Below are 72,089 nucleotides of genomic sequence, written 5' to 3'. Positions count from 1 at the left end.
TGAAGTCTCTGGCCTATCTTTTGTCATACTTGCACCAACAGCTACACTCAGGCCCGGACTGGTAATCTGGCAAGGCGGGCAAATGCCCGCTGGGCTGGCCAGATTACCAGCCCGGGGGCCGCACAATGGAAAAAAAATAAATTAAAAAATCACCGCTGCGGCCCGCTCCTGACGTGCTCCTCCAATCCAATCAATGTGGGGCCGATGCGGCCGGCCGCATCGGCCCCTCGTTGATTGCAGGAGCACGTCAGGAGCGGGCCAGCCGGGTCGAGGTGAGCGGGCTGTGGTTGCGGGAGGGGGCTGCAGTGGCGTGTCTCCGCCGCGCCTGTCCCCCCCCCCCACCACCAAGTGCCGAGGGCCGCAGACGTGCCGCGCGCAGGCACGTCTGCAGCCACCTCCACCAGGCCCCCAGCGGTGACGTCACTTCCCTGACGCGCCGCTGAGGACCTGGAGGAGAGAGAGGAGAGGAGCCGCCGCCGCCGCCGTGGACCAAAGATCCAGCCGAGGAAGAAGCTGCTGGGGATCGAGGTGAGGTGAGAATGTTTTTTTTTTTTTTAACCCCTTCATATGTGGCCATTTGGGGGGGGGGCCTATTCTATATGGGAGGGGGATGCAGGGGGGCTATTCTATATGGGGGGATGCAGGGGGGCTATTCTATATAGGAGGGGGATGCAGGGGGGGGGCTATTCTATATGGGGGGATGCAGGGGGGCTATTCTATATAGGAGGGGGATGCAGGGGGCTATTCTATATGGGAGGGGGATGCAGGGGGCTATTCTATATAGGAGGGGGATGCAGGGGGCTATTCTATATGGGAGGGGGATGCAGGGGGGGGGCTATTCTATATGGGGGAATGTACAGGGTAGGCTATTTTATATGGGGGGATGTACAGGAGGGGGGGCTATTCTATATGAGAGGATGCAGGGGGCTATTCTTTATGAGGGGATGCAGGGGGGCTATTCTATATGGGGGAATGCACAGGGGGGCTATTCTAAATGCGGGGATGCAGGGGGGGCTATTCTATATGGGGGGATGTACAGCAAGGGGGCTATTCTATATGGGGGGGATGTACAGCAGGGGGGCTATTCTATATGGGGGGGATGTACAGCAGGGGGGCTATTCTATATGGGGGGGGGGGGGATGTATAGATGAGGATGTTGCTGGAGCAAGAAGCCTAAAATGTCTGTCTGACAGATCCCGTGGAGAGGAGTCCTGGCCAGAGAAGCCTTCATGATGGCCGGAGCCAGATGGAGAAGAAAAGGAAAAGTGGACGTCTCTTCATGCAGAGAAGACGCCTACTGTGAGTGACAGGATGTAACTGCACTATATCACTAAAGGTCCGTTTACACAGAAAGATTATCTGACAGATTATTTGCCAAAGATTTGAAGCCAAAGCCAGGAATGGATTTAAAAAGAGGAAAAATCTCAGTCTTTCCTTTATGACCTGATGTCTGTTTATAGTCTGTTTCTGGCTTTGGCTTCAAATCTTTGGCAGATAATCTTTCTGTTTAAATAGACCCTTATAAGGTCTTCAGAACCTTTATACAGCTGGGATCTACCTCAGTATCAGGGGTGTCAAACCTGTCCCTCCAGGTGTTGCAAAACTACAATTCCCATCATGCTTTAGCTGTCTAGGCATGATGGGATCTGTAGTTTTGTAACAGCTGGAGGGCCGGAGTGTGACACCTGTGTTCTATGGTCACTGTTCTGGGAGAATATTGGTCTTTATATAGTGGCTGTTATTTGGTGCCAGTATAGTGGTATTATCCAGTCACCGTATGCTGCGGGTAAAGGGCATGGTGTGATGGTATTACTCGTATTATTGGTAATATTAGTGTTTTATATAGTGGATTGTATTCAGTCACAGTATAGCGGTATTAGTCATTATGTGGTGGTAATGGCAATGCTCATGGTGTGGTGATATTATTTGTTACTTATATACTGGTAGTATTGGAATATTGGTGGGTTTGCTTAATAACAGTATAGCAGTAAGGTGTATAGTGTGGTGATAATATTTGCTTCCTGGTGTTATTAACTATGACAGTATTATCATGCACAGAAAATTCTTACCTACATTACCATTATATATACTAAAATTTGTCCTGGGGCCCTACTTATACGATAGATAGATAGATATCCAGTAGGAAATGTCTATCTAGCAGCTTATTATGTAGCTTTGATTAAACATGAGATCACAACCATTAAAACCTTACTACTTATACCGCCATTATATGATGTGCAGACATAGTCAGGATAAAAGGGATTTTAAAAATATAGTAACTTTTCTCCAAAAACAGCACCACCCTGTCCTCAGACTGTGTATGGTTATTACAACTTGGCTTCATTCACTTCAATGAAACTGAGCTGCAATACCTCACACAAACTGAAGAAGAGTGTGGCGCTGTTTCTGGAAGAAGGTGGCCATGTTTTTCTCCTTTAAAGGGAATCTAGGTCTAGGGCTGTAGATCTCAGCAGACAGGTGTGAGGGAGATATCACTGACAGGAACTTTAGTCCAGTGTAAACTTATATAATTGTCCTTTTCATTTCCAAATAAAGTTTCACAACAGCAGCTGCAGCAGCACCCTATATGTCCATCAGTCAGAGCAGGCAGGTGCGGGGCAGAAGGTGCTGCTGTGGCTCCACCTCTCTGACACTTCAGCTGGTAATGAAAAGAATGATTATAGAGGTTTACACTGGACTAAAGATCCAGTCCCTGATCTGTACGCTGGGATCTACAGCTGTGTTACCTGGTATAGACCCCACAGGTTCCCTTTAAGGGAACGTTCATACCTAATCCAATGCGGATTTGATGCTTCTGATTTAATCAGTTGAAATGATTGCATAAATATGCTGCATCAAATCCACAGCAGATTATGTTATATCATTATTTTTAGGTGCTGATGGTGGGGTTCACATGTTTAAGGGAGTAGTGGGGACACGGCAAAATGAAGCAGAATTTGCTACAGCGCATATTTTACACGGCTATCCATGATATGGTGTGTGGGCTGCTGGGGTCTGATTGCCAGGGCTGATTTTAAGTCCCAGTCCGGCCCTGGCTACACTCTTGGCCCCTTGACAAGTGTCCAAGTGACCCTTCTCCCACCTAGCAGCCACAACACTGCGTAGCTACCCCGGCATGTTTGTAGTCTGTACAGGAGGAAGTTAGCAAACAACTTATTTGCAATAGTGTTTGCATGCTGTCGTCTGGATAGATCACCTAATATAAGATGAAGTGCAGAACCTATATCACATCAACAGTCCCCATCTAGAAGCAGCTTTTGGCCCTTCAGAGCTGCAGTTATTGATCATGAGATAGAGTCTACTGGGTGACAACATTGTTCTGCAGGAATATTGGCCACTAAGGACCAGATCAATCCTCCCAGTTCTCACTGCACTAGGAACGAGGGAGTGAAGCACTCTGCTATACACTTCTCACAACTTTTGACCAGGCTCTGACTTTTCATTAGGACATATTGAAAGTTTTTTAACATTACAGTGGCTATTTTGTGATCATAACTTTGGACACTGAACCTACATGTGCATTGTCACTGTAATTTATTTATTTCCATCGTGTCTTTCTTGGACAAACTGTGACTGGTACCATCATCCACGATATTGATGAACTGGTGTACTACCCAGAGTGGGAAATACAACCAATGACTGATTGGTTACTTCCAGACTATACAGGATCTATACACGAAGAGGAGACCCGATGAATTTACTGCTATGAATGATTATATATCCCAGTTCTGTGCCACTATCCTCTCTGCTTCTGTGCCACTGTCCACTTATTTATTGGATCCTGTACAGTCAGATTGATCCTGTACCGCCCAACTGAACCTGTACAGTCTGGCTATTTCTATACGGTCCAGCTGATCCTGTACGGCCTGACTAATCCTGTACCATCTGGTTGATCCTAGATGGTCTGGCTGATCCTGTATCGCCCGCTTGATCCTACATGGTCCGGCTGATCTTGTACAGACCAGTTTATCCTGTATGGCCCAGCTGATCCTGTATTGCCCAGTTGATCAAATTTGGTGTGGCTAATCTTGTCCTGTCTGGCTGATCCTGTATGGCCCAGCTGATCCTGTATGGTCAGTCTGATATGGCTTGGTTGATCCTATACTTTCCGTCTGATCCTGTATGGCCTGGCTGATCCTGTATAGTTAAATGAGTAGTGGTCAGCTCACCCAGCTTGCAGATCCGAGACCGGTGCACGGCAAGATCCGGAGCAAGGGTAAAAAAAATATCCAGCACCTGATTCTCAGATAAAAGTTCACCTTCTTTATTAGAAAAATCTTCACAAAACAGGAATACAGGCTGATCCTGTATGGCCCAGCTGATCCTGTATGTGTGGTGTCCCACCACGGCTGTTGCTATTGGTTACACCCTTCGTAAAAGCCTGTACTTATTGTGAGTGGTCATTAGAGATGAGCGAACCGGGTTCGGGTTCGAGTCCATCCGAACCCGAACGATCGGCATTTGATTAGCAGTGGCTGCTGAACTTGGATAAAGCTGTAAGGTTGTCTGGAAAACATGAATACAGCCAATGACTATATCCATGTTTTCCACATAGCCTTAGGGCTTTATCCAAGTTCAGCAGCCACCGCTAATCAAATGCCGAAAGTTCGGGTTCGGATGGACTCGAGCATGCTTGAGGTTTGCTCATCCCTAGTGGTGATGAAGTAGTGATAAGGTTTCGCCACTAGATGTCGCTATTACAGATATGTGTATTTAGATGCTGCAAGGCTGAAATATGGAAAGGGTTATTGTTTATTTGTGTGTCACATGGATCTGTAAACCTATGGGAGTATCTTTTTCTTCTGTCCTATCATCTCTCACTTTACTTCTTCTTTACGCGCTCTTCACCCACTCACAACGCCCTTTAGATACACTGGAGATAGGAAGTCACATGGGTGAGAGGAAGTGTAAGTCAGTCTTAGTCAGGTTCCCGTATGAGTAGGAAGCAAGACAGGACACAACTAACAGTTTCTCCTCAGCTTATCCAACGCAACACTATGCAGTGTTAAACTTTTACAGGAGAGGACAAGTCAAAGGGTAACAAGGTCTGGGGCCTTGTGTCACCCTCTAGATCTGGATCCTGTATTGTCAAGTGTATTATCAAGCGTATTACCAAGCGTATTACCAAGTGTATTATCAAGTGTAACATATCCTTTCAAAGCAAAGGCATTATGGTAAAGAGACTCTGTGATTCTTCACTCAGCACCAGCACAGTGTACACACACTCCTTGGGACATTTTACCTTTCTGTGGGTGGCAGTACCGATAGTCCAGGAGGGTCACTAGATCACTCCAGCCCACCGTGATAACATCCCAAGGGATGTAGCAACCTGGCAGAACACTGACCACAAAGGAACATGGTACAACCGGCCCTCTAAACTAAGAGCAGGTGTGCCACCATACCTGTGTGCCAAACAGGCACTGTCGTCACAACATAACATCCCTGGGCACGGCTGTATCTCGGCTAACCACCATTGGAGTGGCGTCACACCCTACCTATCTAGCAAGTGACCGTCCGTTCCTCCGCCATACCACCGCGGGGGCTCAACACAGAATGTCCTCCTAATGCTGTATGGCCCGTCTGATCCTGTATGGCCTGGCTGATCCTGTATGGTCCTGCTGATCCTGTATGGCCTGGCTGATCCTGTATGGCCCGTCTGATCCTGTATGGCCTGGCTGATCCTGTATGGTCCTGCTGATCCTGTATGGCCTGGCTGATCCTGTATGGTCCTGCTGATCCTGTATAGCCTGGCTGATCCTGTATGGTCCTGCTGATCCTGTATGGCCTGGCTGATCCTGTATGGTCCTGCTGATCCTGTATGGCCTGGCTGATCCTGTATGGTCCTGCTGATCCTGTATGGCCTGGCTGATCCTGTATGGTCCTGCTGATCCTGTATGGCCTGGCTGATCCTGTATGGTCCTGCTGATCCTGTATGGCCTGGCTGATCCTGTATGGTCCTGCTGATCCTGTATGGTCCTGCTGATCCTGTATGGTCCTGTTGATCCTGTATGGCCTGGCTGATCCTGTATGGTCCTGCTGATCCTGTATGGCCTGACTGATCCTGTATGGTCCTGCTGATCCTGTATGGCCTGGCTGATCCTGTATGGCCTGGCTATTATGTTCTCTTCTCCACATAAAGTATCACTGAACTCTTTGGATGACTCCGCTGCTCACTGAGTATTATTTGCTTCATTAATTTCTTATAGAATTTTCTATTAGGGTGCGTCCCTACAGTCAGGGTTTCTGATGCAGTCTTTGAAGCCAAGAAATGGAGGAGATGTATAAAGAAAAGACGGAGACAGAGTCTGGTTTCTGACTTCCCTATTGAAGTTGTAAAGCTGCTGATTTCTTATTTTTATCTTAATCTTATTCACAGCTCTGGTACTGTATGTGCAATGTAAATCTTATTGATCACCCTTGATTACTGATGCTATCACAAGGTTTGACCATAACACGATCACTGGATCCATGTCTATTATGCGCGGCTGACTCAAGATTTGTTTAGCAGGTCAAAATGAAGCCATATGTCTTTGGGCTGGTCGCTGACACTTATACATGGGGCATTAATGTCATTCAGGGCCTTGAGGCATGTTCACATGATGGATTTCTCCTATTTAGGAATCTATTGTGGAAAAGATGCCTTAAAGATTTCTGTTGCAAAATTTCACTTTAAAGTGGTTATTTGAGATGAGAAAAACATGGATGGTTTCTATCAAAAACAGCACCACCCCTGTTGTGTGTGGTATTACAACTCGGCCCCATTCACAATGGAACTGAGCTGTGATACCGCACACAGAACAGAGGTGGTGCTGTTTCAGGAACAAAGCAACTGTGTTTTTTCTAATCCTGGTTAAACCCCTTAAAAGGAATGTATTACCTAGATTTTTTTTTTTTTTTTATTTATTATTTTATTATTATTTTTTTCAGACCTCAGTACTGAAACATGTTGTTTTTTCCATTCTGTTTCTATCTTCTGATTTACTTGGCATTACTTGGACCATTGGCACAATAGATAGGACCTGCCTCTTTCACATGAATGTAAAAGCCCCATAAACATGTTTAGTGATCTTCAGAAGTCACTCCACAGGCGGGGGCTGAGTTGTGAGAAGCAGCTGTTGTGTGTACCTCTGTTATCTATATACTGGTGTCACCTGTCACTGTACTAGTGTCTGTGTTATCTATATACTAGTGTCACCTGTCACTGTACTCCTATCTGTGTTATCTATATACTGGTGTCACCTGTCACTGTCCTCCTATCTGTGTTATCTATATACTGGTGTCACCTGTTACTTTATATCCTGGAATCACCTGTTACTGTACTCTGGTGTTATCAGGCCCGCTTCTGCCATGAGGCGGAATGAGCCTTCCGCCTCAGGCGGCAGATTTTGCGGTCCGGCAGGGGGCGGCATTATGTCCCCCCTGCTGTCATTTTTGTTAAGTATCACTTAACAAAAATGACAGCGGCCGCTCACCTGTCCCGTCGCCTGCGCTCTCCACATCCCGTCAGGTCCCGCGATGTCACCCTGCAGCTGTCACAGACCTCCAGGCTGTGGTGAGTGCCCGGGGTCGGTGGGGGACGCGCTGGGGTGATCGGGTCGCACGGGGCCGCCCTGCGCGACCCGATCACCCCACTCACTCACCACAGCCTGGAGGTCCGTGACAGCTGCAGGGTGACATCGCGGGACCTGACGGGATGTGGAGACAGCGGAGAGCGCCGTCCGGCTGCGGCGTGGGACAGGTGAGTGGCTGGCTGCGGGGGGAGGGGGGGGTTGTTGCGGGGGGGATGCCGGCCATCACTCGGGGCGGCCGCCTGAGGTTTGCCTCAGGCGGCAGAAACCCCAGAATCGGCCCTGGCGTGTTATCTATATACTGGTGTCACCTGTCACTGTACTCCTATCTGTGTTATCTATATACTGGTGTCACCTGTCACTGTCCTCCTATCTGTGTTATCTATATACTGATGTCACCTGTTACTTTACCCCTGTCTGTGTTATCTATATACTGGTGTCACTTGTTACTGTACTCCTGTCTCTCACTTTATACTGGTGTCACCTATAAACTGGTGTCACCTGTTACTGTTCTCCTGGCTGTTATCTATATACTGGTGTCACCTGTCTCTGTACTCCTGTCTGTGTTATCTACTTTATATCCTGGAATCACCTGTTACTGTACTCTGGTGTTATCTATATACTGGTGTCACCTGTCACTGTACTCCTGTCTGTGTTATTTATATACTGCTGTCACCTGTCACTGTACTCCTGTCTGTGTTATCTATATACCGGTGTCACCTGTCACTGTACTCCTGTCTGTGATATCTATATACCGGTGTCACCTATCAGTGTACTCCTGTCTGTGTTATCTATATACTGGTGTCACCTGTCACTGGACTCCTGTCTGTGTTATCTATATACCGGTGTCACCTGTCACTGTACTCCTGTCTGTGTTATCTATATACTGGTGTCACCTCTCACTGTACTCCTGTCTGTGTTATCTATATACTGGTGTCACCAGTCACTGTACTCCTGTCTGTGTTATCTATATACCAGTGTCACCTGTCACTGTACTCCTGTCTGTGTTATCTATATACTTGTGCGATGCCCTGGCCCCTGGGGGCCACTTCCGCAGTGCTGGTGTTATGAGCGGGCAATGACCGGGGCAGCTGCAGGGGTTATACTTGTCACGGTATAGGCCTGAGGGCGGCACAGCTGTAGGGCCGGTCTGTGGAATCTGCGGGTGATGATGGGCATGCGATTCTTCGCTGCACCTAGTCAGGGCACCAGTTAGTGGACATCAATGCCAGGGTTCAGTAACAGCGGTTTTATTATAGATGAGGTAACTAGTAGCAACAGTTCTGTCCGGATGCAACCGGGTATATAGCAGGCTTTGACAAATAAAGCAGGAGTGGTGCTGCATAGGTTGCTGGGTGGATTAGCTTGAGAATAATACTTGCTGTGAATCCTTGCAGCGATGAGGAGAGATAACGGAATGACACCCAGATGAGAGAGAAGACTCCGGACACTTGAGCAGGCAGATACAGCCGAAGACTTGAATATAGCAGAGCACGTGATCCACACTTCTCGTGGTGAAGTGGGAGCTGCAGAGAAGAAGCCCAACTCCTCTGAGGCAGGAGAGGGACGACACACATCCTCCTTGCTTGGAAGCAGGGGGAAGACTCACTTGTTAGGAGGAAGTGGGAGGTCACATGGTTGCTCCTGGCCAGAGCTAGTCAGCCATTGGAGGAACCATGGTTACAGGGCACTGGCATGGTCACGTGATCAACAGCCTTGCATACCACTGTACAATGCAATAATACACAGGAATACATGAGAATACACATGAGAATGCACATTACCAGAGAATACTAGGGGAAAACCAGCAGCAGTTGCAGTGCAAACACTTACCAGAACAGGCATTGACACAGCAATAGAAATGGCCATAATAGGAGTAGTAGTCTGCATGTTCTGGGACACTGCATACCTCCCTAGCAAATTTGAGCCGACCTCGGCGAATCTAGAAGGCAGCAAACATGAATAGACTGGACAATCAAACAACAGGAAAGAAACCCTAGTGGCAGGACTTCACCTAGGGGTGCCTAACGTACTCTGGCGACCAGGTAGCTAGTGCGTGAACCATCTGACGTGTAAGCCAGGACAACTTAACTGCTGGCGGGTGACCCTCCATATTCAAGACAGTTAGACAGTAGGTTTTCTCTTAAATGTGTTACCCTACTGGAGGAGAACGTGAAGACCTGTGTACTACCTTGGCGTGTCTGAGTAGTGTCTTGGATACCTGGAAGAGAAAAGAACAAAATAATAAAAGCAAACATACATGGGGAGCTCCCTTTCATACCACTCAATCACACACACAAGCACTCCACAGGCCAAACACACGAAAAGATATCCAAGGTGCAATATGTATGGACAAGTGTGAAGGTTAGGTATGACTATGTGTGATAACTACTGTGTTGGGACAAGACAGAGGCGAACAAATACTGGAAACACAAGGAAGGGAAACACAACAGACAACAAATACTGCAAGGTCTGGAGGAGAACTGGCTCACATGAATCTGAATGAAAATCTGAGAAAAAGCTGAATGAAAATCTGAGAAAAATCTGCATACAAACTGGCTCAACTAAATCTTTCCAGCTATAGATATGATAATAATACACAATAATGAGACTGGATGAGAAAATACACTCCTATATAAACTGGACTTTCTCTGAGGTATATGTAAACTGACTTCTCTTACTCAGAGGAGGAGCTATCTGACTCAGACACTGGAAAATATACTGTTTTACAAAAGAGGCGCTCTACTCTGAGGCAATCTATGTAACCTTGTGCTTACGCAGAGGAGGAAATACAAATGACTCCGATAACACTGGAATGCAATAGTAGAAAAAGTGCAATAATGAAATAAGTGCAATAATACCCTGTGTGGAACACACAACCACAGGAAAGTGCATTAGGAAGGAATGGGTTAAGTGTCTCTGTTAGGTAGAGTCTCTTTTAGGCAATTAGACATCGTCCATGTAAAAGGCTCTGGGACAGGCACTAGAGAACCTTTTGTTATGGTGAGTGTCCATCAGCTCATGGCTGGTTAGTACAGGGAACTTGGTCAGGAGGGCCAGGCACGAACCTTGAACGTTGCATAGCAGGAACCTGAAACAAAACAGTTAGACAACAAAACAGTTTAAGGACTCTGGTCTCTGTAGCGGGGTGGAGGAATTCCTCTGGTAGAGCGCTCAGACCGTCTCAGCGGAGGATCCTCTTCAACAGTGATTGGTGCAGGTACAGGTCGAAGATCACACCCAGCGTCTGGTTGTAGAGATGGAGTTGTTGGAGGCACAATTGGAAGTGGAGGGGCCACTGGAATGGGTACAGGGACCGCTGGATAGCCTGTGGCCATGAGGAACGGTTCAACTTGGAACATTTCTTCCAGAGAGAGAGGTTTAGCTGGAGCTGCTGGGGGAACCGGAGGCGTGGATGCAGGTACCAGACACGGTGCTGTAAGGCCCTGTAGGTCCTTCTTAGTGCAACGTTTTATCCTATTCCGGTGCACCATCTGTGGTTCTAGCCCGGGCTTTTTGACTTCATACACATCAGTCTCTGGGTAAGGGATAGAAGAGATGACATAGGGCTCAGGCTCCCAAAGGCTTTCAAGTTTGTGAGAGCGTTGATATTTCTTTAGCCAAACTTTATCTCCCACTTGTAGTGGTGTGGCATTCGCCCTTTGGTTGTAGGCCTCCTCTTGGCGCTGCTGAGCTTCCCCCATCCTCCGGTCAACAATTTCCCGGGCATCCTGGATTCTCCTCTGATGCTCCCGAACCCAGTCAGTTTCAGGTAGGGGGTTGAAGGTGTCAGGAGCTTGGACTCCAAGAGCACGGTCCTGAGGAAGTTGGCCTTGGCGGCCGAACATCAGGTAGAACGGGGAGTAGCCAGTGGAACAATGAGTGGTATTGTTATAGATCTCCACCAGTTCATCCAACAAGTGGGGCCACTCTACTCTCTTCGTCACTGAAGCCGTTCGGAGCATGTTGATAAAGACCTGGTTAACTTTTTCACACAGACCATTCCCTTGAGGGTGATAGGCCGTGGTACGGAGCTTCTTACATTCGTGGTAGGCACACAGCTCCTGGAAATGTTGCGACTCGAAGGCCGGACCCCGGTCCGTCAGCAGAGACTCTGGGCACCCATAGTGCTTTATATACTCCTTGTAAAAAGTAAGGGCGGTGGTCTTGGCGGTCAAGTCTCTGACAGGTACCACGACTACCCACTTGGAGTAATGGTCGACCATGGTGAGGGCGTAGGTATACCCGCATCTTGTAGGGGCCAGCTTCACATGGTCCAGGGCGACTAGCTGATTCGGCCGGTGGGAGGTGATTGGATGCAAAGGGGCCCTGACTTCTCTTCCCCCAGCTTTGGAGATATTACAGGCAGGGCACTCAGCACACCAGTTCTCGATGTCAGCCCTCATCCCGATCCAGTAGAACCGCTGTCGGATAGTGGCCTCCGTCTTGTGTACCCCGAAATGACCAGACCGGTCATGGTAGGCATCTAGCACCATCTTAGCGTCTCGTCGGGGAATGAGGATCTGGTGGCACCTCTCCCCAGAGACCGGGTCAAGAGAGTTCCGCAGGATCAGTCCCTTCTGTAGGAAGAGCCTCTTTCTTTGCCTCCAGAGTCGCCTTAGCTCGACATCAGGATAGGGCCTCTTTATCCGCATGGGGACCCGACCAGTAGAGAGGTAGTCATAGATCTCCCCCAGGACACGGGACTCTTCCTGGATGGTCTGCCACCTGGCCAAGTCTTGCGGGGCCCTAGGTGGAGGCCAAGGCGTTTCAGGCCTAGCTGCATCAATAGCACTCTGGGTAGCGAACCTTTGATAGAAGGGAGGCATTTCTACATCTTCCCAATCGCTGTCCTCTGGGGCCTCTTCGCCCTTGGGTAGTCGGGACAGGAGGTCTGCATTGACGTTAGCCTTGCCACTGCGGTACTTAATTTCAAACTGGAAATTGGCCAGTCGAGAAGCCCACCGCTGTTCCAGGGTGCCCAGCCGAGCAGTGTTGAGATGCGCCAACGGGTTGTTATCCGTATAGATGGTAACAGGGGTGGCAGCCAGGTAGTCGAACTTTTCGGTGACAGCCCACACTAGGGCTAGTAACTCCAACTTGAAGGAGCTATAATTGTTGTCGTTCTTTTCAGCGCCCCGAAGACTCCGGCTGGCATAAGCTACATCTCTCTCTTGGCCATCTTGAACCTGGGACAGCACAGCTCCCAGGCCTTGGAAGCTGGCGTCCGTGTAGAGCCGGAAAGGAAGGTTATAGTCCGGGTAGGCCAGGATAGGAGGCGTGGTCAACAGGCGTTTCAGGGTTTGAAAGGCAACCTCCTGCCATTCGGACCACTCGATGGGGAGTCGTTGGTTGTAGCTTTCTCGAGGGCAACCCCGGAGTAACTCATTGAGGGGCTCGGCCACTTGGGCAAAGTGGGGAATGAAGCGGCGGTAATAGCCGGCAAATCCCAGAAAGCTTCTCACTTCCTTGACGGTCTTAGGGGTATCCCAGTGTTCCACAGCCGAGATCTTCTCTGGATCGGGTCGTATCCCCTCAGCACTCACAACATGCCCCAGATAGTTCACTTGGGGTTTGAGAAGGTGGCACTTGGAAGGCTTGATTTTCAGGCCGTGATCGATTAGGACCTGGAACACTTCAGCCAGATGATGGACGTGATCTTCGTAGGTACGTGAATAGACAATCACATCATCTAGGTATAGCAGGACACTCTGAAAGTTGAGATGGCCGAGACACCTTTCCATCAACCGCTGGAAGGTAGCGGGGGCGTTGCACAGACCGAAGGGCATGCTGGTGAATTCAAAGAGCCCCATGGGGGTGGTGAAGGCCGTCTTCTCACGGTCTTCGGGTGCCATGTGCACCTGCCAGTACCCACTGGTGAGGTCCAAGGTGGAGAAGTAGGCGGCTGACCCCAAAGCAGCAATAGACTCTTCGATACGGGGCAAAGGATAGGCATCCTTGTGGGTGATTGTGTTTATCTTCCTATAATCCACGCAGAACCGGATGTTACCATCTTTCTTTTTCACAAGGACAATAGGGGCAGCCCACGGACTCTGACTTTCTTGGATAACGTTAGAGTCTTTCATCTCCTTGAGCAGTTTCTTGACCTGCTGATAGCTGGCAGGAGGGATTGGCCGATGTTTCTCTTTGATAGGCAAATGGTCCCCAGTGTTGATCCGATGCTGGACCAGATTGGTCTTCCCGAAATCGAGGGAGTGTTTGCTGAAGGCCTCGTGATACCTTTTGGCCACCTTGAGGATGCCGTGGAGGTATTCAAGTGGGGTATTGGCATCGCCAATATGGAGTTCGTCCCACCAAGGGGCGAGAGCCCTGTTTGAGTCCCTTTGAGTGCCACGGATGGATCTCTGATAGGCGATGGTTTCCTCACAGACGATGTCCTCAGGATCGAGTTGGTATAGCATGGCCACGGTGGTGAACTTGGGTAGGTCAGCTGGGGAGTCTCCAAGGTTCACCAGACGGACAGGGACCTGACCATTGCAGACGGTCACCAGGCTTCTAGCGGCCCTGACAAGAGGTTGCCCCTCAATTTCAATAGCATCCAGAAGGGCCACATAGTCAGCATTGTTGAGGCCCGGACGGACCCTGCACCAGATGAGGAACTCACTGTTAGCTGGGATGGTGATCGGACGAGCATCTCTAGTGCGGACACGGCAGATTTCTCCTCGAGGATTGGCAAACTTCCGCTGAGCGGTGAGCACTGTAATGGTCTTCTGGACGGCTTGCCTGTACTGAGGAGAAGCACAAGACATAGAGGCATTCAAGGCATCCAACACTTCAGTGAATACATGACGGATAATATTCATGCCTAATACCACGGTCCCACTATCTCCCTGAGCCTCAGTAACAATGATACCCTGACGTGCTAGCTCTCGCTATCCTATGCAGACAGTGGGTTCCCAGTAACCTAGTTGCACAATAGGACGACCATTACTAGCAATAAGTTTCAGACGGTATTTCTCAACCGGACCTAGGGTTCTCAGATCCCAATGTTCTTCAAACACATGTCTCGGGATAGTGGTAACCTGGGAACCTGTATCTACCAGAGCCTCCAGGGGGACTCCGTCCACCCAGAGAGTCACATGCGGGCATTGTGAGAGGAACCTTGAGAACCACTGTGCTTCCTGCGGGCCTGGATCTCGACCTCCTGGGTGTTGGCCCTCGGACCCAGGGGTTAGCCCGTTTAACTGATAGCACTGAGAGCGGTAGTGTCCATGTCGCCTACAGTGGCGGCAATAGGGGCGCTCAGGGGATCTAAGTCTCTGTGGAGGAGGCCGATCAGGAACTGAATACTCAGGGCAGGGGTCCTGTGGTGGTGGAGGTGTTGGATAGGCCCCTTGTAGCCCCCTTAGGGCTTGGCAGAGGGAGTCAACCACTTGCTGGTGAGCTAGCCGGCATAGACTGTTGGGCAGCTTGTATAGCGGAAACCGGCGGAACCATAGTGGGCACTGGAGGTGAGGGTATAGGTCCCACCGGGTCCGGGGAATCTGAACCCGGAGTACGGCCGGCACAGGGATTGTCAATGCCAACCATCCTTAGAGCCAGAGTCTTGAAGTCCAGGAAAGGCATTGTAGGGTTTTGGGCAGCCAGCATACGCAGTTGGCTCTGGATGAGTCTAGAGTCCACCCCCTTTATGAAGCGGTCAGTGATCATACTCTCCACGGCCGAGGGGTCTATGGTATCAACCTGTCTCAGGGCCCGGTAGGCAGATTGGAGTGCTAGTGCATAGTCTCTGAGGGTCTCACCTGGCCTTTGTCGTCGGTCATAAAACTTAAGGCGGACCTCCGTGGGTGACTGTACCTCAAATTCTTTACTCAGCCGGGCCAGGATCTGTTGTACATTTGCTTTCTCCGTAGCTGGCCAGGATCGCACCTCCTCTGCAGCGGGACCCTCAAGTTTTCCTAGCAGCAACTGCAGCTGCTGAGTGGGAGAGAGTGAGACAAGTTCAAGGGTGCGGGAAATTTTTTCCTTGAAAGCAGCCAACGTGTGGTGTTCCCCTTTATAGCTGGGGAGATTGTTGGGCCCAATGAAGAACGGAACCGCTGCGGTAGCCATAGCAACGGGAGCCGCGGGTGACGCCCGGGCCATCGGCGGACTGCCGTCAGAGTCACTGTGATGGCCAGTGGACATGATGAGGGGTTCCGGTGTAAGGCGCCTGGAAGGGAGCAGAGACGAGGAGAACTCGCGAGAACAGCAGGCACTGATAGGCAGGGTGTCCGGGACCGGAGAGGGATAGGGCGGAAGTCAGCACCAACACTTCCGGCGGTCCGGGCACAATCTTCTTCCCTCCTGCAACAGAGGCTTAGGTACTGCAGGGCCGGGGCGGAGCTTGAGCGGAGCGCGCACACACGCGAAGACAGTGCGTCACCAGCTGACTTGACCCCTTAGCAGGCCACAGCGCGGCAATAGCAGAGTCTCTGAGGATGATGAGGGGTAGCAAATATGAACACCGCGGGGTGTACGTGATCCTGTTCGTGACGCCAAAAATGCGATGCCCTGGCCCCTGGGGGCCACTTCCGCAGTGCTGGTGTTATGAGCGGGCAATGACCGGGGCAGCTGCAGGGGTGTATACTTGTCACGGTATAGGCCTGAGGGCGGCACAGCTGTAGGGCCGGTCTGTGGAATCTGCGGGTGATGATGGGCATGCGATTCTTCGCTGCACTTAGTCAGGGCACCAGTTAGTGGACACCAATGCCAGGGTTCAGTAACAGCGGTTTTATTATAGATGAGGTAACTAGTAGCAACAGTTCTGTCCGGATGCAACCGGGTATATAGCAGGCTTTGACAAATAAAGCAGGAGTGGTGCTGCATAGGCTGTGAGAATACATGCCGGATGATGGGAGTAGGAGTATGAGAGGAATAGCGTTGCTGGGTGGATTAGTTTGAGAATAATACTTGCTGTGAATCCTTGCAGCGATGAGGAGAGATAACGGAATGACACCCAGATGAGAGAGAAGACTCCGGACACTTGAGCAGGCAGATACAGCCGAAGACTTGAATATAGCAGAGCACCTGATCCACACTTCTAGTGGGGAAGTGGGAGCTGCAGAGAAGAAGCCCAACTCCTCTGAGGCAGGAGAGGGACGACACACATCCTCCTTGCTTGGAAGCAGGGGGAAGACTCACTTGTTAGGAGGAAGTGGGAGGTCACACGGTTGCTCCTGGCCAGAGCTAGTCAGCCATTGGAGGAACCATGGTTACAGGGCACTGGCACGGTCACGTGATCAACAGCCTTGCATACCACTGTACAATGCAATAATACACAGGAATACATGAGAATACACATAAGAATGCACATTACCAGAGAATACTAGGGGAAAACCAGCAGCAGTTGCAGTGCAAACACTTACCAGAACAGGCATTGACAAAGCAATAGAAATGGCCATAATAGGAGTAGTAGTCTGCATGTTCTGGGACACTGCACTTGTGTCACCTCTCACTGTACTCCTGTCTGTGTTATTTATATACTTGTGTCACCTGTCCCTGTACTCCTGTCTGTGCTGTCTATATACTGGTGTCACCTGTCATTGGACTCCTGTATGTGTTATCTATATACTGGTGTCACCAGTCATTGTACTCCTGTCTGTGTTATCTATATACTGGTGTCACCTGTCACTGCACTCTTGTCTGTGTTATCTATATACTGGTGCCACCTGTCACTGTACTCCTGTCTGTGTTATTTATATACTTGTGTCACCTGTCACTGTACTCCTGTCTGTGCTGTCTATATACTGGTGTCACCTGTCACTGTACTCCTGTCTGTGTTGTGTATATTATACTGGTGTCACTTGTCACTGTCCTCCTGTCTGTGTTATCTATATATATTGGTGTCACCTGTCACTGTACTCCTGTCTGTGTTATTTATATACTGGTGTCACCTGTCACTGTACTCCTGTCTGTGTTATCTATATACCGGTGTCACCTGTCACTGTACTCCTGTCTGTGTTATCTATATAGTGGTGTCACCTCTCACTGCACTCTTGTCTGTGTTATCTATATACTGATGTCACTTGTCACTGTACTCCTGTGTTATGTATATACTAGTATCACCTGTTACTGTACTCCTGTCTGTTATCTATGTATGGGTTTTACTTGTCACTTGACTCCTGTCTGTGTTATCTATATACTGGTGTCACCTGTCACTGTACTCCTGTCTGTGTTGTGTATATTATACTGGTGTCACTTGTCACTGTCCTCCTGTCTGTGTTATCTATATATCGATGTCACCTGTCACTGTACTCCTGTCTGTGTAGTGTATATTATACTGGTGTCACTTGTCACTGTGCTCCTGTCTGTGTTATCTATATATCGGTGTCACCTGTCACTGTACTCCTGTCTGTGTTATTTATATACTGGTGGCACCTGTCACTGTAATCCTGTCTGTGTTATCTATATACCGGTGTCACCTCTCACTGTACTCCTGTCTGTGTTATGAATATACTGGTGTTATCTGTCACTGTACTCCACAGGCCCCTGACCCCCCAATCCCCCCCGACCTGAATGCCGGCCACCCACCCCCCTGAACTAAATGCCAGCCCCCTCCCCCCCAGCGGTGCTGCCTGTCCCGGTCCCCGACCACCCATTCCTCCCCCCGGGACCTGTTGGCAGTTCATGATGGGAGTTGTGGTTTTGCAGCCTGCAACCATCCAGGTTGCAAAACTACAACTCCCATTGTAAACTGTCATCAGGCATGATGTGAGTTGCAGTTTTGCGGCCATCCAGGTTGCAGAACTACAACTCCCGTCATGCCCTGTGGACAGTTCATGATGGGAGTTGTGGTTTTGCAACCTGCAACCATCCACTTTGCAGAACTACAACTTCTATCATGTTTTATTGGCAGTTCATAATGGGAGTGGTAGTTCTGCAGCAGATTAGAAGATGACACAGTATAAGAGGGGGGAGGGAGTGGCACAGTAGAACTATATCTCCCAGCATGATGTGTGGAAATATGCAGGACTACATCTCATAATGGGAGTTGTAGTTCTGCAACAGATAGGATGACATATGGCATGAGGGGGAGATGGTGACACACTACACAAGGGGGCACGGTACACAAAGGGGACATGGGGGCAGGGTACATGAGGGGGACACAGTGGCACAGTACATGAGGGGGAGATGGTGGCACTGTATGCGAGGGGGAGACGTGGCACGGTACACTAGGAGCTATGCGGGTACTTGTGATGTATGTTGGCATACTAGACCATATTGAAAACACTACTTTTTTTTCTGATTAGGAAATCCTGAAGGCATTTCCTATTGGTTTCCTGAAGGTAAAAATGGATTATTGTCAGTAAACAGTGCTTTCCAGATGCCATTTGGGGCCTCCTCATCAGGATTACCTGACAGTAGAAACTGACACGGACGTGTGAATGGGGCCTTAAACAACAGATCATTTTCTTACACATTTTGGGGTTGTGGACACTGTTTTCTCCAATTCAGTAGGGATAATCTGTATCCAGGCTACCTGTGCAGACCATGTGTGTGAATATGTCACAGTGTGAACAGGGCCTTATACCCTGTGGATGTTCTGCATACACATTAGCCGCAGTCTTCCTTGTATGAGACTGATTTCATGGCACAAAGACAACTGATAAGGTGTTTTTCCTTATTTTGTAACCTCTGCTCCAGTGCTATCTTCCTTTTATTTCCTGGTTCCCCTTCCTTCAGCAGAACAGAAACCTGCAGAGCAGCATTTCACACTCCAGTTGCTGCAAAACTACAACTCTCATTATGGCGAATTATAGGATTTGTCATGTAGGTGCAGGCATGATCGGGAGGTGTAGTTTTGGTGCAGGAAAGATGGGGGTTGTAGTTTTGGTGCAAGCATGATAGGGTTGTAGTTTTGGTGTAGAAATGATGGGGGTGTAGTTTTGGTGTAGGAATGATGGGGGTTGTAGTTTTGGTGCAGGGATGATAGGGTTGTAGTTTTGGTGTAGAAATGATGGGGGTGTAGTTTTGGTGTAGGAATGATGGGGGTTGTAGTTTTGGTGCAGGCATGATAGGGTTGTAGTTTTGGTGTAGGAATGATGGGGGTGTAGTTTTGGTGTAGGAATGATGGGGGTTGTAGTTTTGGTGCAGGCATGATAGGGTTGTAGTTTTGGTGTAGGAATGATGGGGGTGTAGTTTTGGTGTAGGAATGATGGGGGTTGTAGTTTTGGTGCAGGCATGATAGGGTTGTAGTTTTGGTGTAGGAATAATGGGGTTGTAATTTTGGTGTAGGAATGATGGGGGTTTTAGTCTTGGTGCAGGCATGATGGGGGTTTTAGTTTTGGTGTATCTATGATGGGGGTTGTCATTTGGTGTAGGAATGATGGGGGTTTTAGTCTTGGTGCAGGCATGATGGGGGTTTTAGTTTTGGTGTATCTATGATGGGGGTTGTCATTTGGTGTAGGAAGGATGGGAGTTGTGCTGTTGTAATGTCTGGAGAGCCTCAGGCAGGGGAGTACTGCTGTAAAGAATGAGGATGTCCTGAAGCATAAAATAACTCTACTGTAGAGTCTATGTCCACGTCCACACAGCCCCCATGCTGCTCTGTCAGTGCTGTACATGGCAGACGCTTCTGTGTGAATGGGGCTCTAGGGAGCTCAGTGTTTACGGTCTAACCGCACATGATACATTGTTTCCGGATTATACAATTTAAATCTTAAAAGAACTCTGTCACCTCCAAAACACCTGTTAAACTTCAGTTACCAGTACATTATCCATCAGTAGAGTATACAACGCTGATTATATATCTGCAATTTGTATCTTTCTATGTTCCTGCATTCCTTTGCTATAAGCCACAAATGACGGAGGGTAAGTAGTCTTCTCCATTATATTCCTGAGGTAAGTAGTCCTCTCCATTATATACCTGAGGTAAGTAGTCCTCTGCATTATATTCCTGAGGTAAGTAGTCCTCTCCATTATATTCCTGAGGTAAGTAGTCCACTCCGTTATATTCCTGAGGTAAGTAGTCCCCTCCAATATATTCCTGAGGTAAGTAGTCATCTCCATTATATTCCTGAGGTAAGTAGTCCCCTCCATTATATTCCTAAGGTAAGTAGTCCTCTCCATTATATTCCTGAGGTAAGTAGTCCCCTCCATTATATTACTGAGGTAAGTAGTCCTCTCTATTATATTCCTGAGGTAAGAAGTCCTCTCTATTATATTCCTGAGGTAAGTAGTCCTCTCCATTATATTCCTGAGGTAAGTAGTCCTTTCCATTATATACCTGAGGTAAGTAGTCCTCTGCATTATATTTCTGAGGTAAGTAGTGCTCTCAATTAAATTCCTGAGGTAAGTAGTCCCCTCCATTATATTCCTGAGGTAAGTAGTCCTCTCCATTATATTCCTAAGGGTAAGTAGTCCTCTCCATTATATTCCTGAGGTAAGTAGTCCTCTCTATTATATTCCTGAGGTAAGTAGTCCTTTCCAATATATACCTGAGGTAAGTAGTCCTCTGCATTATATTCCTGAGATAAGTAGTCCTCTGAATTATATGCCTGAGGTAAATAGTCCTCTCCATTATATTCCTGAGGTAAGTAGTCCTCTCTGTTATATTCCTGAGGTAAGTAGTCCTCTGCATTATATCCCTGAGGTAAGTAGTCATCTCTATTATATTCCTGAGGTAAGTAGTCCTCTCGTTATACTCCTGAGGTAAGTAGTCCCCTCCATTATATTCCTGATGTAAGTAGTCCCCTCCATTATATTCCTGAGGTAAGTAGTCCCCTCCAATATATTCCTGAGGTAAGAAGTCCTCTCCATTATATTCCTGAGGTAAGTAGTCCTCTGCATTATATTCCTGAGGTAAGTAGTGCTCTCCATTATATTCCTGAGGTAAGTAGTCCCCTCCATTATATTCCTGAGGTAAGTAGTCCTCTCCATTATATTCCTAAAGGTAAGTAGTCCTCTCCATTATATACCTGAGGTAAGTAGTCCTCTGCATTATATTCCTGAGATAAGTAGTCCTCTGCATTATATCCCTGAGGTAAATAGTCCTCTCCATTATATTCCTGAGGTAAGTAGTCATCTCTGTTATATTCCTGAGGTAAGTAGTCCTCTGCATTATATCCCTGAGGTAAGTAGTCATCTCTATTATATTCCTGAGGTAAGTAGTCCTCTCCGTTATACTCCTGAGGTAAGTAGTCCCCTCCATTATATTCCTGATGTAAGTAGTCCCCTCCATTATAACTCTGAGGTAAGTAGTCCTCTGCATTATATTCCTGAGGTAAGTAGTCCTCTCTATTATATTCCTGAGGTAAGTAGTCCTCTCAATTATATTCCTGAGGTAAGTAGTCCTCTGCATTATATCCCTGAGGTAAGTAGCCATCACCATTATATTCCTGAGGTAAGTAGTCCCCTCCATTATATTCCTGAAGTTAGTAGCCCCCTCTCTGTTATATTCCTGAGATAAGTAGTCCTCTGCATTATATTCCTGAGGTAAGTAGTCCTCTCTGTTATATTCCTGAGGTAAGTAGTCCTCTGCATTATATCCCCAAGGTAAGTAGTCCTCTCTATTATATTCCTGAGGTAAGTAGTCCTCTCCGTTATATTCCTGAGGTAAGTAGTCCCCTCCATTATATTCTTGAGGTAAGTAGTCCTCTGCATTATATTCCTGAGGTAAGTAGTCCTCTCTGTTATATTCCTGAGGTAGGTAGTCCTCTTCATTATAATCCTGAGGTAAGTAGTCCTCTCTGTTATATTCCTGAGGTAAGTAGTACCCTCCATTATATTCTTGAGGTAAGTAGTCCTCTGCATTATATTCCTGAGGTAAGTAGTCCTGAGTCCGTTATATTCCTGAGGTAAGTAGTCCTGAGTCCGTTATATTCCTGAGGTAAGTAGTCATCTCTGTTATATTAATGAGGTAAGTAGTCCTCTCCGTTATATTCCTAAAGTAAGTAGTCCCCTCCATTATATTCCTGATGAAAGTAGTCCCCTCCATTAGATTCCTGAGGTAAGTAGTCCTCTGCATTATATTCCTGAGGTAAGTAGTCCTCTGCATTATATTCCTGAGGTAAGTAGTCCTCTGCATTATATTCCTGAGGTAAGTAGTGCTCTCTGGTATATTCCTGAGGTAAGTAGTCCTCTCCATTATATCCCTGAGGTAAGTAGTCCTCTCCATTATATTCCTAAGGTAAGTAGTCCCCTCCATTATATTCCTGAGGTAAGTAGTCCTCTGCATTATATTCCTGAGGTAAGTAGTCATCTCCGTTATATTCCTGAGGTAAGTAGTCCTCTGCAGTATATCCCTGAGGTAAGTAGCCCTCACCATTATATTCCTGAGGTAAGTAGTTCCCTCCATTATATTCCTGAAGTTAGTAGCCCCCTCTCTGTTATATTCCTGAGATAAGTAGTCCTCTGCATTATATTCCTGAGGTAAGTAGTCCTCTCTGTTATATTCCTGAGGTAAGTAGTCATCTGCATTATATCCCTAAGGTAAGTAGTCCTCTCTATTAGATTCCTGATGTAAGTAGTCCTCTCCGTTATATTCCTGAGGTAAGTAGTCCCCTCCATTATATTCCTGATGTAAGCAGTCCCCTCCATTATATTCTTGAGGTAAGTAGTCCTCTGCATTATATTCCTGAGGTAAGTAGTCCTCTCTGTTATATTCCTGAGGTAGGTAGTCCTCTTCGTTATAATCATGAGGTAAGTAGTCCTCTCTGTTATATTCCTGAGGTAAGTAGTCCCCTCCATTATATTCTTGAGGTAAGTAGTCCTCTGCATTATAATCCTGAGGTAAGTAGTCCTGAGTCCGGTTTATTCCTGAGGTAAGTAGTCCTGAGTCCGTTATATTCCTGAGGTAAGTAGTCCTCTCTGTTATATTCCTGAGGTAAGTAGTCATCTCCGTTATCTTCCTGAGGTAAGTAGTCCTCTCCATTATATTCCTAAGGTAAGTAGTCCCCTCCATTATATTCCTGATGTAAGTAGTCCCCTTCATTATATTCCTGAGGTAAGTAGTCCTCTGCATTATATTCCTGAGGTAAGTAGTCCTCTCTGGTATATTCCTGAGGTAAGTAGTCCTCTCAGTTATATTCCTGAGGTAAGTAGTCCTCTGTTATATTCCTGAGGTAAGTAGTCCTCTGTAGTATATCCCTGAGGTAAGTAGCCCTCACCATTATATTCCTGAGGTAAGTAGTCCCCTCCATTATATTCCTGAAGTTAGTAGTCCTCTCAGTTATATTCCTGAGGTAAGTAGTCCTCTGTTATATTCCTGAGGTAAGTAGTCCTCTGCATTATATTCCTGAGGTAAGTAGTCCTCTGCATTATATTCCTGAGGTAAGTAGTCCTCTGCATTATATCCCTGAGGTAAATAGTCCTCTCCGTTATATTCCTGAGGTAAGTAGTCCTCTCTGTTATATTCCTGAGGTAAGTAGTCCTCTGCATTATATCCCTGAGATAAGTAGTCCTCTCTATTATATTCCTGAGGTAAGTAGTCCTCTCCGTTATACTCCTGAGGTAAGTAGTCCCCTCCATTATATTCCTGATGTAAGTAGTCCCCTTCATTATATTCCTGAGGTAAGTAGTCCTCTCCATTATATTCCTGAGGTAAGTAGTCCTCTGCATTATATCCCTGAGGTAAGTAGCCCTCACCATTATATTCCTGAGGTAAGTAGTCATCTGCATTATATCCCTGAGGTAAGTAGTCCTCTCCATTATATCCCTAAGGTAAGTAGTCCTCTCTATTATATTCATGAGGTAAGTAGTCCTCTCCATTATATTCCTGAGGTAAGTAGTGCTTTCCATTATATTCCTGAGGTAAGTAGTGCTCTGCATTATATTCCTGAGGTAAGTAGTCCTCTCTATTATATTCCTGAGGTAAGTAGTGCTTTCCATTATATTCCTGAGGTAAGTAGTCCCCACCATTATATTCCTGAGGTAAGTAGTCCTCCCCGGTATATTCCTGAGGTAAGTAGTCCTCCCCGGTATATTCCTGAGGTAAGTAGTCCTCCCCGGTATATTCCTGAGGTAAGTAGTCCTCTCTATGCAGCCACATGCCCAGTATATAGTCTTAGGCCTTATGCACACGTTCAGTATTTTTTTCTGGTCCTGAAACAACCCGTGAGAAATTGCGGATTGGACATCCGTATTCCATCCGTATTCCATCCGTATTCCATCCGTTGCTGGACCAGACTTCAACTGAGCAGTGAATGAATGGCAGACCCCCTCTGCGGCATCAGACCCCCTCTGCGGCTGCATCAGACCCCCTCCTGCATCATCAGACCCCCTCTGCGGCATCAGACCCCCTCCGGCGGCATCAGACCCCCTCCGGCGGCATCAGACCCCCTCCTGCGGCATCATCAGACCCCTCCTGCGGTAAGGATGCGATCACCTATGCGATCCTCCTGTGCCGTTCTGCCTTCAGTGCTCTTAATTGATTCATTGATACTTTCCTAACCACATAGTAAACACCAATTTATTGAGCTAATTGGTAATGATGATTGGCAGCTGGGCTACAAAGGTACAAGTACCAATTACCTCAATAAATTGGGGTGTTTACAATCAACACCCCAATTTATTGAGGTAATTGGTACTTGTACCTTTGTAGCCCAGCTGCCAATCATCATTACCAATTAGCTCAATAAATTGGTGTTTACTATGTGGTTAGGAAAGTATCAATGAATCAATTAAGAGCACTGAAGGCAGAACGGCACAGGAGGATCGCATAGGAGATCGCATCCTTACCGCAGGAGGGGTCTGATGATGCCGCAGGAGGGGGTCTGATGCCGCAGAGGGGGTCTGATGATGCAGGAGGGGGTCTGATGCCGCCGCAGAGGAGGTCTGATGATGCCGCCGGAGGGGGTCTGATGCCGCCGGAGGGGGTCTGATGCCGCCGGAGGGGGTCTGATGCCGCCGGAGGGGGTCTGATGCCGCAGAGGGGGTCTGATGCCGCAGAGGGGGTCTGATGATGCAGGAGGGGGTCTGATGCAGCCGCAGGAGGGGGTCTGATGCAGCCGCAGGTTCAGACTGAGGAATTCTCGCGGAAAATGTCCGCGGAATTCCGTCAGCTGTCCGCCCGGAGATCCGGAGAACTATAGATCCCAGCACTTCTATATACTGCTGTGCACAATAGGAGCATGAGTTATCCATATTTTTCTACGGAAATACGGATGCCAAACATGTTGCAATCCGCAAACAATCCGTAGACAATTGATGTCAATGAGAGCATCCGTGAAAAAATCTGGGTCCGCACCCGGTCCGCACTAGGACATGTCCTTTTTTTTTTACGGATTGATTTTCATCCATTTCTGCTACTGATCGTGTGAATAGCCCAATAGACTTCAATGTGCACTAACTCGGATACGGAAATACGGATCCGTAAATTACGGAACGTGTGAATATGGCCTTACAGCGGGGAGATACAGGGGACTAGTAAGCTACAGATGACAGATGTGAGGTCAGCATCATTCATCCTTCTTACAGGATCCCTTTAAATTAGTGACAGTCGCACAGGCGACACTAGAGCGCCCCCCTCAGCACTCAGCTACAGATGCAGCAGAGCCGGGTGTGTTATGTGGGGACATCACTACAGCTGTGCAGGGGTTATATCCATTACACCCACCACGTACACTGACCCGTTCAGCGGCTTAGCCTATGAGGAGCCGTTATGCCGCTGCTGCCTGACAGAGTCGCCCCCTCCCCCTCCCCGGCTGTTCCTGTAGGTGACACCTGTATCCAGTGTAAGCGGTCAGACCTGTCACTCCTGGGTGTGGACAAGGAAAGAACAGCAATCAGCATGTAGTGCGCATGCGCAGCCTGGAGCTCGTCACTCTCTGACTGATCACCTGTGTCCCGCTCCTGCTGCTGCTGCTGATCACAATCATGGTGAACTACAGGTTCCTGTCCTCAAGTAAGTGAGACCCCCCCCCCCATACAGACTACACTGTGATGTATCTACTGGATATACTGAATCATGTATATGGTGGCAGCTATGGGCTCTACATACTATGCTGTATCATGTGTGAGCTGTGTGCTGCTCATACTGTAACCTGTATCATGTGATCCATGGACTCCATATACTATATCATGTGTGATCCATGTACTCCATATACTATATCATGTGTGATGTATGTACTCCATATACTATAATCATGTGTGATGTATGTACTCCATATACTATATCATGTGTGATCCATGTACTCCATATACTATATCATGTGTGATGTATAGATTCCATATACTATATCATGTGTGATCTATAGCTTCCATATACTATATCATGTGTGATCTATAGCTTCCATATACTATATCATGTGTGATCTATAGCTTCCATATACTATAGCATATGTGATCTATAGCTTCCATATACTATAGCATGTGTGATGTATAGATTCCATATACTATATCATGTGTGATCCATGTACTCCATATACTATATCATGTGTGATGTATGTACTCCATATACTATATCATGTGTGATGTATAGATTCCATATACTATATCATGTGTGATGTATGTACTCCATATACTATATCATGTGTGATCCATGGACTCCATATACTATATCATGTGTGATGTATGTACTCCATATACTATAGCATGTGTGATCTATAGCTTCCATATCTATCTATCTATCTATCTATCTATCTAGTATTATGTATGATCAATGTAGTGCACGTACTATACTATGTGTGATGTATGTTCTTTACCTATTATACCCTGTAAAATGTGTGATGTGTGGAGTGTACATACTACAGTATATACCAGTGATCATCTGTGGTCCATGTACTTTACCATGCATCATAAGTGATCTATGAATTGTACATACTATACTGTCTCATCCATGTGGTGCATATACTACACCATGTATGATGTGTGATACTGGTATATACTGCACATACCATACCTATGTTCTATAGTTATCCTCAGTTTTTCTGACAGTCATTAATGTTTCAGTCCTTCAACCTTTTACGCAGGAGGAGGAGACATTTAAGGGGTTGTCCAGTGACAACTGGTGTCAAAAAGTTATATAGATTTGTAATTTACTTCAATAAAAAAAGCTCAAGTCTTCCAGTACTTATCAGCTGCTGTGTGTCCTGCAGGAAATGTTTTATTTTCAGTCTGACACAGTGCTCTCTGCTGACATCTCTGGCCGAGACAGGAACTGCAGGAGAGGTTTTCTATGAGGATTTCCACAGAAAAACCTTTCCTACTCTGGAAAGTTCCTGTCTCGGCCAAAGATGTCAGCAGAGAGCACTGTGTCAGACTGAAAATAAAACATTTCCTGCATGACATACGGCAGCTGATGAGTATGGGAAGAGATTTTATAATAGAAGTAAATTATGCTACGTTTACATGGAACGATAATTCGCCCAATCGTACGATTAACGATGTCGGAATAACGTTTTTTCTTTCATAACGATCAGCGTTTAGACGGTACGATATATCGTACGGAAATTCGTTTTGCGATCGCTTAAGCCTATCTCACACATTGGCGAATGACTTCACATGGAACGACCTGCAAAATTTTTGCAAACGATCAACGACGATTTGAGAACCTGTTGAAAGATCAATCGTTGATCGTTCGCTGCGTTTACACGTACGATTATCGTTCGAATTCGACCGTTATCGTGCTAATTCGCGCGATAATCGTTCCGTGTAAACGCAGCATTACAAATCTGTATAACTTTTTGACACCACTTAATTTGAAAGAAAAAGATTTTCGCTGGACAACCCCTTTAAATCCAGTTAAAGGAAAAGTCCGGCAGGGGTGGTGGGAATTATTTTGGGCAGTGGATGGGGGTAACATAATAAAGAAGGTATGTTTACCTATCTCAGTGCCCACACAGTAGCGCATCCCGCTCCTGGATCCCAGTTGACAGTTTTCATATCTCTCCTGCTGCTATGTCACAACCCGGCTGAGGGATGCCCTGCTCAGCCAGTCAGTGAACGGGGCGGGACACTGCTGCAATCACTGGTTGGCTGAGCAGCGCAGTGCAGGCAAGGTGGCCAGTAAGCATACTGTCTTTATTATGTTCCCCCCCACCCACTGCGGGTTGTGATTTATCCCCCCCCCCCCGGCTGGACTTCTCCTTTAAGTTTTGCTCTTGTGTATATACACAACATCCAGGCTGCAGTATAGAGCATGGGGGAGAGCAGCGTACACAGATACATAGATGCTGGTGGATGTTGGGGTCTGCTGCTGCTCCTTTGACTCTGGAGAGTGGAGAGGTCAGGGCCTGGTATTAGTTTGTAATTTGTGGCTCATGAATGGGCTCATAGAAGTAAAATAAATAAAATAACAAAAACAAGTCTGCAGTATCCAGTTGGCAGGGCCATATCTGTAATCTATGACCTCTGCCGTCTGTGGGGTGGAAATGTGGATACTGCTTATTAAACCTAACAGCAAGTGTTATCTACTAGGGAACTATCAGATGGGCTGATGGCCTGAGGTTTAGCAGCACTTGTAGAACTATAGAGTTCTGGTATGATGCCAGCTCCTGGGCTCAGTGTTCACTTAATTGTGAATATTTACCCTTGAACTCCACCACGTTCCCAATATAGATTGGTTCACTGTTCTATGCTGCTCCATTTTATATAGATGGTGGAGCCCTGTTTTTCTGATACTAATCATAGAACCAAATGGTAAGTCTTACTACCTGCAGATGCCATTAGGGGGAGCTCAAGAGCTGACTGCATACTGATTACACATTGAACTCCATTATAAAACAGTATGCAGTAGAAATTTTATCAGTTATTAATGTGCAAGGGATTGGGAGCTCTGTATCTGTATGAGTTGTACTATTTAATTTATTAAGAGGCAGAAAAAACATTGTGGGATGAATTGTTAGAGCAATTCTGCAGTTTCTCCAATTTTACCCCATTTGCATGTGCGCTGTATTCCACGTGTCAGTACGATTACAGCAATACCACATTTATATGGTTTATGTTAACTTTTCTAGTTCCACCAGGAAATTACATTCTTATTGTACCGCCTTGTACTTACACGTTGTTATCTGATCACACGGTACAATAGCAGTATAACCATGGCAGCCCTGGAGGCCTTTGCAAGTCCCTGCTGCCATGACAAGCCGATAGGATTGTGTCACCAAAGGTTTCTTCTGGTGTCAGACGTGCCCCCCCCCACTCTACCTGATTTCCGGGCTGCCTTAGTAGTATGTATAATAATCACTAATGACTGGACAATCACTTACACTGCGGCTCTATTCATAGTCTGCGCGGCTGACTCTTATACCTTGTATTCACACTCACTTGTAGTCAGGTTCCTCACTCTTTTCAGTATCTCTGCTTGTTGTCACCAAACGAAATCCCATTGGAAAAGATAAAACCCGCCTCACTTTCTTTCAGTACTGTGTTGCATTCAAGTCCCTTTTTAAGTGGTCCCCGCAGTTTTGTGGTAAGCCACACCCCCTTGTCAAATAAGGTGCAAAGTGTCCTGTTCCTGGTAAGAGCTAGCATGGCCGCCATAGAGGTTGTCACTCTTCAGACTGACTCACTGTGCAGTAATAGATCCCCTGCTCCCCCCATTACATAATTTGCCTTTCAGGATTCAGGAAAGCTGAGTGACTACCGGAGTTGGAGTTATATTGGCAACCATAGTTGCTAGATGGCTTCTATCACAGATAGAACTGGGATGACTCTGGAGCTTGAGGTGGCTGGTTCATGGGTGAAGCTGCAGGGTAATAAATCTCTGGAATCTTGAAAAGTTACTTGAGAACCGGTTGAGGTGTCATCAGAAGAACACACAGACCCCCATACAAAAGGGGTTTTGTTTGGGGAGCGTAATCAAGAGGAAACCAGAATGAAAAGAATGGAGGCCTATTCACACATACAGCGGGAGAGAGACAATAGAGAGCACTGCTGTATAACACAGATATGGAGAATCGGCGCTTTATCATATAACAGACACGCTCTACATCATCAAGGAACACTAGTTACCTGAGGAAGTGCCTGAGCATAGATCAGCTACAATGAGTTACCCTGTCTCTGGAGGGCCAGACATGTCTGTCCTTCACAGTTTTTTTTTTTCTGCTGGGGATCACCCTCACCACAACTCCCATCATTGACTTAATCATCTAATAATAAACAATATTATCTATTTATTTATTCATTTTTTATTTAATTAATATTAAACTATTAACCCACCTAGACCACCAGGGATAATAAATATATAGTTTTCTTTACCTTTTATTATTATAACTGAGACTTTGAAAACTTTAAAACTTTGCTTTTTATTTGTGTATTCTTAACACATTGAAAAAAGTGTGAAAAAAAACAATACATAAATTAAAAGCAAAGTTTTAAAGTTTTCAATGTTTCAGTTATAATCATAAATATTAACCCAAAACTATCATAGACCACCAGAGATATTAAAGCAACTCTGTACCCACAATCTGACCCCCCCAAATCACTTGTACCATCAGCTGCTTTTAATCCAAGATCTGTCCTGGGGTCCGTTCGGCAGGTGATGCAGTTATTGTACTAAAAAGCAACTTTTAAACTTGCAGCGCTGTGTCAATTTGGCGTGGCCTAGAGTGTGTGCCCTAGGCCTGTGATGCCCCTCTGTCCTTCCTCCCCGCCCTCTTCACCATTAGGAATGCCACTGGGAAGGATTTCTCCTAATTTTCACTTGACTAAACACTGATCATGGGCCTTAATGATCCACCACATGTGCAGTGTTCACACAGGTGATGATTAGGAGAAATCCTGCCTGGGGCATTCCTAATGGTGAAGGAGGGGTGGAGAGGCGGTGCAAGCCTAGGGCATAGACACTTTTACACAGGGCTGCAAGTTTTTTTTTTAGGACAATAACTGCATCACCTGCTGAACGGACCCCAGGACAGATCTTGGATTAAAAGCAGCTATCCGAAGGTACAAGTGGTTTTGGGGGGGTCAGATTGTTGCTACAGAGTCACTTTAAATATATTAAATGTCTAGCACCCCCTAGGCCACCAAGAGTATGAAATAGTAACTCATAACCACCCATGGCCCACTAAGGTTTTTATATATTGACCCCTAACCATCCCAGACAACCATAAGTAGTAACCCCTAACCTCCCTATATCACCACAGATTTTAAATTTTATTTCAAACCCTCCCCCTCCCCCCCCCCCCCCCCCCCCCCCTCTATGCCACCAAAAGTAACGCACAACCAGACTTGCCAACAAGGGGTTTTAACCGCTGACCATCCTAGACCACCAGAAATATTAACCCTTAACCACCCTATATAATCAGAGATTTAAAATATATTCTTTAACCATTGTAGACCACCAGGGATAAGCATAAACACCCTAGGCCACCAGGTATATTGAATCATAGACTATAACTGTTCTAGGCCACTACGTATTGTGCTTATCAGAAGTAATCCATGTTACCTATTATTTCTGGTGGTCTTAGGAGGGTAATAGCCACTCAAGCCCACCAGGTCTTACATTACAGGACTCGCTAACTCCCAAACTACCATATAAAAAAATGTGCAGTATACAGTGTGTACAAAGTAAGAATAGTTGGAGTGGAGAAAGAAGAAAGGGAAAGTTCGGTCTGTGTCATGGTGTCCATTTTGCACATTTTAACGGCTAATGTTTCTGCAGTTCTATAACCTGGGTTGGTTATAATAACCTATAATATAGGTCATACATAGGAGTGTCCAGTTCTGAGAATATAGCTTTATATGTACCTTTTAATTCAGGGTAGTTCTAAGCTTTTATAGATGTGTCTAAGTGTTGGCAACTTAATTGTACTGTTGGGCAATCTGGCACCAATCTCTTACCAAAGTTCTTGGGTCACACCATGTCATCCACTACTAAGAACTAGGAAGTAATTAGATGATTATATAATCCAGGGGTGATGTCTCTATATATAGAACAGGTTATGCAGTAAAACCCGATATTCCGGTAGTACTGATGGTGACACTTCCGTCTGTCTGCTGTATATTGTATAGGCCGCTCCCTGCATCACTCTTTTCCTTTATTATGCAATTTGGCGGATGCTTCTTCATATTTACCCATAAATGGAGGGAGAATATCAAATGGATGCTGCCAACACACCCATGACCTGACATCTCTGCTGGGTACAGAGACTGGACCGCCTGTTCTATGGGTTTGTAGGGCTGGGCTAGTGCTATGACTTAAGGCCCTATTCCAAAGGCCGACGCGCTATTAGTGCTCGTTTGCTCCTCGTTCCCCACTCGCTGGCGCCGCCATTACACGCGGCGGCAGCGAGCGGGTGAGTTCCGGGGGGGGGGGGGGGTTGTGCGCGGGGGGCCCCGGGTGACCGCTAGATCATCCGGGCAGCCCATAGCATACAGCAGCGGTCTGCTTCCGCTGCTCCTATTCCACGGGGCGACGGCAGCATATCGTTGCTGTATGGGTCGTTTGTTTTTCAACATGTTGATAAACAAACGACTGCACCGATCAGCCGACATGAACGATGTCGGCTGATCGCTGCCTTCTATTCCACGGCCGAATCATTCTGTGGAATAGGGCCTTTAGACTGCTGGAGATCTAGGCCAGTAGCTAAATTCTATGCAGGGTACTATGGGATCACATGATTGCCAGGGCTAATGATCACATGATTACCAGGGCCAGGACTAAAGATTACATGATTACCAGGACTAAAGATCACATGATTGTAAGGACTAACAATTACATGATTACTCAAACTAAGAATTACATAATTACCTGGACTAAAGGCCCTATTCCACAGGCCGACTGACAGGAGCTATTAGCGCTTGTTTGCTCCTCGTTCCCTGCTCGCTGCTGCCGCTATTCTATGCTGCAGCAGCGAGCGGGTAAGTCTGGGGGGGGGGGCTGCCCGGGGGATCGCTGATCTCCCGGGCAGCCCATAGGATACAGCAGTGTCTGCTGCCAACGTTCCTATTCCATGGAGCGACGTCAGCAGAATGTTGCTGTATCAGTCGTTTGTCTTTCAAAATGTTTGAAAAACAAACGACGCAACGATCAGCCGACATTAACGATGTCGGCTGATCGTTGTTGTCAATTCCACGGGACGATTATCGGCCGTAACAGCTGATATCGGCCAAATACGGACGATAATCGTTCTGTGGAATAGGGCCTTAACAATTACATGATTACTCGGACTCTTGAGTATTTTTGATTGGCGAAGATACAACTTCATGCATATAGGCCCCAAAATGCTACAGTCACAGAATGTGTCACAATTACCTAAATGTTTCCAACAAAACACTGTAAGCTGAGTTTAACAGTTTTAGACTCTTCAGTCTGGGTTTCGGAGAATGTTCACTCCACTGGAGCCTCTGGGTTCAGGAGCCTCTTCACTCCACTGGAGCCTCTGGGTTCAGGAGCCTCTTCACTCCACTGGAGCCTCTGGGTTCAGGAGCCTCTTCACTCCACTGGAGCCTCTGGGTTCAGGAGCCTCTTCACTCCACTGGAGCCTCTGGGTTCAGGAGCCTCTTCACTCCACTGGAGCCTCTGGGTTAAGTCTACATGCTCCTTTTTGTGACACTTATTGGCAGGGCTGCTTCTGCCATGAGGCCAAGTGAGCACTTGGCCTCAGGCTGCAGATTTTCAGGTGTCTGAGGGGACGGCAACTGGGCCTGACATTTTAGTGAAGTCATTAAGACCAACTCACTCAGTGTTCTCTGGTGTGTGCAGCGGAGGGCAGCCTCCCTATCTATATATCATGTGCTCTCCTTCCTCCCTGCCCAAGCCACCCCTGCGCTTAGAATAATAAAGTTCAGGACCTGTGTGTGTGCAGCGTATCCAGGGGGTACAGCATGTGGCACTATTCAGGGGGACCACGTGAGGCAGCATAATATCCAGGAGTTGCAGTGTGTGGTATTATATTCAGTGGTCATAGTGTGTGGTGCTTCTACATTTCCGTAAGTTCTATTGAAATGAATGGAGCTGCACTCTTATACCACACACAATCTGGGTACAGGGGTGCCACTGTTTTTGCAAGAAAGCAGCTGAATTCTGGATAACTTTATGATAGTTACCCACACATTCCTGTTTACATGGGAAAAAGTCTAATCAACTACCGATTAATGCCCAAACAGAAGCTGCTGTGAACTGAAAAACAGAGGGAGAGTGGCGCCATTTAAATTTTCGCCTCAGGCAGCAGAAAAGCTAGAATCGGCCCTGCTTATTGGGTATGGACTAACCCATCTGGACGGACTACAATGGAATATATGTGTGTTAAAGTCTGCTGCTCCCATGATTTTATTGTTCTTCAAGCAGCAAAATATGTAATCAGTGGAATGACTTTCCATGTATTACAATTATCAGGTAATCAACTGTGAATGAGATAATCGGAGGTGAGTAATTTGTATCTCTCCAGCAGAAATTTGTCAACCTATTGCATTGTAATTGTCCATTATAGAACTCCTATAGATGAATCCTATCAGCACTGGGGTAGCTAGACCCACAGATTGGTGCACATAAGTGGCCATAATCTGGTTCAGCCTATTGTGCTGAAACATCTGGGGAGACTTTTTGCACTTATCAGCAAAGCACACAAGACTCTTGCTGAGCCAGTAATTGGTGCTTGGCACTAGTCACTAAGAATGGTGGTGGTGGGAGGTGATTTTGTCAGTGTTATGGAATCACTTTAGAGTTATTGGTCCTGTTATGGGTTCACTGTGTACTGTAATATGAAGAGTGCACCATGACTGCCACTTAAGAAGGCACAGTGTTATAAAGGTACTGATTTATTGTACTGATTTGTTATTGGGGTGCTGTAATTGGTCCTGTTGTGTAATGTGAAGAGATCACCGTGAATGCCATTGTTACAGGTCACCATCACTACACAGTGAATAGAGACGAACAGCTGATCTGGGTAGGTGCTGGGTGTCTGCACCTTGCTGATCAGTGACTGATGAGCTCTCGTGTGGATAGCTCATCAGTATATTTAGGCCGGAAAACCCATTTAACAGGGAGAAAGCTGCTGCCAGATTCTTCGAGTGGTGACTTATCTCCCCAAGAGCAAAAGGATTGGGCAGTTAAAAATCACCTTGTCGGACCCTTCTCTTCCCCAACATTGGCAAGTCAAGAGGCCACTAAACATGATGGTGGACCACGCCAAGATTCAAATAGTGTTTACAGACAGCTTTAGACACTTGCTGCAGGATTTTTATTATCCAATAATGGCCATCTGTTGTTAGGGCAGTGTCGGAAAGGCCCCATACACCTTAGATGGTCCTGACGAAATTGATTGTTTCAATGGGGTAGTCCGGAGAAGGAAAAAATATTTTTAAATCAACTAGTGTCATAAAGCTATACAGTATGTTTACTCCTGTTTTTGTCTAAAATCTGGATCTGACTACTCCAAAATTATTTGTAGTCTGTTACTATGACAAAACGTAGGTTCTCATGTGAGCTGTAGACACAAAACAGTAGTAAGCAATTTCGAAGCAAGACCGATTGCAAAGTTTTTTTCATTGTTCCAATGAGAAATAAATAGAGATGAGCGAACCTCGAGCATGCTCGAGTCTATCCGAACACGATCATTCGGCATAGCGGGGCTGCTGTAGTTGGATAAAGCTCTTAAGCTGTCTGGAAAACATTAATACATGGATATGTTTTCCACATAGCCTTAGGGCTTTATCCAAGTTCAGCAGCCCCCGCTATGCCGAATGCTCGGGTTCGGATAGGCTCGAGCATGCTCGAGGTTCGCTCATCTCTAGAAATGAAACTTTGCAAAAGGTCCAAACATACCTTTTAATTCACACGTTACCGATAGCGGAGAGGGGACAGGAAAACACAAAAGCATTCTTTGCTCAATGCAAGTGTAAAAAAAATCAGTGTATAACGTCTTGAGATGATGAATTCAGCCAAAGTTTTATGTTCATCTTCCTTTGAGCAGAAGAAAAAAATGTCGCTGGCGCCTCTTCCTCTATTCCTGTCCAACCAGTCACTTTTAACTCACTTTTAAGTCACTTATAAGGATTATTGTTTAATCCTGGTTCATAAAAGTCTTTATGAAACTGTAAATCACACACACTAGAAAAAGCAAATAGACATGATGGCCTAGTTTTCTACATAGCATTTATTTACCCTTCCACCCACTGCCTATGTATAGAGCTCTTCCCATTAGGTTGTTTGTATCTATTTTACAGTTAAAAATGCCAAAAATGGCTAAATATTTTCCATGCCACTGAAATAGGGAAACGTCCTTTATTTCGCACGTTTCACTGTAATTTTTACGTTCCCACATATTTTTACAAAGCAAAAATGTTGGTTATATTTACAGATGATATTTGCGTTTCTTAACCCTTTCACACCCAGGAGTAATTGATTCCTCAATGCCCAGGTTGTTTTTGGACATCAGCTTATGGGATCATAATGATCCCATAAGCTGATGTCCCTATGTCTGCCCCCTCTCCTCTGTCCCCTGCCGCTGTCACAATCTTGTGGCAGGGGAGAGAGGGGAGGGGGCAGAGCGCCCGGCCTCCCCCCCCCCCTTCCTCGCCGGTCTCCGTAGTCAGGAATCCAGAAGCCTGAGGCTTCCGGTTTCCATGGCTACCATCGGGGCTCTCTGATCACTTTGTAGAGCCCCGATGGACACCGGACAGAGAGTTCTCCGTCTGTCAGGATCACTGATAGCCGGGACCCACCGCAGATGACACAGGCGCAGCTTCTACACCTGTGTCATCCTACAGCATAAATTAATGTCGCTGCAGCAACCTTTATTTACTTGCAGCTGTGGGAGTGGGTTAAACAATATAAAGTTACAGTACCAAAGAAGTTACGTGTTTTATGTTGCATTTGCATAGGACAATGTAAACTTTTCAAATAATAGAATTAAAAGTAGTAAAGCTGCATATTTTGTGTATTAATGTGTGTACATCATATTAGCAATCTGAAATATTCAAGTAGTAGAAATAAGCCAATAGGCCTGGTGTGCATAGGGAATCCTGAAAAGATAAAAGGGCTGTATTAGACTGCTTGACTCACGAGGTAAGTGAGCACTGATCTGCTAGATCAGCATTTGCTTGCCGGATGGATATCATTAGCAATGTCCATGCAGTTCTTACTTTAAAGGTGTACTCTGGCATTGGAAAAGTTAATAAAGATGATGCTTACCTCTCCTCTCCCAGTGTCCTCTGCTGTGTCTCTTGCTCTCACACTGACCGCAGCTGCCAAGACTTTCAAACCAGTCTTTACAGTAACAGCCCGCTCAGCCAATCACTGGCCACGGTGCTGTCCCATCTTGGTTAGTAATTGGCTGAGCAGACTGTCACTACAGAGACAGGTTTGTGGCTGTGGTTAGTGAGGGACCCAGAGACATGGCAGGAGGACACCTGGGGAGCATGGAGAGGTAAGCTTAACATCTTTATTATTTTCTATATGCAGATGCCAGAGTACCCCTTTAACCAGCCGTCAGCCATGCAACACCTGGCCAATGATTTTTAAACTTGTTAACAGACAATTGCCAGAAGGATTTTAAGACTGCTTCACCATGTGTGAAGGAATGTACCGACTTCCCCAACACCTTCAACAAAGGTCAAAGGAGGTTTGGTACATGCGGTGAATCATTGTAGGGCAATAATACCATGTAGCAAGGGGCTTGTCCAAGGGCTTGTACATGGAGCGATAATCTGCCGAGGTGATCGTCAGATTGCTCTGTTGCACAGAGCGCCGGCAGCAGATCCTTGTTATAGTTGTTAGTCTTTTAGCATTTTGAAAGACTTTTTCTTCGCTCCGTGTCTTAGGGCCATTAGTCTCAGAGAGCCAGAAGAAGCTGATACATAGTGGATAAACTTCTGCAAACTCTGTGTTGAGTTAAACAGCTTTTCAAAAGAGGAGCAGTGGCTGAGCAAGGGGGTGGGGTGGCGGATGCTGTGAATGTCAAACGAAAAAGAAAGTTGGAAATGTTCCATCCACAACGAGGCTAGTCCAGTGTTCTATGTTTTTTTTTTTTTTTTTTTTTTGCATTATAACTATTCTTCAGCCCTTATTTTCTAAACACAGTTTTGATAATTTGAGGCATTTGCATTTGATCAAAATTTGTTTTCAACTTCTATGCCCAAATAGAAACATAGATTGCCTTATATTACCTTTCTTATGATCTCATAATAGATATATATGCTTATCCCAGGCAGATTTACATTCCCTTACTGTAGATTTACCAGCCACATCTGCTTGAAATTTCCTCCAAGCATCTACTACTCTTTCAGTAAAAAAAAGTACAGAATACAGCCCAGATAAAATAACAAATGCTGCTTTTGCTACAACGCAAAATGGCTACGATTCCCCAGCTGCAGGCATTCTACAAATGTTCAGATACTTTCTCAGTCCAAATAAATTCCATCTAATATAAATCAGTAAATATCAGACAGGAGGGAGGTGCAGCTGCTGTATCCCACTTACTGACTAAGACATGACAGCACTGCGGCCAGTGATTGGCTGAGCAGCTGTCACGGCCAGACGAGTCAGTGGAAGTGGATGTGAGACCACTCAGCCGGGGAACCGAACATGATGTAGGAGGACACTGGAGCAGGGCGGAATGCTAAGAATAGGCTGTTTGTTAAGTTCTGTGCTGGGGCGGCAATGTATTAAAAGTTAATTCTGAGCAGAATACATCTTTAATAAAAATTTTGTTGGACTTCTCCTTTAAAGTATTGCATTGCCCCCCAAAAGTTATACAAATTACCAATATACACTTTTTCCCTGCACTTAATACTGCATCAAGGCTTCACCTCCTGGATAACATGGTGATGTCACTTCCTGGATAACATGGTGATGTCACGACCCGACTCCCAAAGCTGTGTGGGCTGTGGCTGCTGGAGAGGATGATGGCAGAGGGATGCTCAGTGTCCCCCCAGTGTCCTGTGTCCCCCTGCCATCATCCTCTCCAGCAGCCGCAGCTGAGGACTGAGCCCCATAACCTCTTCATGGACTGCACCTATATTCTGTACGCCCTCATAGTAAATACCACTCTATAGAAAAGTACTGAGTGTTCTCATGCTATTTGTTTTTACTGCACAATGTAAAAAAATGTGAAAAATGCTAAAAGTTCAGAAAATTTTAGTAATAAAAAGTCATCACTAATCCCTCCATTTGTTGCCTGTCTGTTAGTGTGTCACAGGGTGTGTATTACAAGTGTCGGGCGTGATACGGATCAGATTTAATTTTTCCTCTTGAAAAACCAGTTGAGCAACAAGTAACGTCGGACTTTGGAATCTGTTGACTTTGTAATCCTATAAAAAAGGCATCATAAAAGCGTTCACCTTTGGTTTTAGTACTAAAGTATACTAGAATCTATATAGCTATGGAGAGCTCCATCCAGTTATGATTTAATTGACATTTAAAGAATTTTGTTTAATTTAAATAAGGCTCAACCTAGAAAAATATGTGGGCGATTTATAAAAACCAGCGAGTTACGGAGCACAACATCATTGGATGGAGATGACTGTAATGATTATAAATAATAATAATTTTTATTCATATAGCTCCAACATGTTTCGTTTTTTGTGTGACCAGTACAGGGCAAGTCCTGCTATAGAAGTATGACTATCCAGCTTTAGCCCTCATTTCAGATTCACTGTTGACAACGGTAGATTTTGGACTTGACACTTAGGGCCCTATTCCACTGGACGATTATCGTTCAGATTATCGTTAAATCGTTCGAATCTAAACGATAATCGTTCGGTTGAAATGCAGTTAACGATTAACGACCGAACGAGAAATCGTTGATCGCTTTATAAGACCTGGACCTATTTTTATCGTTGCTCGTTCGCAAATCGTTCGCGTTGAATAAGACATCGTTCGGTCGTTCGCAATAGATACGAATGCAATAGCGAATAAATAGCGAAGAAAAAACGATCGCAATTACGATCATAAGTAACGATTATCGTTCAATGGAAATGAGTGAACGTTTTCAGGTCTTTCGCAATAGTGGTCGTTTGCGATCGTTAATCGTTAATGATATGCAAACGATAATCGTCCAGTGGAATAGGGCCCTTAGAGTCATTAGAAGTTGTCCCATTTGTCACATTTAGGGGCGGTCACCTTCTGCACTCCACTTGTCATGGGAATGAGGATCCCCTGACACTGACTAGGCAAGATGGACATGTCCAGGTGGAGATTGAGGCCTATAGTCATCCTCTCCCTGCCTGCCAACTCTAGATGCTCACAATCCTCCTCCGTCCCCAAAATATTCTTCTAGTGTGAAACAAAATAGAAAAAATCAGGAGGAGGATACAGCTGCAGATTTGAACTCCGTATTTCATTAAAACAGTATAAGAGATTAAAACGAGCAGATATCTTACTGGTTTTGAGAGGGCCAAGCCTGCCTAATGCATGTGGCAGCTCGAGTACTCACCAGGTTGGTCCAATTTGGACAACCATTGTTTTGGAAGCGAACCAGCCCAGTGAGGAGCAGATTGGTGCAGGTCTGGCTTCTCTAGAGAATGAATGAGAAGGTTGGTGGACATCAAAATCTTTGATAACCTTGCCATGTGGAATGGGGTTCAGGGGGCCCTTGTGGTCTTGATGCCACCCAACCTCTACTTATCAGATATATGTTGTATATACTGTGCATATCTTATATCTGTACGCCCTGCTGCCGCCCAACAATCTGATACAAGGCACTGGCCACCTTTAAAGTTGGTGTCCATAGGAATGCAATTTTTACTTTCCTTCAAGTGCTATGGATGTATAATGGGTGAGTGGCTCTTTTTGCTTCTTTATTACTTTGCAGATAGAGAGAAAGTAGTAAAGCCCTGTAAATGTCAAGAATAATCAATGAATCCATCGGTAATGTAGTCACATGCTCTGGAAGTTTAAAGGCCATTTTATATTTTTGCCCTTTGTAAGTAAATCCCATGTGTCTCTTCCTGGTGTTAAGACAAGGCAATAGATGCATATGTTATTTTGTATATATCATACTAGACAATTACACTGTCAGAAAAATCTTCAAAACAGATCTATCACCCAAGGGCTTCCCATTATGATACCCCATCAACTGCTTCACTGTTTCCTACTACTGTACTATTGATTTCTGCAGAGGAATAAATAAATAGCAGTTACACTTTAAGTAGAAAATGTTACACTTTAAGTAGAAATACAACCACACTGTAAGGTTTAGAGTAGAGGACGCTCCAGATAGCTGGTGGAATGAGCGCCCATCTCCAGATACATATGCACATTTGCTCATGTGTGCATGTATTCTGAATAGAAAGGGTAGAAAGCCACTGCCAGACCCCACTGGTGGTGGCTTACCTCCCTGAAAACAAAAGGATGGGGCATGTTGAAATCCAACATGCCCAACTTTTCTGCCCCCCAATATCTGCCATTGATGGTCACCAGGCTTGGCCAGATTGATGTGTATGGCATTTAAAGGAGAACTCCAGGTAGTGGTTAAAAAAATGAAACTTCTGCAGAAGCAAAACGCATTACCTATCTATGCCAGTTTTGAAACTACTAAAAATCCATTTGTTTTGGTTTTTTTTGTTCTGTATTGTTTTTCTGTACTTTCTGGTTGAGCAGTTCCCAGAATGCAGTACTGTTTCCAGAATACATTGCTTTCCCTCAGCTGTTCATCACAGTCCACAGTCCTTGCAGCAACTCCTCCTGGCCGGTCAGAGATGGTGAATCACTCAGGGGATTGGGGGATCCAGCCAAGCCTCCTGTGACATCACACCCTGCCCCCTGTCTGCATCATCAGCCTGTGCTCAGCAAACACACAATGTGAGACAGAGGCATGGAATATTTGTCTCCTAAGGGTGGGAGCAGGAGACAATGTGTATTGGCACAGAGGCCATTTTTCTTCACTTCCTGAATTTCTATCAGTCACTAGTGTGGCAGAATCGCACAGATACGGTAATACATTGTATAGACACATCTATATAACTTTTAATGTACTTTGAATAGAAAACAAATTTTCCTTATGTGTAGTTCCCCTTTAAGCCTACAGTTCTCACAACGGAGTGTAAGTCTTATGACTGTAGATAACATTGGAGCTGAACACATTACCTATTATAGTCTCTTTGTGTTCTAATGAGAAAATGGCGGCCTCTATGTATGTAACAGGTTGAAATGTTATTTCATAATGATGGACAATATTTACAAAGCTGTAGAAAAGGATTCCCACAGAATCCATGGTCAAACAGGTGTGTTTATTCACACATCAGGGTACAGAAATGCAACGTTTCGGCCTGTTGGATTGTGAGCCTACCTGCGTGCATCCATGAGTTTTTCCATTTTCTTGGCCATAATTGGAGTATCTCCAAGGTGCTGTTGGATTTTTTGCTTTTTAATATTTACAAAGCTGTCACCCACCTATTCCTTGTGTTATATTCAGGCATCCAGCCATGGAGACCTTACTTTGAGAATGGTCAATCCTGTTGTTTGACTATTGTGCATGATTCTGTTGAAAGACAGATATACAGTAGTTATGACAAACAGCATGTTGTTTAGTGAAAAGCATGTACTGTATGCGTAACAGGTCACAGTGATAGATTAGGATTAGCTTTGTCAGTAGTTATTTGGCCTTCAATGATTCTTCTGATCTTCTTCATGAAAGATGGAAAACATTGTGCAAACTTTACCATGTCTTTCAACTGCTGTTCGTATACACAAAAAATAAATGGCCAACCTCTTAAATACATTTTTCAAATCGCCTCTGAGAAATCTTGTGAAAAGTTGGTTTGCCCAATGGATTACTTTCGGTTGTTTGGTGCCATTCATTCTGAACGGGAGATGTGACTTCCATCAATGAAAACCCAGGCCAGGTCACAGATCACAGACGATCTCTCATTGTCATCCAAGACCACAATCTCCACAAATTGCAAGGAGATTGTCCATCTGGCCATATATTTTAGATGTTAGATGTTTAAATGTTGATTAGAGAGCAGCGAATCTCGAACACGATCGGTCTCAACCAAACCTGAGCGTGAAGCATTTGGATACCAGTGGCTAAAGAAGTGGATGCAGCCCCAAGGTTGCTTGGAAAACATAGATATAACCATAGGCCATAGGCTGTATCAATTTTTTCCAGAACACCATAGAGCTGCATCCAACTACTTCAGCCAAGGAACCTGAGCCTGCTCAAAATGTGCTCATCTCTACAGTTGATAAAACATTCATTTAGCCAACAGTGAGATCTTTAGATTCCTATGAACACACATATACTCGAGTCAGACAAGTGTGCAAATGTTTTGAATAGGGAAAGGAAAAAAGAATCGGGCATGTTGAGACCCATAATTTCTGACCCTTTTGTCCCACAATCTCCGTAGTTCAGGGAGAGTGGAGAGGCCACCATACACACAGGTAACGCATAACTAGTAATTCTGCTGCCAAGTGATTGTCGAGCACCAGTATTGAAGCCTGGTCAAATGAGTATGCAGTCTAAACAACTGGAGGTAGTGGTTTACATAAAATAGAGTAATAAATGAAATGAGCCCCACATTATAATGCGGGGCCTACCACCCAGATGGGCGGGGGGGGGGGAGTTGTATGGTCTCTGAGTTTTACTTCCCACGATATGCGATTAGTGACCCATAGGCTTTTTTTTCTACCCTCTTATTTGCTAACAGTGCAGTTCTTATGGGGAAGGGAATTCTTCCATCCAGTAGTAAAAGAGATGAGATAAGTCATGGCTTCCCAAGGGCCCCAGGGCACTTGTATAACTGGGTATGTACAAGCTTAGAAGGTGCTTTCTGAAATGACCACCTCAGCTACAATGTAGGAATCTAAACATGTTGCACCCTATTGTTTTACAGATACCTTAAAGATAGTAGGCCTGATATGTGCATCGTTGTGTGCCTGGTATATGGGATATCTATTTGCCGAGATATTACCGGAAGACTCCTTACAGACAGCCATTGGAAGTATGCAGAAAATAGGCATCAAACCTGTTATTAAAGGTGAGTTCCATATTGTTTAGTCTCTTAAGTAGGTCAAGGTAAGAAACAGTTGGCAGTCAGTCTACTTGACAAATATAGTACAGAAAGCTTTTAAAGGGGTATTCCCATCTCGGCTTGTTATCCCCTATCCTATGGGCGCTGACCTTTGGACCCCCACTGATCCTGAGAGCAGAGACACAATTGTCCCCACATCAAACAAATTGCTGACCTTGCCTGCTTGGCCACCATAACCTGCCCTCTGTTCACTGTTTATGGGGTCGCTAAACATTTTTTAACACTGAGCTTGGTAATGTCTGCCGGTCCAATAGAGGGTAAAGGAAGTGCAGCATTCATTTTTGGGACAATTGTGTCTAAGTTCCACTGTCTAAGTTCCAACTTGTGTCTAAGTACCAGCAGTCAAGCCCCCAGCGATCAGCTTATATTGCCCTTCTTATGGATGGGGGTTACCAAACTAAGAAGAGAATACTCCTTAATGGTGCGTTCACACCTACAGGATCTGCAGCTGATTTTCTGCAGCAGATTTCATTTAAATAACTGAACACAGCATCAAATCTGCTGCAGATCCTGTAGGTGTGAACGCACCCTAATGGTGCGTTCACACCTACAGGATCTGCAGCTGATTTTCTGCAGCAGATTTCATTTAAATAACTGAACACAGCATCAAATCTGCTGCAGATCTGCTGCAGATCCTGTAGGTGTGAACGCACCCTTAAAGGGACTATAAAAGTGTGGTGTCTGGTAATATTTACATATAGAGATTTATCTCTCTTCCTCTCTCTGCTGTGTCCCACTACGTACCATGGGGGGGGGGGGGGGGGGGGGGGTTGTGGATTACAAATTATAAAGTTTATAGTACGTGCTGAGAATCAAACACCCGGACACACTGAGGGTCAAGGTGGATCTCCTTTATTCAAAGATGGCAACCAGTTTATATATCCTGGGGTTTGTGTTCTTCTACTAAGGCTTGTGTCAGTACTTTATTGGCTGAGGTATGAGAACAGTTACTTGCGTTCACTAGTGTTTACTTACGTAAGCTTTAAGGAATGCAACATCTCTACGTGTTTAGTAGGTCAGTGCCATATTGTAATGGCTTAACTAAGTATACAAAATATCACAGTTGCACTGTTAGTGTGGTATCTTGTTGGCCATTCTCCTTATCTGTTGCTTTGTACTGTTTTCTATGGTATCTTTACATTTATATAATGTTATTGTATCTGAATTAGCCTGGGTTCACACTACGTTTTTGCAATCCGTCTATGGAATGCGTTTTTTTTTTTTTTTTTAACGGATGGAAAAAACAGATGCGTGTGTGCATCCGTTTTGATCAATTTTTCCATTGACTTCCATTATAAAAAAAAAAAAAATGGATCAAAACAAAAACAATTTTTTTGACGGACACAGAAATTAGGTTAAACACGGTTCGTGTCCGTCAAAAAAAAAAAAAAAAGGATCCGTTTTTTTCTTAAATAATGGAAAAATGGATCAAAATGGATGCACACAGTTGCATCTGTTTTTTTTCATCAGTTTTTCATTCACTTTTTGCAAAAAACGGATTGCAAAAACGTAGAGTGAACCCAGCCTTCGGACCATCCCTAGTCCAATGATTACTGTAAACGAGCGCCGATCTTACTGGGCCTATTATACGGCCCGATAATCGTTTAGCAAGGGCTGCATGGATGTCCTCACTGATTTCATTGCAGCGCTTGCCCAAACATACATAACCCATCCACGGTCCAGGGCTCCTTCTGCGGTCTGTTTCCTCACCCGTCCCGTTCGCTGCGGCTTCAGAGTGCCCTGTCTTAGCTGACAGGCTGCTCTGAAGATGCAGTGCACGGAAAGCAGTTCGTAGAATTGACAGCATCTGGCCACGCATCGCTATTACACATAGCAATGTGTGGTCGGTGCCCGATCGATGATTTTAGGTTTGGGCCAAAGTCGGGCCGATTCAGCCAATTATGACTCTGTGTAATAGTGCCCTCAGGCTTTAGGGATAAGACATACAAGTGCCTATAGGCGTGTACTAGGACTTTCCAGGGCTGCAGGCCTGGCCTAGTGCAGGGTGCCTTCCAGGTCTTAAAACTCACTCATACCCCACACATGCATCCCTGCTTCTAAGCCAAACCACTTTAACGGATAACCATACTCGATGACGACTTGAGCTTCACCTCGAGCTGACGGCAAGCAGACAGTCGTCTGTCTATGCTGGAGATACAGAGTCAGAAGATATGTTAGGAAATGTATCTTCACAATATATTGTACTTATAGCGAATAAAAATAGTTTTGACAGGTGAATATTCCCTTTAAATATGGAATAAAAACATTTTCCAATTTGTCTTTCCTATAAGTAGTAATAAACCATTTCTTACATGGTTGTCAGGCAGGAGGTCATTGTGATCCTTTGTAATCCCAGTCATTGCGATTATGTTCTTCATTGTTACTAACCTCTGTCTATTCTCGATGTGCCAGACTTACAGTCTCTAGGCCAACATTTTCATAGATTGCACTCAAGGTGGGCGTTTAGTTATTTCCTTTTCACCATCTTGTGATTTTGGCAATGATCTGCACCAGCCGTCGGGCATGTGGCGTAACCAATAGGACCAGGGTTAAAACCTAACTCTTTAATAGCTTGTATTTAAAAGTAAAGAAAATAACAAGTATACTATCAGCCCCCATAATTTAAACATGCTAAGCATATGTAGCCAAGAGGTCAATCGTGAAAAACTGGGAATAAAGTACATGGATTTCTTACCCTATATTTTTGCTCATGGTCACATATGAGGGCACACAAGGAGGGATAAAGTCATGTGATCTACTTTTCATCAAGCTGGAAAAGCTGGGTCAATGATAAGTATTCTCCGAGGTAGAAGTGGGGCTTGCCGCTTGAATCAGATGGTGGAACTCAGGTTCTCCAGTAAAACGTGACACAGCCTGGGCACAACATATACTGACCCTAACACCACCTTGTCAGCTAGGCTGCGAAGGGACGACCAGGAAGGGTACAGGGAGGACATGGACTGTGAGCCCTGGACTAGCCTCACCCAGCTGTTCCTGCATACTTGCCTCAAGACAGCCCTAGGCGGATGTGGGCAACTGGGTGACATTCCCTTACCTGCATGTAAAATACGAAATGAAGACAAGGAAAACACCAAGTGATGGTTTTATGGGCGGGGGTCAAATTTAACGGACAATGAATGACGCCATCACTGGGGTGTGTCTATCTCGGCCCAGCTATGACACCATCTTTGCCAAGCTCAAACTGGTAAATATCTAAAAGGGGACTAGTCCAGATTAGCCACCATCATTTTCACCAAATCCAGGCCTCCCACCAACCCAACATTAAGTTGGCATTAGTGGAAGCACAGGAAATGCCATCGTGGTACTTCTCAATTGGTGAAAGAACCCACCGTCAACTATGCAAAAGTTTTAAAGGTTAGGATAAATTCAAGGTTGTTAAAGTAAATAGATCCTTTTGTAACCAAGAAATAAGCCACTGCCTTTAACCCCCAGGTATGTGAAATAAAATAATACAGACCTTTTATATGTATAGCAAAGGGTGCAATAATTGCAGTAAGCAACCCTTTTTTAAAGGGACTGTGTCGTCAGAAAATGACCTAAATGACCTTAAATAATTTTTTTTATGTTAAACATGAATTTTTTTATGACATTTTCTACCTATATTATAAAATAATCCTGAGCTCTTGCAGTTTTCATCCTCACCATTGGGGTTAAAACTAACTTCCTGTTGTGTCTGTGATGATAAGGAGGAGGCCGCAGGGATCTGTACAGCATTGCAGTGACATGTGACACCAGTGGATAGAGAAGACAATAGCAGCTCCCTGTGGAATAACGTGTTGAAAGTCACAGAGTATGCTCAATGATGTTTCACATTCATCTCAAGGATACAGAGTCTGCCTACTGTCATCTATGTACACAAGTCTTGTTGTAAAGCATGTCACTAAATGCTGTTAAGAACAGCTCAGGAAATATTGCAGCTCCCATTACAATGTACAAAAGTCAAATAAAAAAATTACAGTAAAAAAAATAGAACCCAATCAGAATAAAAGAACAATTTTTAATATCTGACTCTGAAAATTTAGATGATGCATGCCCCTATAGTATAGTGGGTGATTATGGCTTAAAGCAATATCGCAATTAATTGAACATGTACCCTCAATTAAGATTATTGAACAATTATCATACTACGCCCTTTTATAAGCCGCACCTCTTTTGCAAGCCACACCCATTTAGGTATACCAAACTGCAGATAACAGATGAGAGGGATCAGTATATACATATGCCAGCTGTGGTGCTGTATATATAGGGGAAGTGGAGGCTATATCCAGTGTTTACATTCTATAGAACAACATTCTCCAGCAGTTGTAAAACTACAAGTAGCTTGACTGCTGCTGGAGAACAACAGGTTGGGGGACAGTGCTATACAGTGTATATATAGACAAGGAATGGCATGTGACAAATTGGGAAAAACGTTATAATAAGGTTATAAATAAATGGGGAATGAGTAAATAATCATCATCATGCAGAATATCAGGTTGGGTAATCGAGTCCATATTCGGTTTAATTTTTTTTTTACAATTAAGCAGCTGTACCCTATAGTATGCTAAAATGTAGTATACATTACCTGGATATATGTTTATATGGCAGCTCCACCACCCAAGCCACAGAAGTGCGCAGCATGGAGAACCTGTTCGCCCTCTGAGGCTGTGTATCGTATACGAAGTGGTGGCGGAAACGGCATTCAACCTGACATCTGTCTGGAAGATGAAACGTAAGTTAATGTTTTCTTTCTTGTTGTTGTGCCCATAGCAGTGCCACAAAGATGTATTATACTCCCTGTTATTTGAACACATATGCCATAATGTATTGTGCCCTCCCACTGATCATTCGTATTGGCCCAGGGACTAAGGGGGTATAAGTTGCATGTGTGCATGTAATATAAAATGTTATTTGTGGTAAAGGTGTACCCATGGCAGTACCGCAAAGATGTTTTTCCTTTATGTTAGTTGAATATGTGTATCTTAAGATTTTGTGCCCTCACACTGGTCATTTATATTGCCCTGTCAACCCCCAGTGTCACGTGCTATCTTACCTTCTGACTATAGAATCAGTACATTCCCCACTACAGTGCCACTTTTCTTCATCACTGTAGTACCACTTAGTCAATTGCTCTTTCACGATACTGATACATTATGGTCCATTGGCCCTGTATCTGTGTATCATATGGCAGTAATAACTTCAGGAGTGGAGTGTCCTAACTGTAGGCTCTGAATGATAATTTGACCTACTTGGAGCCGGGCCAATATACACGTTGCTAGTGTAGTCCTGTCTTCCTGTTAGCGTGGTAAAACACCCCCTCCCCCCACCTTAATACATCTCTTCCCTTTGCTCTTAGGATCTAAGTCTTGTCATGTCAGGCTTTCTGCATGCATTTTTGGAGGGAAATGCCAGTATCCTGTTATGTATGGCATCATTGTTTAATGGCACTGCCGCCAGGATTGGGAGTAATGACTCTTGTCTTTCAGATTATTAGGTGGCATTAAGAAGGACGGGAAAAGAGGAATAAACATTGCTGTGGTCAATCGTAAGTTCTTATACTACAGGTGTATATAGTGTATATCGCCATGGCAGTCATGTGGCTCTCTTAGTGCCCCTTTAATGATTCTGCTTCAATTGCCCCCTCTAGATTTTGCCCCAGTTTCCCCCTTTAGTGTGACTGCACTACATGCGCCCTTCAGTGCTGCTTTTGTTAACCCCTTAAGGTCAAAGACAGTTTTCGTTTTTGCGCTTTTGCTTTTTTTACTTTATGTTTAAAAGGCCATGGCGCTTGCCTTTTTTTTACCTAGAGACCCAAATGAACCCTTATTTTTTTTCCGACACCAATTGTACTTTGCGATGACAGGCTTTATTATCCCATAAAATATGCTGGGAAAACCGAAAAAAAACAAACATTTTTTTCTCTCTGAACTCCACTCGCACCGCCATGACGTACCAGGTACGTCATGGGACGTGAAGGGGTTAAAGTGTTTCTACTATTTGAAAAAAAGCTTTGTGGCATGTTGTGAAAACATTTCAAAAGTCTTGATCAATCAAGCTTTGGATGTTTAAATCCCCTTCAGTTGCTAGTATGAGCCAGGAGAACCACTCGGCTATGTGCTACTCTCTCTTGTTCACTGAGCTCCCCTTCTAGCCACAGCAGATGTATTCTATAGTAAGTGTATGGAGCCTTTTTCTTGCAGTGAGCCAGGAAGAGAAGCGCAAGCTGATTAAAATTGTTCAGGCCCCCTATGAGTCACGGGCCTTGGGCTTTGCATGTTACAATTAGAATAGATATGACACTGGTGGAAGCTGTCTGTGTCAGTAGTGCTGCAGCCTCCCCAAATGTCTATATAATACATGTTACCATTAGAATAGACTGAGGGAAGCTGTCTGTGTCAGTAGTGCTGCAACCTCCCCAAATGTGTATATAATACATGTTACCATTAGAATAGACATTACACTGAGGGAAGCTGTCTGTCTCACTAGTGCTGCAGCCTCCCCTAATGTCTATATAATACATGTTAAGACTATAATAGACATAACAAGGGGGGAAGCTGTCTGTGTCGAGAGCATTAGTGGCAGCCTGTAGAAGAGCGGTGATTGACAGTTATCTCTGCACGCTCTGCTACACTGTTCTGCAACTGCAGCACTACTGACACAGCATTAGAATAGACATTACACTGGGGGAGCTGTCTGTATTTATGTGCTGCCACTAATGCTCAGGAGAGGCTTAGTATCCGCATGCAGCAGAGCTAGTGTGCCAGGGCCAGGGTTTGTGCAGCCCTGCAGTTGTGGCAGCAGAGGGGCAGTGTTGCCCTTTACAGCTGCCACTATATGTAAAAAAAAAATAAAATAAAATCTATGATTAAAGTATACAAACAAGTTATATAACAAATCTTTTTCAAATCAACTGGTGTCAGAAAGTTATACGGATTTGTTATTTACTTCTATTTAAAAATCTCCAATGTTCCAGTACTTTTCAACTGTTGTATGTCCTGCAGGAAGTGGTGTACTTTTTCCAGTCTGAAACAGTGCTTTCTGCTGCCACCTCTGTCCCTGACAAGGACTGTCCAGACAGGGCCGGCTGCAGGGTTTTGTGGGCCCTTGGGCGACAGAGCCTTAGTGGGCCCCTTTGTAGACCACTCACATGGTGACAGTAAAACAGTAGGCCCCCTCTGAGTAGCCCCCTTATAGATGCCCCCCTCTGCCATACAAACATCTTAGGCACTTCTACACCTTCCTCTATACAAGCTCCCAACAGTAACAGGATCCTCTTTGTGCCTTTAGGGAACCTTCAAATGTACCAGATTTGCAGCCGGTTTCACACTGCGAGTTTGCAGTGAAATCTGCTGCAAATCCATGTAGTGTGAAGTTCTATGGGGTTACATACCCGCAGTGGAATTTTCATTCTGCTGCGGATATGTAACCCGGCCCCTGTAACCCCTGGCGCCCACAGCCCCAGCCTGCAGCATACATTACCTGCTCGGAGCCGCGGCTGTGTGTGAGGCTTCCGACTTCCCTCTCTCCCCATCAGCCAATCAGTGCTCCCCTGCAATAATTGGCTGATGAGGACCGATGGGAGTTGGGAGCTTCACACACAGCCGCGGCTCCGAGCAGGTAATGTATGCTCCGGGCGCAGGCTGCAGGGAGCCAGGGCAGAAAGATGCAGGGAGTGCAGATCAGGCTGATCTGCAGCACGGAGGAGACGGGCAGGGAGGTGACTGTGTCTAGAGCAGGAGAGGCTTTCTTTGGAAATTTTGTACTCCTCTCGTCAGTTACTCTAGTCATGAACTAAAGTTCCTGACATGGACAAAAGTGGCAGCAGAGAGCTCTGTGTCAGACTTGAAAGATTACACCACTTCCTGCAGGTCATACAGCAGCTGAAAAGTACTGGAAGATTTCAGTTTTTAAAACAAAAGTAATTTACAAATCTGTATAACTTTGCCGGAGTACGCCTTTTAAGGTTTGTTTCTTTTTAACTGTAATCAGTTATTTCCTATTTAATGGGGAATTAAAATTTTTAATGGGGGATATATTCCAGCTTTAGCAAAAATGTGGTAGCAAAGAAACTTTCTGTTTGACTGCACTTATCCATGGCCACCACATTGACCCTCTCGCATAGAAGGTCAATGATGTAACTGCCATAATTATCTGTCAGACACAGACTAAGAAAGTCTCTGCTGCAGTACATGTGGGTGATATGTTTAAAAGTACAAGGCATAGAGAGGGTTAATTTATCACAATGAGGAGGAAACAATAAACTGTGAATCCACCTGGATATTCTACTTTACAACCCGTCCTCATTTGGTTCTTAGCAAACACCACAAATTTTACTAGTGTCTGTCAATGTGTGTTCTATGAAGCTTCAGTGTTATGTATACATGTTGTTTCCTCTTCCTATGATTATATATGTGCAGTATGTCTTTTGTTATATGTATTCTGGTGGCCTATTTCCTTCACCTCTGGTGTAACAAAGCTCTATTTAAGCCACCCTGTATTAGCCAGGACACTGCCATTGCCATTTACCACCAAATCAATGGCTTCTCCTGATGTAGAATGTGATGTGCACTGGAATCCACTTCCATATAATCACAATAATTAAGAAATTTCAGCGTGTTTTGACACACAAAGCTCATCTTCATCAGGCATACTGTAAACAATCACATGCACATTTGTAAATATATATACATATATAAATACTTACAAATTGTTAACACGAGGAAGGAGGACCACATCCAGGGTCACACCCCTTTATAGAAGCTCAAAATTGAACTTTTTAGTCAAAAAAATAAATAACCCCAAAGTCCTTACATAGACAGAATTACATAGTATATTACATACTGTTGGTAACATATATATCACCATTATCTGGGATTGGCAAGGTGAAGGTTAACAGCATCACATAATAAAGTTTTAGTTTTATTATGTTCTGTGATTTTATAGCTGGTTATGCTGTTAACCTTCACCCTGCCAATCCCAGGAGTCGGCAATTATCAAAGAAGCTATCCTGGATTTGATTTTTTTTTTACCTGTATATTGCATGCTCACCACCACTGTGTCTGCTGTGCCATCTGTTTTATCCCAGCTCAGGAACATATATAAATCCCAACAAACCCTTGACATGGAGGAGGCCAACATCTACGGGCACATCCCTTCTTAGTACCCTATCTGAGGTTTAAAGTGTGCTTGTCACTTAAAATATTTTCTGTACTCAGAAAGCTGTTTTGCAACCCAACCCCCCTTCACCTCTTATCTGGGGACTTGGTAAGGGAAGATTGCAGGATGATATTTTATACAGCCCTGCATATCTCCTCTCCATGCTCACTCATAACATTGTATCACTGTATAGATAACACGTATATATCACCGTCTTAAAGCGACTCTGTACCCGCAATATGACCCCCCCCCAAACCACGTGTACCTTCGGATAGCTGCTTTTAATCCAAGATCTGTCCTGGGGTCCGTTCAGCAGGTAATGCAGTTATTGTCCTAAAAAACAACTTTTAAACTTGCAGCCCTGTGCCAAATTAATGTGGCCTAGAATGTCTGTGCCCTAGGCCTGTGATGCCTCTCTGTCCCTCCTCTCCGCCCTCTTCATCATTAGGAATGCCCCTGGGTTGGATTGTTAAGGCCCATGTGCAGTGTTCAGACAAGTGATGATTAGGAGAAATCCTGCCTGGGGTATTCCTAATGGTGAGGAGGGTGGGGAGGAGGGATGGAGAGGCGGTGCAGGCCTAAGGCACAGACACTCTAGGCCACACCAATTTGACACAGGGCTTCAAGTTTAAAAGTTGTTTTTAGGACAATAACTGCATCAAATGCTGAACGGACTCCAGGACAGATCTTGGATTAAAAGCAGCTATCCAACGGTACAAGCGGTTTGGGGGGGTCAGATTGTGAATTTTTTATGCAGTATTATGCATTATGCAGCTAGTTAGCCAATAGATATGATTCAAATAGTCTTACCTCATCTGAAAATGATTGGATCCTTTCTCTCTGTTGGGTCATGTGATCTCATGGTGACCCTCTTGAAATTACATGTTTCTGTGCTTTCAATGGAGTCCCCATCTCAGCCATCAGAATGATGCTGCAGCATGGGCTGTTCCACACAAGCTCTTCACAGGGGGAGACACAGTTACTAGTTATGTTTTCATAGGATTTTGTAAGTTAAGTGTGATAACTTATTAGTTCTCCTGTTACTGTGTAAAGGGACACAGCGTTAAACATATAGGATATGGTGAGAGGTGGATAACAGCATGGGTGTTCTATGTGCCAGCAGAATCTTACCAATAATCACTATTAACCTACCTACAATATTCTATGGGACCTTTGCCATACTAGCCTGCATTCTGCCATATATGACTATTTAAAACTGGAACTGCTATACAAGATGGCGTACTGAATATAGGGACTGCAAACCAACACAGCAGTAACTATAACATTTAACTAACATTTTATATGGCTGGCAACCTAAGACTAATACAACTAATGCTAAAGGAACTATATTATTCTAAGCTGTTCTCACAGGACCAGCATGAATGGGCCCTGCAGTAGCATATAAATCTGTGCTTACCGTTTATGGTGGTGAACATTTTTTTTTGGGCTTCATATTTATTTTCATTTTTTAAATATGCTGTAATGATGCATCATGGGATTGAGGCAGATTTGAAATGGAGAGGATGCGGGTTGAAATCTAAAAGGTAAGATGGTAGCTGATTAGAGGTCACATGACCCAGAGGCAGTCATAAAATGTATGGATGCAGCAGAGCTGGGATGAAACAGATGACACAGCAGGCATAGCAGTGGTAAGCTGCATTATATGAGATTAAAAAATATGAGAAAAAAAAATCTGTGAGTGACAAAGGTCAACAGCACAATGAGATTAAAAACCACAAGACACAATAAAGATAAACAAATAGCCTTTACTATGTGGTGCTGTTAACCTTTGCCCTGCTGAGCCGTAGCCCCATACTGTGTGTTTCAGGTGAGGTATGGAGTTCTGTATATTTTTCAACCATGTTGAGATACAATGAGATACAATGGCCCAGAATGTCCGCCTCCTGTCTTTTTCGCTGTTATAGATGTTGTATGAGCATCATCCTATTATTAAAGTGTCCCTTTTATAAGAGATGTCATAGACATGCCAAAGATTTTGATCACACAGGGCTTAAAAGACGAAACCCCCCTCATCGATCTCTAGATATATCCAGGGAGTCAGGGAGAGAAGCATTTAGCCTCATGCTTCTCCCTACTATATCTACAGATCAGTGGGAGTCTCAGCACTTGGCCCCTATTAGATCTGTGACATATCATTTTCTTCTAATAACAGGGACACTTTTACACAAGTTACCCGGGATTAGAAAAACATAGCTGTATATCTGTTTCTTTTTGAAAACAGCGCCACCCCTGTTCTCAGGTTGTTTTTGGTATTACAACTCGTCTCCATTTACTTTGATTTAACTGAGCTGCAATTCCACAGCCAAACTGAGGACAAGAGTGGCGCTGCTTCTATAACACAGCAACCATGTTTTTCTAATCCCCTTTAAGAGCAGCATGACGGCTTGAAACGCGTTAAATATTTTATGGAGTCTGAATGCAGTTTTACAGCAGACACAGGACTTTACTACTGATGCAAACTGCTATGGTTTTCTCATGCCAATGAACCGGCTTTCTTAACGCCTTTCCCGTGAAAGTCTAATTCCTATTAATCTTTTTTTTTTTTCTTTTTTTCTTCAGGTGAGACCTTGAAGGTCATAAGCACCCAGTCGTTTGACATGTGGGAGGGAGGTAAGAGCCTCATGTGCTGTGTGAGCTGGGTATACAACTGTGCTGTCAGTTATACTTTGGTGTACAAATTACAGCTCCTGCATATGAGTGAATGTACAGTGACACCTAGTGGTTGTAGAAAATTACTACAAGCATTTATAAACGCATTTTACGAGGGGAAGTTCACTTTGGAGTTGCAAAACTTTTACTCCCAGCTGGGAGTTGTACTTTTACAACAGCAGGAGAGTCTTGGGTTGGGGGATGTTGCCATACACATGATTCATAGTAGTTACATTTTTTGCTTTATTTCAGACTTCTCTGGAGCAATGATTGACTTTATTAACAAGGCCCCCAACGGCGCCCTCCTACTTATTGCCAGTTATGACGATCCATTCACCAAGTAAGAAAAATCAAATATAGAAAGTGGCTGAGATGTTAAAGGGGTTATCTTCTTTGTTGATTTCTTTCAGAAACAGCACCACTCTTGACCTCAGTTTGTGTTTGACATAATTATCATCGTCATCATCATCATAATATTAGTGCAGCTCACAAGCTGCAATACCAGAGGCAAAATACTGATTTGAAGGGCGCTTCTCTGTGCAATATCACTAAAACTTGGGGGGGTCAGGGTGTATACGGTAGGGGGAATAATCACGCTCTATCCAGTTGGAGGACACCGTTATCACCTGGGTCCAAGTTGAGGACACCATTTGCAATACCACATACAAAGTAGCTTTGGTTTTCCTATCCTGGACGACCCTCTTAAAGGTTTTCCAACCTTCCATAGGTAATGCATTAATAAGTATCCAGGATGAGATTATTTTTATTTATTTATTGAGCTGCAATACCACCTGAAGACAGGTATGGTGTTGCTTCTGGAGGAAAGCAGCCATGTTTTTCTAGGCCTGGATAAGCCCAGTTAAAGGGGTTTTCTAGAATTTTGGTATATGTGAGTACAAGGCTTGTCCCTGTGATCTTGAGGGCTGCTTTATACAGAAGTGTGTGCACTTCCATGCAGTCCATGGGTGCCGTGCATACTGTGAGTTCATGGATATCCAGAGGGAATGTTTCCTACTGCTTGGAATCTTGACCATAAATAGCCAGCTAAAGGCTTCAATTCTTCATGTCACCACTAGGGGAGCTCCCTGCATTTGAGTTTAATATTCAATTTAAAAAGAGCTTTCAAAATCCCTATGCAATGAGCTCCTCCTAGTGGCAGCTAGAGGTAAATGTAGCCAATGTATTAAAGAAAATCCAATTATAGATACACTTCTTATCCAAGACCACCCCTTAACCCTGCATCAAGCCTTACAATATGGCACAGTATCATCATGACATTAAATGGTTAAGTGCTAACCATTAAAGCAGCACAGACCTCCAGGAATAGAATATAGTAACCCATAACCACCATATATAATAATAATAGTTATCGGCACACCCCATACATGGTGGTTGCCGCTTGTGTTACAGGAGTATTCCCATCTGGGCATGTTTCCCCTTTTCTACTGGATAGGGGATAACATGCTGATTGTTAGGGGTCTGATCACTGGGACCCCTATCAATCTTGAGAAATGAATGTGGCACAGAAATACTCAGGGCCCCATACAAAGTGAATAGGAACATGCTTCCTATTGGAAGTGAAAAGTGAACATGCTTAGATGGGAATACCCCTTTAAGGATGATGCCAGCTAGCAGGGGATGGGATTATAAAAAAAAATCAAATGCCGACCATTTAGGTTAACTGCATGTGCCTGACCTGCTAAAACTCCTCTCCAATTCTTAGCAGTATATGGATGTCTGTGCAGCAGCACTGACAGGAGCAGAGGTGTTACACAGATAAGAGGTCAGAGGAGTAAAGTGATAAAACAAGAGGCTGTACTGATTATCTTTGTATTTGCAGACTAACCGAGGACGCCAAGAAAACATTTGAAAGCCTCGGCAGTAAAGAAGTTAGAAATTTAAAATTCCGCTCGCAATGGGTGTTCCTAACCATTAAAGGAGGCACTGTGCCCGACAATATTGAAAGAGAAAAGGTAAAGTATAAAAATGATAAAGGAATCATAAAGAGAACTTAGTGTCATGGGTTCAGGGATTTGTCTAGTGTCCTCCATCCTGTGGCCCTTCAGCAAAACTACATCTCCCAGCATGCTGTGACAGCCGCTGGTCACATGATTGAACATTTCTCTAGTTCTAGCGATTGAAGTTAGGACTTGGCACTCTTCGGGACCCAGTTTGGAAGCTGTGCAGTGTCACAACCACCAGAGCCCACTCACACAACACAAAACACTAATAGGTGCACCCACAAATAATCAGAAAAATATATAATTTTTATTTAATGGGATAGTGTGGTGATTAAAAATTATTCACTAAATAACACACATTACAAAGTAATTCAACTTTGTAATGTGTGTTATGTATGTGAATGGCCCCCTTCCCCGTGTCCCCCCACCCCCGGAAGTGTGGTGCAGTATACTCACCAGATTACTGTCGACCCCGGTCTCCATCTTGGGTCGAACTACGTCATCTTCGGTAGGCTGGACGGACCGCTCCAGCTGTCCTTCATGCCAGCCCCCTTCTGCCGCGTCTTCAGCTGCTCAGCCGCGATTGGCTGAGCACAGTTCTGCTCAGGGGGCCATTCACTTACATAACACACATTACGAAGTTGTATAACTTTGTAATGTGTGTTGTTTAGTGAATAATTTTTAAACGCCGCACTACACCTTTAACACAAATTCATCCTCTATACAAAGCTAGACAAACAATTAAAAACACCCATAAGGGTGAAATGTACAAAGAAGCAGACAAAATATGATGAACTTCCACACCAGAGAGCTACGGAATATTATGGGATCCACAATAATAAATACTGAAAAAGTGTGTAGTTAATACCTGCTGAGAATCAATGCTAGTTCCTACTTCCTCCTAGTAAAGTGCCAATGCAAAATATTCTAAATTACTGTACATATATGCACCAATAATTCATCCAATAAATTCATACGTATATATCAACCCATAGATAGTGAAATAAAGTGCTGATACCAAATGTAAACCTCCTATAGTAATATAAACAAACTAGTAGACAAAAATCCCCCCAAAAACAAGAAAGTAGGTAACATGCATCCAAAGGGCAGCATATTAGTAATGTCAAAGACATCAGCCGGGACCCCAGTAGACAGGGCCGGGACAAGGAGTTTTGGTGCCCTAGGCAGAGAAGGCAAATGGCGCCCCCCCCCCCCCCCCCCCCCACATTAGAGCCCCAATACATACAGTAGTTACCTTATAACACTATTTCCACCATACAGTGATTACATATTACATGAAAACTGCACTGAACAGAACAGAAAGATATCCGCAATGATACCATTCCATAATACCGCCACACCATGACCCCTATCACTACAACCCTATAACTGAGCAGTTACATCCAGTGACTCACATGGGCCGTCTTCTCCGATCTGTCACATTTTCTTTTTCCCTCCATCCAGCCTGGGCCACCTAGAAGTCGTCTTCTGGCTGTGAATCTTCTCTCCAGAATCTGTCAGAGAAACATTTTAGGCTCCAACACACCTCTGTGCCCCCATAGTTTTAAGGTGTCCCTGTGCCCCAGTATTGTAGTAAAGCCCCTCTGTGCAGCCCCAATATAGTATAGACTGCTGTGTGCTGCCCCCAGAAATATATAGACCCCCTGAGTGCTCCCCCATAAATATATAGATCTCCTGTGTGCTCCCCCAGAAGTATATAGACCCCCTGTGTGCTCCCCAGAAGTATATAGAACCCCTGTGTGCTCTCCCAGAAGTATATAGACCCCGTGTGCTCCCCCAGTTATATATATAAATCCCCTGTGTGCTGCCCCCAGTTATACATAGACCCCCTGTGTGCTGCCCCCAGTTATACATAGACCCCCTGTGTGCTCCTCCAGTTATATATAGACCCCTGTGTGCTCCTCCAGTTATATATAGACCCCTGTGTGCTCTTCCAGTTATATATAGACCCCTGTGTGCTCTTCCAGTTATATATAGACCCCTGTGTGCTCTTCCAGTTATATATAGACCCCTGTGTGCTCCCTAACCCTTCCCATATAACAGTAATTCTCCAAAACAGACAAAAAAAAACCACTTATACTCACCTGGGCCATGCGTCTTCTCTTTACTGCACTCTTGTGGCAGAGTTACCTGCGGTCACAAGAGGCCGCTCTCCCCATCGCATAACAGTGCACCAACACATCCCTGACCCTGCAGAGCATCACATAACAGTGCACCCACACACCCCTGACCCTGCAGAACATCTCATATCTATGCACCCACACACCCCTGACCCTGCAGAACATCTCATATCTATGCACCCACACACCCCTGACCTGCAGAACATCTCACATCTATGCACCCACACACCCCTGACCTGCAGAACATCTCACATCTATGCACCCACACACCCCTGACCTGCAGAACATCTCATATCTATGCACCCACACACCCCTGACCTGCAGAACATCTCACATATATACACCCACACACCCCTGACCTGCAGAACATCTCATATCTATGCACCCACACACCCCTGACCTGCAGAACATCTCACATCTATGCACCCACACACCCCTGACCTGCAGAACATCTCACATCTATGCACCCACACACCCCTGACCTGCAGAACATCTCATATCTATGCACCCACACACCCCTGACCTGCAGAACATCTCACATCTATGCACCCACACACCCCTGACCTGCAGAACATCTCATATCTATGCACCCACACACCCCTGACCTGCAGAACATCTCATATCTATGCACACCCCCCCCTGCAGAACATCTCATATCTATGCACACACACACACCTGCAGAACATCTCATATCTATGCACACACACATCCCTGCAGAACATCTCATATCTATGCACCCACACACCCCTGACCTGCAGAACATCTCACATCTATGCACCCACACACCCCTGACCTGCAGAACATCTCATATCTATGCACCCACACACCCCTGACCTGCAGAACATCTCATATCTATGCACCCACACACCCCTGACCTGCAGAACATCTCACATATATGCACCCACACACCCCTGACCTGCAGAACATCTCATATCTATGCACCCACACACCCCTGACCTGCAGAACATCTCATATCTATGCACCCACACACCCCTGACCTGCAGAACATCTCACATATATACACCCACACACCCCTGACCTGCAGAACATCTCATATCTATGCACCCACACACCCCTGACCTGCAGAACATCTCACATCTATGCACCCACACACCCCTGACCTGCAGAACATCTCACATCTATGCACCCACACACCCCTGACCTGCAGAACATCTCACATCTATGCACCCACACACCCCTGACCTGCAGAACATCTCACATCTATGCACCCACACACCCCTGACCTGCAGAACATCTCACATCTATGCACCCACACACCCCTGACCTGCAGAACATCTCACATCTATGCACCCACACACCCCTGACCCTGCAGAACATCTCATATCTATGCACCCCCCCCCCTGCAGAACATCTCATATTTATGCACCCACACACCCCTGCAGAACATCTCATATCTATGCACACCCCCCCTGCAGAACATCTCATATCTATGCGCGCACACACACACACACACACACACACACCCCTGCAGAACATCTCATATCTATGCACCCCCCCCTGCAGAACATCTCATATTTATGCACCCACACACCCCTGCAGAACATCTCATATCTATGCACCACCCCCCTGCAGAACATCTCATATTTATGCACCCACACACCCCTGCAGAACATCTCATATCTATGCACCCCCCCCCCCTGCAGAACATCTCATATCTATGCACACACACACACACACCCCTGCAGAACATCTCATATCTATGCACACCCCCCCTCCCCCTCCCCCTGCTGACCAGTGCCCTCAGTGTGGCTTACCTCCTGCTGATCTTATACACTGCCCTCACTGCCTCATAAACAACTGCAGTCACGCTATCAGCACTTCACTGAAATGGAGTCACACTATCAGCACTAGGAATTGCAGTGCTCCTATATACCATGTTTTACGGTAATAGCCAGGACTAGTTAGTTCCAGGCTCCAGAATGTGCCAGGAAGATCATAGGGTGACACCTACATGTGAGACTAACTAAAGAATGTCAACTGTTAACCCCTTCAGGTCCATTCACCCACTGTTAACCCCTCAGATCCACAACTGTTCAATTTCCCCACTGTTAACCTCTTCACATCCACTACAATCTAATTCATCCACTGTTAACCCCTTTAGATCCACAACACTTCAATTCATCCACTTTTAACCCCTACACATCCACCACAGTTTAATTCATATACTGTTAACCCCTTCAGCTCCAGGAATATTTTATTTTTTTCTAACTATATGTAATTTTTAACACCTGAAAACTAGGCTCATTTTAATTTATTTCTCTTATTTGTCTTAGACATAGAGGAACCATTATTACTGTACGGATTTGGATTAATGTGATGGTAAAATGTCTATTTGGGGCTATATGTCCCACTATTTGAAGTCTAATAAAATCACAAAATCAAGTTGTTATCCAATCACACTACCATATCCTAGAAGAGCGCTTACTCTCGTACAGTTTCTGTGATTTTCAGACATTTTTACTGTACGGATTCGGAGTAATGTGATGGTAAAGTGTCTATTTGGGGCTATATGTCGCACATTTTGAAGTCCAATAAAATCACGAAATCAAATTGTTATCCAATCTCGCTACCATGTCCTAGAAGAGCGCTAACTCTCGTACAGGTTCTGTGATTTTCAGACATTTTTACTGTACGGATTTGGAGTAATGTGATGCTAAAATGTCTATTTGGGGCTATATACCCCACTATTTGAAGTCCAAAAAAATCACGAAATCAAATTGTTATCCAATCTCACTACCATATCCTAGAAGAGCGCTTACTCTCGTACAGATTCTATGATTTTCAGACATTTTTACTGTACGGATTCGGAGTAATGTGATGGTAAAGTGTCTATTTGGGGCTATATGCCCCACTATTTGAAGTCCAATAAAATCACAAAATCAAATTGTTTTCCAAACTCGTTACCATATCCTAGAAGAGCGCTTACTCTCGTACAGTTTCTGTGATTTTCAGACATTTTTACTGTACGGATTCGGAGTAATGTGATGGTAAAGTGTCTATTTGGGGCTATATGTCGCACATTTTGAAGTCCAATAAAATCACGAAATCAAATTGTTATCCAATTTCGCTACCATATTCTAGAAGAGCGCTTACTCTCGTACAGGTTCTGTGATTTTCAGACATTTTTACTGTACGGATTCGGAGTAATAAGATGGTAAAGTGTCTATTTGGGGCTATATGTCCCACTATTTGAAGTCCAATAAAATCACAAAATCAAATTGTTTTCCAAACTCGTTACCATATCCTAGAAGAGCGCTTACTCTCTTACAGGTTCTGTGATTTTCAGACATTTTTACTGTACGGATTCGAAGTAATGTGATGGTAAAATGCCTATTTGGGGCTATATGTCCCACTATTTGAAGTCCAATAAAATCACGAAATCAAATTGTTATCCAATCTCACTACCATATCCTAGAAGAGCGCTTACTCTCTTACAGGTTCTGTGATGTTCAGACATTTTTACTGTACGGATTCGGAGTAATGTGATGGTAAAGTGTCTATTTGGGGCTATATGTCGCACATTTTGAAGTCCAATAAAATTACGAAATCAAATTGTTGTCCAATCTTGTTACCATATCCTAGAAGAGCGCTTACTCTCGTACAGGTACTGTGATTTTCAGACATTTTTACTGTAGGGATTTTGAGTAATGTGATGGTAAAATGTCTATTTAGGGCTATATGTCCCACACTTTGAAGTCCAATAAAATCACGAAATCAAATTGTTATCCAATCACACTACCATATCCTAGAAGAGCGCTTACTCTTGTACAGTTTCTGTGATTTTCAGACATTTTTACTGTAGGGATTTGGAGTAATGTGATGGTAAAGTGTCTATTTGGGGCTATATGCCCCACTATTTGAAGTCCAATAAAATCACGAAATCAAATTGTTATCCAATCACTTTACCATATTCTAGAAGAGCGCTTACTCTCGTACAGGTTCTGTGATTTTCAGACCTATTTACTGTAGGGATTTGGAGTAATGTGATGGTAAAGTGTCTATTTGGGGCTATACACCTGATAATTTGAAGTCCAATAAAATTACGAAATCAATTAGTTCTCCATATTGTTCTTGTTGTTGGACGCTTTTGGTAGACTACTTCCAATCCCAGGAGGGACCAGCTTCATGGCTGATGGAGGATAACCATTAAGAGACTTTTTTCAGGACTGTTCTTCTATTCTAGTTTAATAAGTCTATGTTCCTTTTAAGTTTAGGTTAGGGACTCGCAAGAGAATGAGGACCCTTGATGTGGCTTGCGAGCTTACAATTTTTCTTGCCTATTTTTTTCTTCTAGTTTTCAACGGTAAAAGATATCTACTAATACCTCATTGAAGATTGGACATCGAGCCATCAAGGAGCCCCACTAGACTAAAGCTGCTTTCACATGCAGCAGATTTTAGGCAGATTTTCTACAGCAGATTGTCTGTTGCCAAACCAAAGTCAACCTGAAGTTTCAAATCTTCTGTAGAAAATCTGCATCAAATCCGCAGTGTGTGAAAGCACCCTTACTATTCTGCAAGTCTTCCCCAGTGCATTATAGGGCCATGCAGCTGCCACTGACTGACAGCTACTTACCGCCCTAGCGGTCTTGTTTCTGCCACCTAATAAAGAGTGCTGAGGGGCCTGTGTGAGCTGCTGGCGCCTGCTGATGCCCCTCCCCTGTGCCAACTTCTATGCTTTTATAGAAGAAGTCTGGCTAAAACATTTTTGTATTGTCACCCAAAAGTTATACAAATCCCCAATATACACCTATTACGGGAAATGCTTAGGAAGCGCTTTTTTCTCTGCACTTACTACTGCATCAAGACTTCACTTCCTGGATAACATGGTGATGTCACTTCCTGGATAATATGGTGATGTCACTTCCTGGATAACATGGTTATGTCACTTCCTGGATAGCATGGTGATGTCACGACCCGACTCCCAGAGCTGTGGGGGCTGTGGCTGCCGGAGAGGATGATGGCAGGGGGATGCTCAGTGTTCCTCCAGTGCCCTGTGTCCCTCAGTTTCCCCCTGCCATCATCCTCTCCGGCAGCCACAGCCCACACAGCTCTGGGAATCGGGTCGTGACATAACCATGTTATCCAGGAAGTGACATCACCATGTTATCCAGGAAGTGACATCACCAAGTTATCACGGAAGTGACATCATCATGTTATTCAGGAAGTGAAGTCTTGATGCAGTAGTAAGTGCAGAGAAAAAAGCGCTTCCTAAGCATTTCCCGTAATAGGTGTATATTGGGGATTTGTATAACTTTTGGGTGACAATACAATAACAATACAAAAATGTTTTAGCCAGACTTCTTCTATAAAAGCATAGAAGTTGGCACAGGGGAGGGGCATCAGCAGGCGCCAGCAGCTCACACAGGCCCCTCAGCACTTTTTATTAGGTGGCAGAAACAAGACCGCTAGGGCGGTAAGTAGCTGTCAGTCAGTGGCAGCTGCATGGCCCTATAATGCACAGGGGAAGACTTGCAGAATAGTAAGGGTGCTTTCACACACTGCGGATTTGATGCAGATTTTCTACAGAAGATTTGAAACTTCAGGTTGACTTTGGTTTGGCAACAGACAATCTGCTGTAGAAAATCTGCCTAAAATCTGCTGCATGTGAAAGCAGCTTTAGTCTAGTGGGGCTCCTTGATGGCTCGATGTCCAATCTTCAATGAGGTATTAGTAGATATCTTTTACCGTTGAAAACTAGAAGAAAAAAATAGGCAAGAAAAATCGTAAGCTCGCAAGCCACATCAAGGGTCCTCATTCTCTTGCGAGTCCCTAACCTAAACTTAAAAGGAACATAGACTTATTAAACTAGAATAGAAGAACAGTCCTGAAAAAAGTCTCTTAATGGTTATCCTCCATCAGCCATGAAGCTGGTCCCTCCTGGGATTGGAAGTAGTCTACCAAAAGCGTCCAACAACAAGAACAATATGGAGAACTAATTGATTTCGTAATTTTATTGGACTTCAAATTATCAGGTGTATAGCCCCAAATAGACACTTTACCATCACATTACTCCGAATCCGTAAAGTAAAAATGTCTGAAAATCACAGAATCATCATGAGAGTAAGCGCTCTTCTAGGATATGGCAAAGTGATTGGATAACAATTTTTATTTCGTGATTTTATTGGACTTCAAATAGTGGGACATATAGCCCCAAATAGACACTTTACCATCACATTACTCCGAATCCGTACAGTAAAAATGTCTGAAAATCACAGAACCTGTACGAGAGTAAGCGCTCTTCTAGGATATGGTAGCGAGATTGGATAACAATTTGATTTCGTGATTTTATTGGACTTCAAAATGTGCGACATATAACCCCAAATAGACACTTTATCATCACATTACTCCGAATCCGTACAGTAAAAATGTCTGAAAATCACAGAACCTGTACAAGAGTAAGCGCTCTTCTAGGATATGGTAGCGAAATTGGATAACAATTTGATTTCGTGATTTTATTGGACTTCAAATAGTGGGACATATAGCCCCAAATAGACACTTTACCATCACATTACTCCGAATCCGTACAGTAAAAATGTCTGAAAATCACAGAACCTGTACGAGAGTAAGCGCTCTTCTAGGACATGGTAGCGAGATTGGATAACAACTTGATTTCGTGATTTTATTGGACTTCAAATAGTGAGACATATAGCCCCAAATACACAATTTCCCATCACATTACTCCGAATCCGTACAGTAAAAATGTCTGAAAATCACAGAACCTGTACAAGAGTAAGCGCTCTTCTAGGATATGGTAGTGTGATTGAATAACAATTTGATTTCGTGATTTTATTAGACTTCAAATAGTGCGACATATAACCCCAAATAGACACTTTATCATCACATTACTCCGAATTCGTACAGTAAAAATGGTTCCTCTATGTCTAAGACAAATAAGAGAAATAAATTAAAACGAGCCTGGTTTTCAGGTGTTAAAAATTACATATAGTTAGAAAAAAATAAAATATTCCTGGAGCTGAAGGGGTTAACAGTATATGAATTAAACTGTGGTGGATGTGTAGGGGTTAAAAGTGGATGAATTAGATTGTAGTGGATGTGAAGGTGTTAACAGTGGGGAAATTGAACAGTTGTGGATCTGAAGGGGTTAACAGTGGGTGAATGGACCTGAAGGGGTTAAGAGTTGACATTCTTTAGTTAGTCTCACATGTAGGTGTCACCCTATGATCTTCCTGGCACATTCTGGAGCCTGGAACTAACTAGTCCTGGCTATTACCGTAAAACATGGTATATAGGAGCACTGCAATTCCTAGTGCTGATAGTGTGACTCCATTTCAGTGAAGTGCTGATAGCGTGACTGCAGTCATAAACAGCCTAGGAAACTAGCTGCCTCATAGAGCCTAGCAAAGGAAGATAGCTCCTCCCACACTGGTCACATGGGCATGATGTCATCAAAGGTCCTTTACACCTCCTGGACACTCTATTCCTGCTGCTGTATGTAACAGTTACAGTGCAGGGCGGGCGGGCAGACAGGCAGGGGGCGAGCGGGGGGTAGGATGGATGGGTAAATAAATTACTTACCCATCCAGATGGCGCCCCCTGACGTTTGGCGCCCTAGGCCATCGCCTACCCCTGCCTACTCTTTGTCCCGGCCCTGCCAGTAGACTACTCTGGGCCAAACCCTACGCGTATTGTCACTCTGTAATGGTGATTTCGTCAGGGGCAATTATACTTAGCAACAGTCCAGCTTTTATATCATAGATACCGGTTATCAAACAATTCATAATCTATACTTTATCAATTCAGCTGGAGTGAGCCCGCCGCACATGTGGTAAGTTCATACATGGCCGTCTGTGGCGTGCGCTCCATCCACGACGCATGTCAGGAAGTAGTGATAAACTTTAATGCGTTCCATAGTGCCTAATTGGAAGTTTGCACCAATCACCTCCCCTATAAATAAAACACCTGTCCTGACCTTCCCTGTTGGATCCACTGCATGCTTCCCTAGTGTGTGGTCCCAGCTCTCCTTTGTTCCTGCTGTCTGCGGCTCAAGCCACTAGTCCTACTGTATTCCTGCTGCCTGCAGTTCCAGACGTGAGTCCTGTTGTGTTCCCCACTGCTTGCCCACATGTCTCCAGCTGCACCTCCCCTGCTGCCTTTAGCAAGCTTAGCCAGGGGTAGCGACCTGGCGGTAGTTTGCCGCAGCAAGTCCACCCCGCTTTGTGGCCCCTTAGACTCCGCTCCCCGGTGCGGCTTACTCCATCGCTAGCGGTGGGACAGTGGATCCACGACTCTAGCCGTTACATGCAGTGACAACTAGTTTGCCTTCTGTCACATACAGTAGATAAGCAAATTTCTCCAAGTATTGCAAAACTCTTCACCCTCTTCAAGATTACTATAATTCTATAGATTTAGTATAGGCACCTTTGGTAGTATCTATGGCCTTGATTACTTGTGGCCCAGCTTTGCTTAGCTTTATAGAAGTGGCCTCTGCATTTGGGGTCAGGACTGAGGTGAAGGATAGGCAGGATGCACCCATATCTAGGACCCTACCGATTGTGGAGGAGCACGATTTTTATTTTAATCCATTGATAAAGGGTGTAAGAGGGAAAAATCTAAAACCTCAGCCTTAAGCATCAGGATAGCTTGTCCAAACCTGTTGGGTGCCATTGATTTCCCTTATGGACTGCAGCAGAATTTTTCGCACTCATTTTCATGTATTTTACTCCATCCAGTTTAATCTCACGACAAGCACCCCTACTAATTGTCATATGAGTTTGTTATATTGGTAGTTTACTCTTTTCTACTCTCCTGTATAATGAGCTGGTTGTATCCTCCGATTCTAATGCTTTCAGCACAGTGCTTTAAAGTTGTCATAGGCTTCCATAAGCACCTCATGATTACCCTCCAATGAACCAACAAATTTTTAGGTGCGGCATAATAGGGGGGAGAATATTTTTGCATTTGGTTATAGTGTGGTTTTAAAGGGGATCCGAGAGTAAGTAAAAATTACCAGGGGCAAGAAGTGAGAAGGTTGCACAGCAGTTCCTTGCACAATGCCTGGTGAGATCCCTGAGGCACCTCTGTCACTGACTCTGGAAGAGCAGTGTTAGTGGCAGGAGTGTAGCTAAAGGCATATGGGCCCTGGTGGAAAATTGTGGCCTGGGACCTTCTACACAGATTGCAAAACCACAACTTCCATCATGAACTGTAAGCAGGAAATCATGACGGTTAAAGTTCTAGTTGGGGAACACAGCCCATATTAGTCTGGCCCCCTAGTAATGCTCACCCTGTGCTCTGGCCCCCCTAGTAATTCTCACCTTGTGCACATGCTGTGCTCTGGCCTCTTCTGCTTGTCTGGATGCTGTGGCAGGACAGGGAGCACAGGGCTATTCACCATATGCAGTAATGTGCTGATACAATTGAAAAGGAGTGAGCTGTAATTTCAGATCCCCCGATCTGGCTGTCATTTCCACAGCTGATTAGGGAGAACTGCAGAGTGACATGTGAAGAGGGGGGCTGGCAGCCCCAGTGGGCAGGTCCAGTCACAATGGCGACCGTTGCAACCCCTATTGCTATACCACTGGTTACTGGAACCATAGCAACTGGAGGGGTGAATATAATTTTTTTTAAACTTGCCCTCCTAATCCCTGAAAATTTTTCTTATCTGGGATTTTTTTTTTTTTGCGACACTGTACGATGTACTTCTGCTAATAACCATTCAAAAAGCCATAGTTCTCATTGATAACTGTCTTGAAGGGTGTAATTATAATTCTTTTTTTGTTCTAGGAATTGCACACTTTAATAGATGTTGTCTTTTTTGTCCCTTACAGGTCATCCACTCTGGTAGCAATAACCGATACAGCGGCTGGCCAGCAGAAATCCAGATTGACGGATGCCTTCCAAAATAAAAAAGAATAAATGAAAAATGACCATGGTGAACGTTCACCAAATATTTTTAAGAGAAAAATTCAGGAACCTAAGAGAAAGACAGAGACTTCTTAAGACTTGAACTCACAAATATGTTCCTGGAAAGAGTGGCATTTAACCGCAGGAAAAAAATGTTTAATAAAGAACCAAAAAGATCCAATTTTTTGAACTCAGCTATTTTTATAATATACAGAACAATTTGGGGGATGGATGAATGTCGGGATATTTGAAAAAGCGGTCCGCTTTAAGGTGTCTGGTCAGGAGGGTTCTGTATTTCCTCCCTAAGGCCATTGCTACATGGGTCAGTGACTAAAATGCACCTAAAAAAAATCATGTGATTTAACAAATTTTTTGTAACACTTTGTTGTTATCATATTTACGTGTCATATTCTATAAATAAAAATGTTGCCTTTTTTATGTATTTGTTATATTTTAGTATGCGGTCATACATACATACCTCCTTGCATGGTTTGCATTACTATAGAACATGTCATGTTTCACACCTTCCCCTAAAACTCGTCGTTTAGCCCCATACCCAGAATTCTTTGTACTTGAATACTGTATATTTATTATTTGAGAATATTTCTCTGCATAGGCTCATGTTTATGGGAATGTGTTATGTACTTAACTTCTGTTTCATTTATTAAATGTTCATCTGTATAAGAGAAGAAGGTGCTTAGCATTTTTATTTGATTTTTTTTTTTTTTTTTTTTTTTTAAGCATGTCTCTGGGGTGGCCATATTGGAGGTCCAAGCTCCTCTCTGTATTGTCTTGTACAGACTTACCAGACTAAATTTACCAACTATGTCATGATTACCCTCCTCCAAATTTATAGCTATTTTAAACCAATACATTTCTAGGTGCAGCATAATGAGGGAGAATATTTTAGCATTTGGCTATAGTGTTGTTTTAAAGGGGATCCGAAAGTAAGAAATAATTACCGGGGGGGGGACATGAAATGGGAAGTTTGCACAGCAGTTCCATGCATAGTGCCTGTGAAATCCCGAGGCACCTCCTTCACTGACTCTGGAAGAGCGGGGTGGCAGGAGTGTAGCTCAAGAAATTTGGGCCCTGGTGGAAAATTTTTGCCTGGGGCCCCTCCCCACAGGTTCCAAAACCACAACTTACATTATGAACTGTTTGGGAACACAGCCCATATTAGTCTGCCCCCTTGTAATACCCACCTGTCCAGGTTTCTGCTGTGCTCTAACCTCTTCTGCTATAGTCTCCTTGCACAGGAAGTGGCAGGACAGGGAGCACAGGGCCATTCACAATGTGCAGTAATGTGCTGATACAATGGCGACCAACGCCTATCACTACGATACTGGTTACTGGAGCGACTAGATCGGGTGAATATAGTTTTATAACATAATATGTTTGTTCCCCCCAATAGTGACCACCATTGTGAACACCGAAACACATGTATTTTTTGAACGATCACATGACCCAAGAAAGAAATGATTGCAGGAAATGTTAGATGAAATAAGACCAAAAAATAAGGTTCAGTAGGGAATAAACAACACAAGAACAATAGGAAACAATCTGAGGTTATTGGGGAAGATCTGGAGCAACATGAGAAAATATTACTTTACTGAAAGAGTAGTAGATGCTTGAAGGAAAATTCATGCAGATGTGGTAGGTAAATATACAATAACAGAATGTAAACCTGCCTTGGATAAACATATATAGTATCTATCCTAAGCTAATAAGGGAAATAATTTAAGGACAGACTAGATGGACCAGGAGGACTTCTTCCTACAGTCTTCTATGTTTTTGTATACCAGCAGTGAATATAGTGTGTGTATATAC

General features: G+C 44.6%; 1 protein-coding gene across 1 annotated transcript; it reads left to right on the top strand.

The window, feature by feature from the left end:
- Nucleotides 1-26,271: 26,271 nt before the first annotated feature.
- On the top strand, nt 26,272-70,697 carry FAM3B (FAM3 metabolism regulating signaling molecule B). Its single transcript, XM_069944974.1, has 8 exons — nt 26,272-26,433; nt 44,247-44,390; nt 49,053-49,176; nt 49,931-49,989; nt 56,181-56,231; nt 56,523-56,610; nt 58,111-58,243; nt 70,184-70,697. Exons 1-8 carry the CDS (start codon nt 26,406-26,408, stop codon nt 70,259-70,261), a joined length of 705 nt encoding a protein of 234 aa, XP_069801075.1. The 5' UTR covers nt 26,272-26,405; the 3' UTR covers nt 70,262-70,697.
- Nucleotides 70,698-72,089: the final 1,392 nt, after the last annotated feature.

Source organism: Dendropsophus ebraccatus, chromosome 11, assembly GCF_027789765.1.
Source record: "Dendropsophus ebraccatus isolate aDenEbr1 chromosome 11, aDenEbr1.pat, whole genome shotgun sequence".
Lineage (NCBI taxonomy): Eukaryota > Metazoa > Chordata > Amphibia > Anura > Hylidae > Dendropsophus > Dendropsophus ebraccatus.
This window is presented reverse-complemented; position numbering and strand designations above follow the sequence as displayed.

What these genes read in the sequence shown, in the direction of transcription:
- FAM3B (XM_069944974.1), top strand. Translation starts at nt 26,406, where the DNA reads ATGGTGAACTACAGGTTCCTGTCCTCAA. An exon ending in ATCTGTCTGGAAGATGAAAC is followed by an intron (nt 49,177 to 49,930) that starts GTAAGTTAATGT and finishes CTTGTCTTTCAG; the next exon opens with ATTATTAGGTGGCATTAAGA. An exon ending in ACAATATTGAAAGAGAAAAG is followed by an intron (nt 58,244 to 70,183) that starts GTAAAGTATAAA and finishes TGTCCCTTACAG; the next exon opens with GTCATCCACTCTGGTAGCAA.